The sequence below is a fragment of the Erinaceus europaeus genome, chromosome 8 (genome assembly GCF_950295315.1).
Source record: "Erinaceus europaeus chromosome 8, mEriEur2.1, whole genome shotgun sequence".
Classification (NCBI taxonomy): Eukaryota; Metazoa; Chordata; class Mammalia; order Eulipotyphla; family Erinaceidae; genus Erinaceus; species Erinaceus europaeus.
Genome location: NC_080169.1, coordinates 53,716,570 through 53,777,171, shown reverse-complemented (window position 1 = coordinate 53,777,171; position 60,602 = coordinate 53,716,570). Strand labels below are relative to the sequence as shown.

Below are 60,602 nucleotides of genomic sequence, written 5' to 3'. Positions count from 1 at the left end.
GAGACAGGAAGAGGAGAGACTAGAGCACTGCTCAATTCTGGCATAAGGTTAAAGTCTACTGGGACTTTAACTTGGGACTTGTAGGGCAAAGTCTAGTACATAGTATTGTGATATCTCCATAGTTCTAATATGCAAAGAAGTAATAGCAAGTACTAAGGTCTATTGTGTCTTTTAAAAAAAAAGATGTGTTGTATGTTCAGTCAACTTTTGATTTCCATATTCCACTGCTGACTCACACTGATTTTTATAAACTTATCTGTCAGGTATTTTTTTTGTGATATTTATTATTAGTGATTTACAACATTGCACAACTTCAGGGGTATAACTGCATCCACCATCAAAATTCTGTGCCCTCCCTGACAACCATAGTTGTCACAAAGTCCGAGATAGTTTGGTTACTTTTTTTTTTTTTAAAGTTTGTTAGTTTTAATGATTGATATTCCACATACATGGAAAACCATCTGGCAGTTATCTTTCACTTCTACTTTTTTCAGTTAAGTATAATCAACTCTACTTCCATGCATTTTTTTCCTGAATCATTCATTGTCATCTTTTAAAATATGCAGAGTAGTATTCCACGGACTATATATCCCATTAATTCTTTAACCAGTTATCCATCACAGGAAATTTTATTGCTTCTACTCTTTGTCTATTGTTAGTAATACGGTTATGAACATATGTCCCTTTGAATTAGTGTGACCTTTGGGGTAGCACTGCTGGGTCATAAAGTATTTCCATTTTCATTAGTTTAAGGACTATCCATACTATTTTCCAGAGAGGCTGTACCAGCTTACATTTCCACCAACAGTGTAACAGCGCTTCTTTTTCTCTACATCCTTGCCAACACTTGTCACTACCTCTTTTGTTGGTGTAGGTCATTCTCTTAGGTGTGAGGCAGTAACTCATTGTGGTTTAATGTGCATTTCTCTAATAAGTGATGTGGACATATGACTCTGGTTTTTGCCTGTATGTCTTTTTTTCTTTATTTTATTTTTATTTTTTATTTTATTTATTTTAAATATTTTAAAAATTATTTCTTTTTCCTCCAGGGTTATTGCTGGGCTCGGTGCCTGCACCATGAATCCACCGCTCCTGGAGGCCATTTCTCCCCCCTTTTGTTGCCCTTGTTGTTGTAGCCTTGTTGTGGCTATTATTATTGCCATTGTTGATGTTGTTCGTTGTTGGATAGGACAGAGAGAAATGGAGAGAGGAGGGGAAGACAGAGAGGGGGAGAGAAAGATAGACACCTGCAGACCTGATTCACTGCCTGTGAAGCGACTCCCTTGCAGGTGGGGAGCCAGGGACTCCAACCGGGATCCTTCCTCGGTCCTTGAGCTTTGCGCCACATGCACTTAACCCACTGCGACCCCCATTTTATTTTATTTTTATTTAAGAAAGGGGACATTAACAAAATCATAGGATGGGGGGGTACAACTCCACACAATTCCCACCACCCAATCTCTATATCCTGTCCCCTCCCCACTAGCTTTCCCATTCTCTATCTCTCTGGAAGCATGGACCCAAGTTTGTTGTGAACGGTGCAGAAGGTGGAAGGTCTGGCTTCTGTAATCGCTTCCCTGCTGAACATGGGCATTGACTAGTCGATCCATACTCCCAGTCTGCCTCTCTCTTTCCCTAGTAGGGCGGATCTCTGGGGAAGTGGAGCTCCAGGACGCATTGGTGGGGTCTTCAGTCCAGGGAAGTCTGGCTGTCATCCTGATGGCATCTGGAACCTGGTGGCTGAAAAGAGAGTTAACATACAAAGTCAAACAAATTGTTGAAGAATCATGGACCCAAAGGATGGAATAGTGGAGATAAAGTGTTGGGGGGTACTCACTGCAAACTCTAGTGTACTAATGCTTTCAGGTATATATTTGCCCTGGTTTATGGATACGTGTGGACATATGCTCTGTCTCCTGGAACCTGGTCTATATCTAGGTTTTGGGACTTTGTTAGGAAGTGAACCACCGGGGATGGAGTTAGAGAATACTATGAAAGGAAAGGTCTCACCCTAGTGATGAAACTGAAGGGTTGTCATTCCACACCTGAAGTCTCTGGACACAGTCTGAAGTGAAGCATGCTGGGGTGGCACTCATTGCATTGATTAGGTTGAGTGAGATCAGCAGATGCGATATTATTTGATAAGAATTGGGAGAAGCATACGGGAAAGTGGGCCCTACCCTAGGGTCCCAGGACTGGGGGAAGTTTAGGCTCTATAGTGGAAATATGAGGTTCCTGCTGTCTTAGGGTTCAAGAAGACAATGGATAGTTATTGTTAACATCACATTATTTGGTAATTGGGTTAACTTTGAAAAGTCCCTTTGTTAGACATACAATCAATTTCCCCCCCATATTAATTAAATAGTGATTTATATGACTACAATTTAATAGGTGTGTACATAAACACCATTCTCACCACCAAAAGATTGTGTCCCATCCCACCCCCCCCACACACCTTGCCTGCCCAGGAAGCCACATCTCCATCCTACCCCTCACCACAGGGTATTTACTTTGGTGCCCTACTTTCAATTTAGTCAGATCCTGCTTTTAGTTTCCCTTTCTGATCTTTTTTCTCAACTTCTGTTGATGGGTGGGGTCATCCCATACTCATCTTTATCTTTCTGACTTAACTCACTTATGTATGTCTTTTTTTACAGAACTTTTTCCTCAGATCTCTTTCCCACTTTTTAACGGGTTGTTAGGTTTTTGTTCTTCTTTATGATTCCTTAAAATATTTTCAGTATTAATTTTGTCAAAATTGTGACACAAACACTTCTCCTAATTATAAGGGAAAGCACTGTTCTAAATATTTTATTTTAACTTATTTATTGACAAAATCCTTTGTGATAGAGGCTCTAGTTATCATCTCCCTTTAAAAACTGTCACAGTTATATACAAGATACTGGGTATTATACCCTAACAAAGGGACTTTTAAAAATTAACCCAATTACCAAATAATGTGATGGTAACAATAACTATCCATTGTCTTCTTGAACCCTAAGACAGCAGGAACCTCACATTTCCACTATAGAGCCTATATTTTCCCCAGTCCTGGAACCTTAGGGTGGGGCCCACTTTCCTGCATGCTTCTTCCAATTCTTATCAAGTAATATTGCATCCCCCAATCGCAACCTAATCAACGCAATGAGTGCCACCTCAACATGCTTCAGCTCAGACTGTGTCCAGAGACTTCAGGTTTGAAATAACAACCCTTTAGCTTCATTACTCGGGTGAGACATTTCCTTTCATAGTATTCTCTAACCATCCCAGTTGGTTCACTTCCTAACAAAGTCCCAAAACCTAGATATAGACCATGTTCCGTGAGATAGAGCATATGTTCACACGTATCCATAAACTAGGGCAAAATATATACCTGAAAGCAGAAGTACAATAGAATTTGCACTTCATCTCCACTATTCCAACCTTTGGGTCCATGACTGTTCAACAATTTGTTTGGCTTTGTATATTAACTCTTTTTTCAGCCACCAGGTTCCAGATGATATCAGGATGGTGGCCAGGCTTCCCTGGATTTAAGACCCCACCAATGTGTCCTAGAGCTCCACTTCCCCAGAGACCTGCCCTACTAGGTAAAGAGAGAGGCAAACTGGGAGTATGGACCCACCAGTCAATGCCTATGTTCAGCGGGGAAACAATTACAGAAGCCAGACCTTCTACCTTCTGCAACCCACAATGACCCTAGGTCCATGCTCCCAGAGGGATAGAGAATGGGAAAGCTAACATGGGAGGGGATGGGATATGGAGATTTGGTGGTGGGAATTGTGTGGAGTTGTACCCCTCCTATCCTACGGCTTTGTTAATGTCTTCTTTCTCAAATAAATGAATAAATAAATAAAAAGAAAAAAATGAAGAAATTGAGGCACAGAGAGTTCAATGTGACTCTTTCTCATACAAATAAATGTATGTATGTATGTATGTGTGTGTGAGTGTGTATGTGTACATACATATTTCCTGTTGGTTGATTCTGTTTCTCTGGAAAACCCTGATAATATAACTAAGCTATAGAATTAATTTCTGTTCTCAAAAACAAAAGTCCTGGACCAGATGGCTTCATAAATGAATTCTACAAAACCTTCAGGAAACAGTTAATACCTATACTATTAAAGCTTTTCCACCTAAATGCACCAATCACAGACAAAGAAATAAAAAAAATTATTAAGAATCTTCCCAACAACAAAAATCTTGGACTAGATGACTTCACAAACAAATTCTACAAAACTTTCAGGAAACAGCTAATACCTATAATTCTAAAACTCTTCCACAAGATCAAAGAAACAGGAACACTCCCTTCCTACTATGAAGCCAACATCACCCTGATACCAAAAGTAGATAGGGACACAACAAAAAAGGAAAACTACAGACCAATATCTCTTCTTCTTCTTCTTCTTCTAGCGTTTGCCCTTCTTCCGTAGCCAGTCAACAGGTCAGGTTGAAAGCTGTCAGGAGCTGCTTGTTGCTGGCTTTGAAAGTGACTGGGATCCATGTGGATTCAGTCGGCTAGGAAGGATCGTCAGTTTCCCCAATAAATGGGTACTCAAGGGATGCACCACGAGAAGGTCGATCCAATGCATCCCACCAATATCTCTGATGAACATAGATGCCAAAATATTAAACAAGATCTTGGCCAACTGGATACAGCAGTATATCAAAAAGATTGTTCATCACAACCAAGTGGGATTTATCCTAGGAATGCAATGCTGGCTCAACATACATAAGTCAATCAATGTCATTCAACACATCAATAAAAGCAAAACCAAACACCACATGATTATCTCAATAGATGCAGAGAAAGCCTTTGACAAAATCCAACACACATTCATGCTCAAAACACTACAAAAAATGGGAATAGATGGGAAATTCCTAAAGATACTGGAGTCCATATATAGCAAACCTACAGCCAACATCATACTCAATGGACAGAAGCTGAAAGCATTCCCCCTCAGATCGGGGACTGGACAGGGCTGTCCATTATCACCATTACTCTTCAACATAGTACTGGAAGTTCTTCCCATAGCAACTAGGCAAGAGAAAGAAATCAAAGGAATACAGATTGGAAGGGAAGAAGTCAAGCTCATTTGCAGACGATATGACAGTATACATAGAAAAACTTAAAGAATCCAGCAGAAAACTATTCGAAGTGATTAGGCAATATACCAAGGTGTCAGGCTACAAAATCAATGTACAAAAATCAGTGGCATTGCTTTATGCAAACACTAAAACTGAAGAAGAAGACATCCAGAAATCACTCCCATTCACTGTTGCAGCAAAATCAATAAAATACCTAGGAATAAAGCTGACCAAAGAAGAGAAAGTCTTGTATACTGAAAACTATGAATCACTATTCAAGGAAATAGAAACTGATACCAAGAAATGGAAAGACATCCCATGCTCATAATCGGAATAATTAATATCATCAAAATGAATATTCTCCCCAGAGCCATATAGAAATTTAATGCAATACCCATCAAAGTTCCACCAAGCTTCTTTAAGAGAATAGAACATAAACAACAATCATTTATCTGGAACCAGAAAACACCTAGAATTGCCAATACAATCCTGAGAAAAAGAAACAGAAATCGAGGCATCACACTCCCAGATATCAAACTAAGGCCATCGTCATCAAAACAGCCTGGTACTAGAACAAAAATAGACACACAGACCAGTGGAACAGAATTGAAAGCCCAGAACTACACCCCCACACCTATGGACATCTAATCTTTGATAAGGGGGCCCAAAGATTAAATGGAGGAAGGAGGCTCTCTTCAATAAATGGTGCTGGGAAAACTGAGTTGAAACATGCAGAAGAATGAAACTGAACCACCTTATCTCACCAGAAACAAAAAACAACTCCAAATGGATCAAGGACCTGGATGTTAGACCAGAAACTATCAAATACTTAGAGGAAAACATTGGTGGAACCATTTCCCACCTAAACCTCATGGACATCTTTGATGAAACAAACCCAATTGCAAGGAAGACTAAAGCAGAAACAAACCAATGGGACTACATCAAATTGAAAAGCTTCTGCACAGCCAAAGAAACTATAACACAAACAAAGATATACCAGTCATAGGATGGGAGAAGATTTTGCCATGCCATATATCAGACAAGAGACTAATCAGCAAAATATACAAAGAGCTCAGCAAACCTGGCAACAAAAAAGCAAATGACCCCATCCAAAAATGGTCAGAGGATATGAACAGAACATTCACTACAGAAGAGAAACAAAAGGCTAACAAACATGAAAAATTTCTCCAGGTCGCTGAGTGTCAGAGAAATGCAAATAAAGACAACATTGAGATACCACCTCACCCCTGTGAGAATGGCATACATCAAAAAGGACAGTAGCAACAAATGCTGGAGAGGCTGTGAGGACAGAGGAACCCTTCTGCACTGCTGTTGGGAATGTAAATTGGTCCAATCTCTGTGGACAGCAGTCTGGCAGTCTGGAGAACTCTTACTAGGCTAAGCATGGACCTTCCATATGACCCACTAATTCCTCTCCTAGGGATATACCCGAAGGACTCCATAACACTCAACCAAAAAGAAATGTGTACACCTATGTTCATAGCAGCACAATTAGTAATAGCTAAAACCTGGAAGCAACCCAGGTGCCCAACAACAGATTAGTGGCTATATAAAGTTGTGGTATATATACACAATGGAATACTATACAGCTATTAAGAACAATGAACCCACCTTCTCTGACCCATCTTGGATGGAGCTAGAAGGAATTATATTAAGTGAGCTAAGTCAGAAAGATAAAGATGAGTATGGGATGATCCCACTCATCAACAGAAGTTGAGAAAGAAGATCTGAAAGGAAAACTAAAAGCAGGATTTGACTAAATTTAGAGTAGGGCACCAAAGTAAAAACCCTGGGTTGAGGTTGAGAGTGTATGTTCAGCTTCATGGGGCTGGGGGGTTTGTATAAGAAGGGGGGATCGGATGGGATACAGACTTTTGGTGGTGGTAATGATGTTTATGTACACTCCTATTAATTTATAGTTATATAAATCACTAATTAATATGAGGGGGGAAAATTGATTGAATGTCTCTAACTATTTAAAGCACAGATTGAGTGTAATACATAGGCTGAGTCTTTGATATGTTGGCTCTCTTAAAAGCTTAGACTAGGTAGATTTGAAGCAACTAGTGGCACAGCTATATACAAATAATATCAAAGGACATAAATTATGGTGATGTTGTGTTTGATATAGCAAATCCTAACAAAAGGATACTTCAAAGTTAACCCAATTGCCACATCACCCTCATTACTCAGGTTAAACCTTTATTTTCCTAGTATTCTTTAATTCCATTCCAGGAGGTTCACTTCCTAACAAAGTCCCAACACCTAGATATAGACCAGGTCCCATGAGATAGAGCATATGTTCACATGTATCCATAAATTAGGGCAAAATATATACCTGAAAACAAAAGTACACAATAGTCTACAATGAGTCAGTATAAAGTTTATAATGAAATAGTGTCTGCTTAGACTTAGATATCCTTTTCACCTACTTCCTATTACAGTTCTCTCACTCACTCCAAAGCTAACCTCATCAAAGCACTGACTTCAAAAGCTAAATAAGGGCAAGAGACTGGCATACTTTAACAATGACTCTTTAGTCACTATCAGGCCACCCCATCAGCTGGGGCCCTAATCAAGGAATCCTGAAATTCCCAAACAGACATGATGGGTCTAGACCTCGAATGAATTCCTCTCTCCATTGTTACATGTCATTTCTATGAGGAACAACACAGTATACCCCTTTGTGGGCCCCCATAGGACCTTGCCCCAGCTTGGATCAACAATGGTAGAGAATGTTCCATCCTCTGAAGGGAGGCTGGACAACATACTCTATGCTACACCTGAGGAAGATGGGTCAATATAGGGGCAGCTTGGAATGCTTCTACTTATGACCACAGAATGTGAGCTCAGATCTACAGGGATGCAGAGGTCACATAGACTTCTAAGCTAAATATGGGCCCCAGATCACATCAAATCGATGGGATTTACAGTCAACAATGTTTATTTATTTATTTATTTATTTATTTATTTATATTTCCCATATTAGGGAGCTACTCTTTTTCCTGATCCAGCTTTCTGGTCTTTTTTCCAGCCATGACATCATCTCCCCAGACAATAACTTGATCCACATGCATATCAGATGACAGGCTCAGTGGAAAAAAGAAAAAAAGAACTGGTATAGTCACAGGCCCTTTAGAATATAGCTAAAATAATCCTACTAGCTATCTACAAAATGGAGGACCCCCCAACTCTTCATCTGCACTATTCCAGCCTTTAGGTCCATGATTGGTCAACAATTCTTTTGGCTTTGTATGTTAACTCTCTTTTTAACCACCAGGTTCCAGATGCTAGCATGATGCCGACTAGACTTCCCTGGACAGACAACCCCACCAATGTGTCCTGGAGCTCTGCTTCCCCAGAACCCCGCCACACTAGGGAAAGAGAGAGGCAGGCTGGGAGTATTGATCAATCTGTTAATGCCCATGTTCAGCAGAGAAACAATTACAGAAGCCAGACCTTCAACCTTCTGCATCCCACAATGACCTTGGGTCCATACTCCCAGAGGGTTAAAGAATAAGAAAGCTATCAGGAGAGGGCAGTAATATGGATTTCTGGTGGTGCGAATTGTGTGGAGTTGTACCCCTCTTATCCTATCATTTAGTCAATGTTTCCTTTTTATAAATAAAATATATTTAAAAAAAAAAAGCTACCCCGGGGGCCAGATGGAAGCACAGTGGGTGCTCATAATGCTAAATCCAAGGACCAGCTCAAGGATCCAAGTTGAAGCACCGGCTCCCCACCTGCAGAGGAGTCGCTTTACAAGTGCTGAAAAGCAGATCTGCAGGTTTCTATTTTTCTCTCCCTCTCTCTGTCTTCCTCTTTTCTCTTGATTTCTCTCTGTCCTATCCAACAACAACAACAATAATAACAATGATAAACAACAAGAGCAACTAAAGGGAAAAAAATAGCCTCCAGGGGTAGTGGATACTACTGAGTCCCAGCAGTAACCCTTGAGGCAAAAAAAAAAAAAAAAAGTGACCTTGGAGTGGGAAAGCCACAGTAAAATGAAAATAAAGGAGAAAAGTTCATTAATCCAAAACAGAAGCTACTAGAGACTGATGTTATCCCTTGGTCAACCAATTTGCAGTATGACCATGAGAAGAGTCCATAAAGTGCCTGAGAAACTAAGATGTAGCATTTCAGTGTAGCAAATTTCAATGGAAATTTGCTTTTCCTTTGTTCTCAAGTAATTTAACTGGCAACACATGACTGTAAATTCACCCATTGCAATCACAGGAAGAAATCAATAAATAAATCTACAACTTTGTTATGAAGCAGAAAGACGTAAACACTACTGCCACCTGCAGAGGTCGCTGACTGGTGATATCCCAATTAAGACTGAATTCTGGTCAGCACATTTAACTTTAGTACTTGATCTGAATTAATGAAAAATAAAAGACTCTCTTCCACAGCATTCCATGACTTAGTGAAGGACAAAATGGACAAAATCCAGAATAGATATTTTTTTCTGTTACTTTTTTCTGTTGATTGTTTGAGGAAATAATGACTTACAAGACAGTTGTTACGAGTGCAATGCCTTCTGTCCTATGACAGGTGTCTGTGCACCACTCCCACCACTAACTATAGCCTTCCTCCACCATCCTACACTGGGTCTCCAAATCCCTCCAACTTCTGCCTGAGAGTGTACTGTTGAGCTTCCACATTTTGGGACTATTACTAATCTTTTGTGGATTGGTGAAGCAGTGCTTCAAGTGTCTCACTTTCTCTCTCCCTCTCTACCTTGCCCTTCTCTCTCATTTTCTCTCTATCTTATCAAGTAAATAAAATATATAAGAAGAATTTAAAAGGACAGAAAAAAAAGCAAAGACATATGGATCTTACCATCAATTTACAATTGTTAACATTTTTGGAGTAGACTTTTACGGATAGGATGGACTGCCCATCAAAGGAAGCATGTGCCATTTAATACTTTGTTTTCCTACTTATGAAAATATGCCATTTATTTTCCTACACCTTTAAATAAGACTTTTTAGTATAGTTTTTAAAAATCCTTTTTTTTTTCTTTCTCTGTATCTTTCTCTCTGTATCTTTTTCATTAAAATGTAAATAAATAAAATATTTGAAAAGCCCATTCTTGGGAAGAATTCAGATATAAACAAAATAAAAAGTAATGTAGAACCCACCACCTGGAATGGAGAAACTTTGGTGCTGTGTTGTCTTTCTCTTATTATGTTTTTCTAACTGAAATAAATTGGTCCAGAGTGTGGGGGAGATAGCATAATGGTTATGCAAAGACTCTCACATATGGGGTTCCAAAGTCCCACATTTAATCCCCTGCACCACCATAACCCAGAGCTGAGCAGTGCTTTGCTAAGAAAAAAAAGGACAGGGGCAGTGTGTGTGTGTGTGTGTGTGTGTGGTGGTGGTGGGGGGGAATAGCATAATTGTTATGCAAAGAGACTCTCATGACTGAGGCTCCAAGGTCCCAGGTTCAGTTTCCTGCACCACAGTAAGCCAGAAATGATCAGTGCTCTGGTAAATAAACAAATAAAACTTTTTTAAAAATGCTGGATTGAGAATAAAAAAAATTGGTCCAGAGAGGTACAGCCCTGGTTAAAAAACCAAACAAACAAACAAATGCAAACAAATAAACATAATCATCTCTTTGGTTTAATCACCCAGCTTTAAAGTTATTTATGTTGTTCTATTTGCTATCTCTTTTTTTTTTCTTCTACTACTCTAACTGTGCCTTCCTTAAGGTAAAAATTGGAGCACACTCTAATAATGGAGACTAGCATAATTATAATAGTCAAAATCCTAAATCCAGAATGCACAAGGGTGGATAGCATAGTGGTAATGCAAGGAGACTTTCATACCTGAGGCTACAAAGTCTCAGGTTCAATCCCTTGCACCACCATAAAGCAGAGCTGAATAGTGCTCTGGTAAAAACAAGTAAGGAAAGAGAAAGAAGAAGAAAAAGAAAAAGTCAGAATGCTACCACCACCAAAAGCTAACAATGATGCGGGCAACAGGAGCTCTTTCTTTCGCAGATGTGGAAATGCAAATGGTATAGTCACTTTGCAACATATGGCAGTTTTTACCCTAAGTTCTATCAACCACACTCCTTGGTATTTACATAAAGGAGTTGAAAACTTGTGCCAGCCTCAGCAAAGGAGAAGACTTAGGCCTTTTCCTGGATATGCCTCTTTTCTTCTGTTCCTTATAGTCCTCCTTCAAGGAGTGTAGGCCAAAATTCATTTTGGAGTACAGAGGAGAGTGGGTATGAGTACCATTGCTACTTCCATTACTGAGTATAGACATTTTGACTGGGTCCACATGTCTTTATATGTGTGTATCTTTTCCTAATAAACTTCCCCTTGCTTAGAAAAAAAAAAGAAAAAGAAAACTTATCTATATATGAAACTCTCAGATATTTAGAGTCACTTTTGTTTCTAGTGGGGGGATGAATTAACTGACATACAAGAACAGCAAAAACACTCACTTGGATAGTGTACTGCTTAAGTGTGTGCATGACCCAGGCTTGAGTCTGGTCCCCACTTTTCTGGGAAAATCTTTGGTGCTGTGGTGTTGTTCCTTTTCTCTTCATCTGTCTATCTAACAAGGTTGACCCATGGTAGTAAAGCCCTTGCAATGACAAAATAAATAAACTGATATGCATTCATCCAGCAATACCACTTGTAAGCATTTGTCCAGTGGACACTTAAACACCAATTAGAAGAGATAGACGAGTCCCTATGTTCATAGCTGCATTATTCATAATAGCCAAGGAGTGGAAGGAGCCTAAATATCCATCAACAGATGACTGTTGTACATATGTGGGGCCAGAAGGGAACATGGCAAATGTCTCATCTCTCCTTCATTTTAATTATGACCCTAAAACTGGTCTGAAAAATAAACTCTTAATTAAAAGAAAAACCCTGTGTTTGTCTTCTTCTAATTCTTTATTTCCCATTCTAGTGCAATAGTTACTTTTCTTTTTCTTTTTTTCTCCCCCCCACCCCAGGTCAGAGATATATAGGCCTAGATCTCTAACACATCCTTTTCTTTACTGTCATTGTTCACCCCATCAGAAATGTTATCATAAGCCCTTCCCCTTCTGTGGGCATTTCTAGGACTTTGCCCTCACTATATACTAGCAATAGTAAGGACTGCCCACTCTCTAAGGGAGGCTGGATCATCCTACTATTGCCATTCAAAGAGGACTGGCATTGTAATGTATGCAGCCTAGAAGGTTCCCATCTGTGACCATGGTCTATGAGCTCAGTATGACAGGACAGGGACTTGGAGGTTATACAGGTTCCTGTGCTAAATATGAATATATATGTGCCATATATGTGTGTGTGTATTTTTTTTTCAAATTTTGGAGCTACATTCTGCCCAAATCTAGCTTTCAAGTTCTGTTCTTTTCTGTCTCTCTCTCTCTCTCTCTCTCTCTCTCTCTCTTTCTCTTTGCCTCCAGAGTTATTGCTAAGGCTTGGTGCCTGCACTATAAATGCACTACTCCTGGAGGCCATTTTCCCCCACTTTGTTGCCCTTGTTGTTATTGTTACCATTACTGTTGTTGTTGGATAGGACAGAGAGAAATTGAGAGAGGAGGGGAAGACAGAGAGGGAGAGAGAAAGATAGACACCTGCAGACCTACTTCACCACTCATGAAGTGACCCCACTGAAGGTGAGAAGCTGGGGCCTGGAACCCTGATCCTTACACCATCTTTGCACTTCTCGTCATGTGCGCTTAACCCACTGCGCTACTGCCTGCCCCCCTGTTCACTACTCTGGCATCATCCTAGAAAATATTTCTAGGTCACCTCCATGTTAGCTATCAAGCTCAAGAAAAGATTAATAAATCCCATGGCTCCTAGAAACATACCTAAAATAGAAATACTAGCTTCTTTCCACCTTCAGTTCTCTATTCTCATTTTCTTTATTCCTACTTTTTGGTTCCTGTTTATTAAATAGTCTCTCTGCTTAAGTTATTGCCTTTCAGCCATCAAGTTGAAAATGCTACTATGATTCCAATCTGACTTTCCTGGGCAGAGAGTGTGGCCTGGAGCCTCACTCTCCAGACCCCTATCCTACTTGGGAAAGATAGAAATTGGCTTGGGGTATGGATTGACCTACCAATGTTCATGTCCAGTGGAGAAGTAATTACAGAAGCCAGCATTCCTTCTTTCTGCATCCCTAAAAGAATTTTGGTCCATACTCTCAGAGGGAAGAAATGATAGGGGAAGATGACTAGAGGGCTTAGAACCCCAACTCTACTGGGACCTGAAATGACTGTCATCAGGAATCTTTGTTTTTATACAATTACTGAAAGGAAAAAGAATCCAGAAAACACAGAGGAAGTCAGCCACTGTTTCACTTACCTAAAAAGAGAAGATGAAAAATGAAGAACACTCAGAAGTAGTAATAGGTGTAGGTGTGACTTATAAAGGAAGTTAAGGCAGGACCATAGAAGTGAATAAAAAAGGGAAAAATACATAGAAATAGATATATGATAGGTAGATAGATAGATAGATAGATACAGATATATAATCAACCCATATCTGTAACCTTGGGAGAGCTATTTTTATTATTTATTTATTTTTATTTATAAAAAGGAAACATTGACAAAACCATAGGATAATAGGGGTACAGCTCCACACATTTCCTACCACCAGAACTCTGTATCCCATCCCCTCCCCTGATAGCCTTATTATTCTTTAACCCTCTGGGAGTATGGACCCAAGGTCATTGTGGGATGCAGAAGGTTGAAGGTCTAGCTTCTGTAATTGCTTCCCCATTGAACATGGGCGTTGACAGGTCCATCCATACTCCCAGCCTGCCTCTCTCTTTCCCTAGTAGGTTTGGGGCTCTGGGGTAGCAGAGCTCCAGGACATATTGGTGGGGTTCTGTCCAGGGAAGCCTAGCCGCCATCTTGATGGCATCTGAAACCTGGTGGCTGAAAAGAAAGTTAACATACAAAGCCAAACAAATTGTTGACCAATTATGAACCTAAAGGCTGGAATAATGCAGATGAAGAGTTGGGGGTATCCTCCATTTTAGAGATAGCTAGTAGTCATATTTTAGTTATATTCCAAAGGGCCAGTGACTATATTAGTTTGTTGTTGTTGTTGTTTGTTTGTTTGTTTTTCCCTGAACCTGAAATCTGATATGCAGGTGGGTCCAAGTTATTGTTTGGGGAAATGATGTCATAGCTGGAAAAGGACCAGAAAGCTGGATCAGGGAAGAGAGTATCTCCCTAGTATGGGAAAAGGGTATAAATATTGTTGATTGTAAACCCCATTGATTTGATTTGGTCTGGGGCCCATATTTAGCTTAGGAGCCTATGTGACCTCTGCATCCCTGTAGATCTGAGCTCACATTCTGTGGTCATGAGGAGGAACATTTCAAGCTGCACCATTATCGACCCATCTTCCTCGGGTGTAGCACAGAGTATGTTGTCCATCCTCCCTTTGGAGCATGGAACATGGGAGAGCTATTGAACTTTCCACTGGAGGGGGATAGGAACACAAAACTCTGGTAATGGGAGTGGTGTGGATTATACTACTATTATTTTATAATTTTGTAAATCAGAATTAAGTCACTGGTACAAAAAAAAAAAAAGAAAGAACAGGTAGAGATAAGACTGTGCTGACAGGGAGCAAATATAACCAGAGGAACAGATTCATCTGTAAATGGGAGCAAGAAGATAGAGGGAGTTCAAGCTTGTGATTACTTTTTTAATGTTCTCTTTCTCTCCCAAAGCAATGAGTTGGAAGTAGGGAAATAGGTTTAAAAAAATTAAATGTGTTAATGTATGTAAGTGATAGATGAAAGATGCTGCCAGGGTTTCACACCTGCACAATTCTACTGCTCCTAATGAATTTTTTGTTTCCTCTTTCAATCACAGGGAGTGAGAAAAAAATGGGGAGGGAGAGAGGGACAGAGAGAGAAGGCAAGAAAGCACAGCACCACTCATAAAGCTTCCCTTGCCATCGTGCTCTTATATTGTGACAGAGGCTCTAACCTGGGTCGTCCTGCATGGCAAAGTCTGCACTGTGCAAGGTGAGCTATGTCCTGACCCTATATATACATTTCCATTGAGACCACCAGCATGAGGTAGGCTGTAGTTTGTCGTGGGTATATGGGTTTAAGTTTAATAAACCAAGGAGAGATTTTCTCTTCCATACTTGTTTTTTATTTGCTTATAACTCCAGTTTCATGATGAAGGAATAATCCATAATTCAAAAATTTGTAACAGTGAGACAATTGAAACAGATTTTACTAACTTATAATCAGTTATAAAATGACCAGTATCTACAAATTGAATTGTCCTAATTAAATACATCAATCTGAAAACACATATTTGGAACATTGAATAACTGTGCTGTGTGGTAAGGTTTCTGTTTAGACATGTTTTGTGCCCTTCAAGGATTATATTTCATTTGAAAAAGACTAAAGCAAGAGTCTATCATTCGAATTGTCATCAAAGTGCCATGGAAATAAAGTCACAGAATTAATAAAACACATTTGAGCGCTCGTGTTTTCTTAAATTACTTCTATGTCATATGCAAGAGGACCTTCCATGGAAAATCCTAGGTAAAAAGACACTCTTTGTATGTTCCTACCACTTCGGAGTGGCCCTGAGTAAACAGATATAACTGGTATTTTAATTTTTTCCTCTGTTCCATATTCCATCAATATTAGCTTGCCTTCAGCCCTACCATTTAGACGACGAAGGAGACCTTTCACTTCTTCTTTTTTCCACACGTGTCCACTCTGCCAGAAGGAATTGGTATTTTTTACTTTACTGATGTACTGCTCTATCTCAGCCTTGTGGACAAGACTGTTGAGGCCCTTTCTATTCCCCAGATAGAAGAGAGTACTTGCTTGCTTGGACCTACACATGAGCCTATAATGTCGATTGAAGGATTTCTTTAAGGATGAAACGTACTTCTCCATTAACTTGGAATCTTGATCTAGTTCTTGATTATCCGGCCAGAATAAAAGGCATGCCAAGAAGTAAGGATCTGGATATTGACGATTTATCTCTACAAGTTGCAGCACTTCTCTGAGCTGTTTTTTAAGTGTGTCAAGTGGCTGAATGAATTTAGAGTTGGGTTTTAGACAGCTGAGAATAATGTTGGCCAAAATGAAATTTTGTTTCTCCTTTATCATCCGTTTATTTGGGTTTTGCTGCAATAGGAAGGCATATTCCTCCACTATATTTTCCATGATGTTCCCAGTCTCCTGGTGACTTGGATTTAGATATTCCAGTAATCCAGAAAACCTATCTGCTCGTTTAGCTTCTAGACTTTTTCTGTAATACTCCTCTTGGAGTAACTGACTCCCTTTATTTTGCAATATTCCCACATCTGAATGGCAGAAAAGTTCTATGTACTGTCTGAAATATCGACTGACTTTCTTGCTTAGTATAATTTCTGCTGTTTCTTTTTGGGTATTTCTTGTTTTCAAAAAAACCATATAATCAGCAAAAAAGTCAAAACATCTTTTCAAATCTGATTGTAAATTTCTTAAGTGGGATGTAAACTTGCTGATAGCCAAATAATATTTACCTTTTGAATGTTCAGGAATATTTCCCTTTCCTGATAAAAATTCTACCGTATGTCTTTGTGATAATTTATTTTCTTTGTGGAAACAAGGAGTGAGCTGGAGAATCTGAATTGCGTAAAGACCAACTTCGATTTCACCCAAAAAACCAGCTGTGTTATACATCTCATATCTTTTTAAGGACTTCTGTGTTGACCAAGCCTCTGTTTCAGAATCTTTCTTATCAGTTTGCTCTTGAGATGTTTTGAAAGCTCTTGAGGCTTTTTCAGCAGCATCAAGGCAATGCATTAGATCATCAATGGTAATCTCCTTACAGCTTCTATTTTCATCCAACCACCATTTGACTTCATTTTTGTAGACCTGACCAAGTGTATCTGATATATAAGAGTTTTTAGGGGCTTTTCTTTTGGCCTGATATGCCCAATCCAGAGCAGTATTAAAGTTTCTTTCATGAATGTAGAAGTGTCTTGCTAAGGCTTGACAAATGAATGCATTTTGTGGAAATCGATTACTTCCTGCAATTAAGACCTTTTCAATTTCTTCATTTTGTAAATCTTCAATTAATGGAGAAAACAATGTGTCTGTTTCCCCGCCATACTCCTTGCGTTGTCTTGTCAGCAGAAGAGTTTGCACATCATGTTGAAATTTGTCTTTTCCTATACCAGAATTATAGAATAAGTTCTCACTTAATAACTTCAGTGCAATTCGACTCTTATCCAAGTGGTAGCTTTTTTTCAGTTCTTTTAGACAGAAGATGGCAATTAGTGGGTGAATGATCCGTACACCTGGGAATCCATATTCTGCAATGTCTGCATTTATTAGAAGTGTGGAATAAGTTCCCATCTTGTCTTCTAGGCTTTCTTGTTTCCATGGTGTCTTAATGTATGTGATTCCCAAAAATATTTCACACTGTGGCACTGAAATTGTAGAATCAGTAACATAGGAGTTGAGTAAAGCTAGGAAAGAAATTAGTTGTGTTTCCTTGCTGTCACCATCCTGTCCTTTCAGGATATTCCCAACTACATTTTCAATGTACATTTCATCAAAATTGCTTTTCATGATCATGAAGGAATAAAAGTTTTCAAAGTTCTTGTGCTGTTTTTCAATTTCCTTTAATTTGGTGCTAAAAGCTCTTTTTTCCTTGGGAGAAAGTTGGTATTTTAGTACAATACTATCATCTAATTTTGCACTTTCATCAGGATTCTGGGATCTCATGCAATTTAAGATAATCACCAGTGTTTTTTCATATCTCAAATCTTTCTCTGCTAAAATAGAATGGATGGCATTCTGTAGAACAAAGACATTTTCTTGTTCTTCAAAATCATCCACAAGGAGAAGTACAGGAATGTAGTCTTGATAGCTGCTTGCCTTATAAGCAATCAAATTGGTCACTTGTTCTCCAATTTCTGCAAAGTCAGTGGCTTTGTTTTTTAATACAGCACACCTGAACTTTTTCCTGAAATCCCAAAGAACATTCATAGCCAATGTAGTACCCCCACAACCTGGATGATGATAAAGATTAATAATTTTTGCAAACACAGGTTTAGGAGACTCTGCCCAATCCTCTATCAGACTCCTGAGCTCTTCGTACCTATCCCTTTTGATAAAAGACGAATAGTTTTCAGAGGAAAAATAGAAGTTCCACCAGGACACTTTGCCACCTCGATAAAAGTGTTCTTCTTTTGATTTTCTAAACTCCTCGAATTTGCATTCATCTTTCTCAATGTCTGTGTCTCCACACTCATTTTCACAGAGGATTTCCAGTGCTGTCAAGAAGTCTTCTTCTTTTTTCTCCAGGATAACTGAAGAAGATCCCCGGGAAGGCAAAAACCTTTTTGATGATTGAGTCACTGATTTCAGTTTAAGGATAGTACTGTTTAATAATTCTAAACTTAAAGTGGAAATACTGTGGTTTGTTAATTCATCTGACATTACAAATCTTGTTTGTAGTAGATCTTTCCATCGCTGGTAAATCTGTGGAGTTACACAGATGCACATGATATTTTGCATTCCATTGAGAACCTTAAAGAAAGTGCAGAAGGTTTCAATGAGTGGATCTCCTGGGCTTTCCACTGGAGAAAGTAATAGAAACACTACCAAAAATTTCCCTCTTGTCATTATATTTTCATCTGTGAGAAAATAAATTAGTTTTGTCACCCCTGAAGCTCTTTCTCTCTGCCACTGACGTGGTTCCAAAGGCTTATATGTCTCATCTTTCAAATCTGATCTACCATTGCAGAAGATCCAGCTGGGCTGCTGGTAAAGATTCAGACTAGAAATTTTCTCCCTCATGGTAGTTGTCTTTTCCTCATACTGATTTGGAAAGTGAAGATTTGCTACTCGACTTTCTCTATAAGTTTTGGCTACTCCCTTGCTCTCAGATTCAGGATCAAATTCCAGCACAGCAAACCATTTGATTTCTTTTAGAAAGTCTAATTTCTCTGTTTGACTTGGATTGCACTTGTTTGTTACAAGAATGTACCAATTGTAGTATGAATTATCCAGAGAGTCTTGGTTTCCTATGAGAAGTTTAATCAGCTTTTGTCCTTCACATTCTTTCTTGTTGGCTTTCATTTCATGTTCTTTTTCAGCATCTTTTCTATCTTCTGCCAGTGACTTCAAATTTTGCAGAAATGTTTTAAAGTTTTTATCCCTTTGTTTTCCATTGGCTAGGATATCCACAGAGCTAGCTCCATCTCTCACAAACAGTGAACTCTCTTGATTTTGTTTCCATGTATCATTTTTGTAACTTTGCATATTAGTGTAGAAATACTTTTCTTTACATATGGAGTGTTTTGGAATAACATCTACCTCAATAACAAACCTATCCGATGGTGTATAGTTCTGCAGTAGGACTTCTACAAATCGTGGCTCCCGAATGCATTTCTTGGCTTCTTTGATTTCACTTTCTTCAAAATATTGTTTGATCATTAGATTGAAGTGGTCAATGAAAGCATCTTTACTCCTGACTTTCACACCAACAATTTCACCATGGGGTTTGTCAAGGACTCCAAAATGGATGGTACCATTGGTACGCGAATTCATACAAGCTGATGCAAATCGGAAGACCTCATTACTAAATTTCATTTTTATGTCCTTTTCGGTGGCTGTTTCTGTGTTTGTAAGTGCTTTGAACTCATGTATTGGGTCTATGAGATTTAGTGGCCCTGTTTCAGGTTGTAAAATATAATGTTCTGTGTAATGATGACTGGCATGGAACTGATCAAAAGGATATGGCATGCAAGTTGACTGTACAATTTTTCTTTTCTTTTTTTTTTCTTCAGTAATGCCTACTTCATCTTGCGCATTTTTTCCTGTAGCAGCCAATTCTTGTGCTTTAGCATTTTGGATCTCTCTGACATCATGATCATTATTGGATAATGTGTTTTCTGTTGTTTGTGTTTTCTTTGTGTGTTCCTTTTTGGAGGGTTCTGCATGATCCAATTGTCCAGAATTCTGATTGCTATTTTTAGAGGAGAGATTATTCAAGCTCTTAAACTTGCGTTTTATTAAAAGTGCTGGACCTCTTGGTAATCCCATTTCTATAAGATCCTTCTCTGTTAGTACTTGTAGGACTCGCCCTGTCACTTCTTCACAGAGCAGAATCTGTCCATATTTTTCATCAATCTGAAGGTCGTTAGTGACCCATTGTTTCACATGCTCTTTAGTCCAATCTTGGGTCATTTCAGGTAGATTTACTTGTTCATCCATATTGAGCTGCAGCTTTCTCCTTTGAAAATATAACACAATAAATATTTTAGTGTTATACATTATGCTATTGAAATTTCAGTAAGTTATGTATAGAATCTCATGTTAATACCATATAAAAATACTACTCATGACTGACTCTTAAAGTTGCTTTATACTTATTTTTAAATATACTTGTTTTGTAATCCCAACCAGTGCCCTTAATTCTTTTTTTTTTTTTTTTTTTTCTTGTCTCAGGAGACCTGAGGGTGGGGACCCAGGACTTTTTATTTTTTATTTTTTTTTAAATTTTTTATTTAAGAAAGGATTAGTGAACAAAAGCATAAGGTAGGAGGGGTACAACTCCACACAATTCCCAACACCCAATCCCTATAACCCACCCCCTCCCCTGATAGCTTTCCCATTCTCTATCCCTCTGGGAGCATGGACCCAGGGTCGTTGAGGGATGCAGAAGGTAGAAGGTCTGGCTTCTGTAATTGCTTCCCCGCTGAACATGGACGTTGACTGGTCGGTCCATACCCCCAGTCTGCCTCTCTCTTTCCCTAGTAGGGTGTGACTCTGGGGAAGCTGAGCTCCAGGACACATTGGTGGAGTCTTCAATCCAGGGAAGCCTAGCCAGCATCCTGGTGGCATCTGGAACCCGAGTAATGAAGCTGAAGGGTTGTCATTCCACACGTGAAGTCTCTGGATACATTCTGAGGTGAAGCATGTTGAGGTAGCAATCGTTGCCTTGGTTAGGTTGTGATCGGCAGATGCAATGTTATTTGGTTTGGATTGGGAGATGCATACGGGAAAGTGGGCCCTATCCAAGGGTTCCAGGACTGGGGGAAGTAGGGGCTCTATAGTGAAGATGTGAGGTTCCTGCTGTCTTAGGGTTCAAAAAGACACTCAATAGTTAATATTATCATCACATTATTTGTTAATTGGGTTAACTTTGAAAAGTCCCTTTGTTATGGTTTGCTGGACAGTACCCAGTATCTTGTATATAGCTGTGCTATTGGAAGCTTCTAATCTACTTGGTCTAGGCTTTTGAGAGAGTCCACATATCAAATACATAGCCTATATATTAAAAAGATTCAGTTTGTCTTTTGAGAAACTTTGAGACATACAATTGATTTCCCCCTCTCATTAGGTGATGGTAATTGTGATTGTGAAATAAGGATTAACTGCCATCTAGGGTTGTCCACCTTTTTATGCTTATAATTTTTCTCTTTCATGATGAACATGGTGAATATTGAGCTTCTGAAACTTAAAAGCAGTCTTAAATAACAAGAGATTGGTTTGTATAACCAGATAATAGAAAAAAAAAACTTTGAAGGGGGTGGAGCCAAAATGGCTACATAGAAGCAGCTGCTGGCCTGAGCTCCAACAAGCAGCAGCTTGTGACCTAGGATTCTCCGGATAGGGCAGGGTACTGGGCTGTTAGCAAGAGGGTGAATAAGGGGTATGACGGGTGACACCACTCGGGTTAAAAACAGAGGCCAGGGGGGAAAAGAATGAAAATATTTTGATTATTTCTGAAGTTCACCCCTCCCCCTGACCCCAGAACCAGCCCCCAGGGCTGGACAGCTGCTCCTAGCAGGCTTCCCACTGAGCTATTTTCTTTACCAAGATTCCTGGATCTCGAGGGGTATCATTTCAAACCTTTTTCTTTTTGTTTTTCTTTCTCTCTCTCTTTTTTTAAGTGCCTGGAACTCTATTTGAATGACAAAATACCTGAACAATCAGAGCCTCACCCCTGCCTGGGAAAGAATACCTAGAGGTATTTATTTATTTATTTATTTATTTATTTATTTATTTATTTTGGATACTTCTTACAATTGGTTGTCTTTGCTCAAGCTGCCTGCAGTCAATTCAGAACAGTCCAAGCTGTAGACTGACTGTTACATTTTTTTTTTACTCTATTCTATTTTATTATTACTGATATATGTGTGTCCCTTTTCCCCCCTCCTTCAGGTTGACCAAAATTAACTGTTGTTGTTTTTTTCATTATTAGGTGACTGGGTGTTCTATCCAGTGTGAGAGGACTTGTTTCTCTCTACCTCTTCCCTCCACTCTCCCTTTTCCCTCCTCCTAATTAATTTTAAAAAAACCACCTCTTTCCTTTCACTACTCTTTTTCTATCTTGTTATTGGCTTCTTTTCTTGTTTCTCATTCTTTTGCTTTCTGAATTCACTGATACTCATTTGTAAATTATTTTGGGGAAGAAATCTGAGTCAGAGTGGACTCTCTGTATATGTGTGTCTCTCTTCTCTACTTCCTTTTCTCATCTTGCTATCCATAGAATATTACAGTGGACATTATATTTGAATAATTATCTATTCTTGCTTTCCTTTTATTTCCTTTCTCTTTCTTTTTCTTTGGATTAGGCTGCTATTATTTCTTGGACTGGAGGTGTTGTTTGGCTAACTAGTATTGGTTGAACTGTACCAATCCTTCCTTCATTTACTATTGTTGTAATTTCTGAAGTTGGGTGACTACATTTGTTATAAAGGTATTTAATATAGTGTGGTTTGTACTCAAAAACAAAAAAGTGAAGAATGACAGACAGAAAAATAAAAAAAAACACATCAATTAAAAAATGGTTAAATTGAGAGTTTTAAATAAAACTGCTACCACAACGAATCAAGACAGGAGCCAAGAAGAAACTCCAAACCAGTCAGAAGTAACCATAGATAAGAAAAGTATACAAGCAATAGTAAACCTAATAATCACAGAAATGAAGACAAATATGGAGGAAAGGGCTATCAGAATTAGGGAAACAACAGATGAAATGTTCAAGGAAAACACAAGCTACCTCGAGGGAATTAGAGAACTGAAAGCTGAAATAGCTGAACTAAAAGATCAATTAACAGAAAAAGTTATTACTATAACTGAACTAAAGAAAGAAGCTGAGGGAAGGGAAAGCAGGCAAACAGAATGTGAAAACAGAATTAGCCAGACAGAAGATGAGCTAGGCAAAATAAAGAAAGAGGCAAACGAGCTCAAAATTAGATTGAGAGACACTGAAAACAATAGCAGAGACATATGGGATGATCTCAAAAGAAGTAACATTCGAATAATTGGCCTGCCAGAGGAAGAAAGAGAGGAAGGAATAGTAAACATTCAGAGGAAATTATAGAAGAAAACTTCCCAGACCTAAACAACAGAAAGGACATTAAGATTCAAGAGGCCCAGAATCAACCCAGACCTGATGACACCAAGACACATCATAGTTACAATGAAAAGAAGTAAGGATAAAGAAAGGATCCTAAAGGCTGCAAGAGAAAAACAAAAAGTCACATACATTGGAAAACCCATAAGACTATCAGCAGACTTCTCCACTCAAACTCTAAAAGCCAGAAGGGAGTGGCAAGATATCTATTGATCCCTGAATGAAAAAGGGTTTCAACCAAGGATAATATATCCTGCTAGACTTTCATTCAAACTAGATGGAGGGATCAAAACCTTCTTAGACAAACAACAGTTTAAGGAGGCAACCATTACCAAGCCTTCCCTGAAAGAGGTACTAAAAGACCTCTTATAAAAAAGAACATCACTACAATACTTGCCATTTATCAGAGCAAATAAAGAATTGCTGAATAAAGGCACTACAATATATTAAATTCATAATATCAATAAATGTCAATGGCTTAAATTCAGCCATGAAAAGCCACAGAGTGGGAGGATGGATCAGAAAACACAACCCAACCAAATATTGCTTGCAAGAATCCCACCTGACCCAACAAGACAATCACAGACTTAAAGTGAAAGGATAGAAAACTCTTATACAGGCTAATGGACCACAAAAAGGCAGGAACAGCCATTTTCATCTCTGACACAATAGACTGTAAATTTAATAAAGTAATAATAGATAGGCAAGGCCATTGCATAATGATTACAAGATTAAACAATTATTAACATCTATGCACCCAATGAAGGAACCTAAATGCATCAAACACCTACTGAAATAATTACAAAAATACATCAATAGTAATACAATAATATAGGGAGACTTTAACACTTCACTCTCACACGAAGACAGATCAACAAAGCAGAGAATCAACAAAGAAACAAGAGAATTAAATGAAGAGATGGACAGATTAGAGCTTCTGGATATTTTCAGAGTTCTTCTCCCCAAAACTCTGGAATACACATTTTTTTCAAATCCACACAGCACATACTCAAGGATACACCACATGTTAGGCCACAAAGACAGTATCAACAAATTCAAGAGCATTGAAATCATCCCAAGTATCTTCTCAGACCACAGTGGAGTAAAACTAACATTTAACAACAAACAGAAAATTATTAAAAGACACAGAATTTGGAAACGTAACAACATGCTGCTTAAGAACCGCTGGGTCAGAGAAACTCTCAAGCAAGAAATTCAAATGTTCCTGGAAACAAATGAAAATGAAGACACAAGCTATCAAAATATTTGGGACACAGCTAAAGCAGTAGTGGGAGTGAAACTCATAGCCATATTATCACATATTAGAGAACAAGAAAAAGCTCAAATAAACAACCTAACTGCATGCCTTAAGGACTTAGAGGAAGAGGAACAAAGGAACCCTAAAGCAACCAGAAGGACAGAAATCACTAAAATTAGAGCAGAAATAGACAACATCGAAAATAAGAGAACCATACAAAAGATCAATGAAGCCAAATGTTGGTTCTTTGAAAAAATAAACAAGATTGACAGACCCCTAGCCAGACTCACTAAAAAAAAGGGGGAGAAGACTCAAATAAATAGAATTGTAAACTATAGAGGAGAGATCACAACTGACATGACAGAAATCCAGAAAACCATGCAAAATGTCTATGAAAAACAATATGCTACCAAGCAAGAGAATCTGGAAGAAGGGGAAGAATTTCTAGAAACACATGCCCTTCCAAAACTGAACCAAAAGGAACTACAAAACCTAAATGCACCAATCACAGACAAAGAAATTGAAAAAGTTATTAAGATCTTCCCAATAACAAAAGTCCTGGGCCAGATGGCTTCACAAATGAATTCTACAAACCTTCAGGAAACTGTTAATACCTATACTTCTAAAGCTTTTCCATAAGATCGCAGAAACAGGAACACTCCTTTCCACCTTCTATGAAGCAAACATCACCCTGATACCAAAAGCTGATAGGGACACAACAAAAAATGAAAACTACTGACCAATATCTCTGATGAACATAGATGCCAAAATATTAAACAAGATCCTGGCCAGATTATATGATAGTATACATAGAAAAACCTAAAGAATCCAACAGAAAACTACTGGAAGTTATTAGGCAATATAGCAAGGTATCAGGCTACAAAATCAATGTACAAAAATCAGTGGCATTTCTTTATGCAAACACTAAATCTGAAGAAGAAGACATCCAGAAATCACTCCCATTCACTGTTGCAGCAAAATCAATAAAATACTTAGGAATAAAGCTGACCAAAGAAGTGAAAGTCTTGTATACTGAAAACTATGAGTCACTACTCAAGGAAATAGAAACTGATACCAAGAAATGGAAAGACATCCCATGCTCATGGATTGGAAGAATAAATATCATCAAAATGAATATCCTCCTCAGTGTTATATATAAATTTAACGCAATACCCATGAAAGTTCCACCATACTTCTTTAAGAGAATAGAACAAAAACTACAGTCATTTATCTGGAACCAGAAAACACCTAGAATTACCAAAACAATCCTGAGGAAAAGAAACAGAAATGGAGGCATCACACTCCCAGATATCAAACTAAGGCCATCATCATCAAAACAGCCTGGTACTAGAACAAAAATAGGCACACAGACCAGTGGAACAGAATTTAAAGCCCAGAACTAAACCCCCACACCTATGGACATCTAATCTTTGATAAGGGAGCCCAAAATATTAAATGGAGGAAGGAGGCTCTCTTCAATAAATGGTGCTGGGAAAACTGAGTTGAAACATGCAGAAGAATGAAACTGAACCACCTTATCTTACCAGAAACAAAAATCAACTTAAAATGGATCAAGGTCATGGATATTAGACCAGAAACAATCAAATACTTAGAGGAAAACATTGGTAGAACATTTTCCCACCTAAACCTCAAGGACATCTTTGATGAAACAAACTCAATTGCAAGGAAGACTAAAGCAGTAACAAACCAATGGGACTACATCAAATTGAAAAGCTTCTGCACAGCCAAAGAAACTATCACAAAAACAAAGATATACCAGTCATAGGATGGGAGAAGATCTTGCCATGCCATATATCAGACAAGAGACTAATCACCAAAATATACAAAGAGCTCAGCAAACTTGGCAACAAAAAAGCAAATGACCCCATCCAAAAATGGGCAAAGGATATGAACAGATCATTCACTTCAGAGGAGATCGAAAAGGCTAACAAACAAATGCAAATTTGTTTCAGGTCACTGATTGTCAGAGAAATGCAAATAAAGACAACATTGAGATACCACTTCACTCCTGTGAGAATGGCATGCATCAATACAGCTGCAACAAATGCTGGAGAGGCTGTGAGGACAAAGGAACCCTTCTGCACTACTGCACTACTGGTGGGAATGTAAACTGGTCCAGCCTCTGTGGACAGCAGTCTGGAGAACTCTCACAAGGCTAGACATGGGCCTTCCATGTGACCCAGTAATTCCTCTATACTGGGGATATACCCCCAAAATTCCATAATGCCCAACCAAAAAGATATGTGTATACCTATGCTCATAGCAGCACAATTCATAATAGCAGCCCAGGTACCCAACAACAAATGAGTGGCTGAGATAGTTGTTCTATATATACACAATGGAATACTATGCAGCTATTAAGAACAATGAACCCACCCATCTCGGATGGAGCTAGAAGGAATTATGTTAAGAGAGCTAAGTCAGAAAGATAAAGAGGAGTATGGGATGATCCCACTCATCAACAGAAGTTGAGAAAGAAGAACAGAAAGGGACACTCAAAGCAGGATTTAACTAAATTTGGAGTAGGGTACCAAAGTAAAAACTCTGGGTTGAGGGTGAGGGTGGATGTTCAGCTTCATGGTGGGGTGGGGTGGGGGTTCTGGAGAGGACTGAGGGGCAGGGGGTGAGATGGGACACAGTCTTTTGGTGGTGGGAAACTTGTGTATGTATACTCCTATCAATTTTTAGTAATATGTGACAGGCAGTAACAAGCTGTTACTTTAAAATCCCCTTGCATTCAAGCTAACTTTAAGTTCCCCCCCCTTTCTTCATTTTTGAGTTTAGATGTTAAGTTTTTGAGTGTTTAGTGTTAAGTTCCTTTTTTCCCCTATAAGTTCCCCTTCTTATTCCTGTTTGTGAAAACCCCTTGCCCTTTCCCTGTTGAGAAACAAGACTAATCAGTGAAGGCCATCAGGTGTTTTGCAGAAGTTCTGTGTGAGGGCCAGCCTTATCAGGACCTCTGCACAGCCCCAGCGGTATACTGGTCGCCAGATGGCCTGGTATGATGGTAGGGGGATGTGAGGACCTAATACCTGGTCAAGCCTTATTGGTTGTCTGGTCTTGCAAGGTTTGAAATTAGCCCGCGCTTCGCTTTGTATGGACCCCGCTTTTTGCTTGGTTTAAAATGATTGGATTCCGCATTTTTTGTAATATGTAATTGGATATAGATTGTAAGATGGAGTGGACCCCCTCCTCAAGTGTGTTCTGAATTCCTATAAATTGTGTGGTTTGAGCCCTGTTCGGGGTTGAGCTTGGTAGACTGCGGCCAGTCTCCATCTCGGCCCGGATTGCAATTCGTCAATAAACATCTTTTGTTTCCTTGCAGTGGATGGTGGTTTGATTTATGCTCGCTAACATAATATAAATCACTATTTAATTAATAGGAGAGGGGAAAATTGATTGAATGTCTAGAGCTTTTCAAATCACAGACTAGTCTTTTTAATACATAGGTTGAACCTTTGATATGTTGGCTCTCTTAAAAGCTAAGATCACGGAGAACAGAAGCAACCGGTGGCACTATATACAAATAATGTCAAAGGACATAAATTATGGTGATGTGTATGATACAGCAAATCCTAACAAAGAGATTTTTCAAAGTTAACCCAATTGCCAAATAATGTAATTATAGCAATAACTATCTATTGTCTTCTTAATCCCTAAGACAGCAGGAACCTGCCATTTCTTCTATAGAGTCTATATTTCCCCCAGTTCTGGAAACTCTGGGGTTTGGCTCACTTTCCTGCATGCTTCTCTCAACTCATACCAAATGATATTGCATCCACCAATCCTATAACCAGTGCAACGAGTACCACCTCAGCATGCTGCACTTCAGACTGTGTCCAGAGACATCAGGCATGGAATGTCAACCCTTCACCCTCATTACTCAGGTGAGACCTTTCCTTTCATAGTATTCTCTAATTCCATTCCAGGAGGTCCACTTCCTAACAAAGTTCCAACACTTAGATGTAGACCAGGTCCCATGAGATAGAGCATATGTTCACATGTATCCATAAATTAGGGCAAAATATATACCTGAAAGCAAAAGTACACAATAGTCTACAGTGAGTCACTATAAAGTTCATAATGAAATAGTGTCTACTTGACTTAGATATCCTCCTCACCTAGTTCATATTACAGTTCTCTCACTCACTCCAAAGCTAACCTCATCAAAGCAAGGACTGCAAAAGCTGAATAAGGGCAAGAGACTGGCATACTTTAACGATGACTCTTTAGTCACTATCAGGCCACCCCATCAGCTGGGGCCCTAATCAGGGAGTCCTGAGATTCCCAAACAGACATGATGGGTCTAGACCTTGAACAAATCCCTCTCTCCATTGTTACATGTCATTTCTATGAGGGACAACACAGTATACCCCTTTGTGGGCCCCCATAGGACCTTGCCCCAGCTTGGATCAACAGTGGTAGAGAATGTTCCATCCTCTGAAGGAAGGCTGGACAACATACTCTATACTACACCTGAGGAAGATGGGTCGATATTGCAGCAGCTTGGAATGTTCCTACTCATGACTATAGAATGTGAGCTCAGATCTACAGGGATGCAGAGGTCACATAGGCTCCTAAGCTGAATATGGGCCCCAGATCACATCAAATCGATGGGATTTACAGTCAACAATATTTATTTATTTATTTATTTATTTATTTATTTATTTATTTATATTTCCCATATTAGGGAGCTACTCTCTTTCCTAATCCAGCTTTCTGGTCTTTTTTCCAGCCATGACATCATCTCCCCAGTCAATAACTTGGATCCACATGCATATCAGATGACAGGCTCAGGCAAAACAAAACAAAACAAAAAACTAGTATAGCCATAGGCCCTTTTGAATATAACTAAAATAGTCCTACTAGGTATCTACAAAATGGAGACCCTCCCACCCCTGCCCAACTCTTCATCTGCACTATTCCAGCCTTTAGGTCCATGATTGGTCAACAATTTTTTTTGGCTTTATATGTTAACTCATTTTTCAACCACCAGGTTCCAGATGCTAGTGTAATGCCGACCAGACTTCCGTGGACAGACAACCTCACCAATGTGTCCTGGAGCTCCGCTTCCCCAGAGCCCTGCCACACTACAGAAAGACAGTGACAGGCTGGGAGTATGGATCTACCTGTCAATGCCCATGCTCAATGGGGAAGCAATTATAGAATCCGGACCTTCCATCTTCTGCATCCCACAATGACCCTGGGTCCATACTCCCAGAGAGATAAAGAATAGGAAAGCAATCAGGGAAGGGGATGGGATACAGAGTTCTGGTGGTGGGAATTGTGTGAAGTTGTACCCCTGTTACCCTATGGTTTAGTCAATATTTCCTTTTTATAAATAAAAAATTAAGAAAAAACTTTGAAATATGAAATTGAGTAAGTTTGTAACAGTAAATTCCACTAACTTCTCTGAATGGACTGCCCATATGCTTAAGGAATCACACATCTGTATACTACTTTTCAAATTGTTTTTTTTTATACCCATATAAATTTTAGCAATTCTCAAATGTCTACTGACTTCTTTCCTTGAATAGCGGATCTTCTTCAACATACAAGTATTTATTTATTTTAATGTTAAACAATGTTTTAACTTAAACCCTGCCCAGTATTTCAGCTTTTCTTCCCAATAGCACTATTCATGCTTAGATGGGGAAGATATCATAATAGCTATATAAAAGCCTTTCATGCTTGAGACTCCAAATTCCTATATTCAATCCCTTACACCTCCACAAGCCAGAGCTGTGCAGTGCTCTGGTTAAAACAAGCAAAATAAAAAATCAAACAAAAAACTGTTCATATTTACTGGTTCCTATTTTCTTCTATTCTATTTAAAATGACTTGAGTTGGGTTTTAGCCTCACAACTCCTTTGAAACTATCCCTTGCATACTTAAAAACATTTCTTAACCTCATTTATTTGCTCCTCACAAGAGCACTGCAAGGTTCTGTCTATTGGTGGTGTTGGACATCAGATTAAACCTGGAATTTCTTGCAAGGAAGGTCCATATACACTGCTGCATTATCTGCCGCCCCCCCCCACCCCCCTACTACGCATTTGGAGCAAATGACTTCCTTCCTTTCTTCCATTACCAGAGCACTATTCAGCTCTGGCTCATGGTGGTTTGGGGGATTTTGGAGCCTCAGGCATGAGAATCTCTTTGCATAATGATTATGCTATCTACCCCTGTCCAATTTGCTTTCTTTTTTCTTGGAGCACTTGAAACATTCCTCCCAGGTTTTCGCTACCCTAAACTCTTTTGATTTTTTTTTTCTCTACCTTACTTGACAGAGCCTCTCAGTTATCTTTTTTTTTCTCTATTGGTGGTTAATGTTTTATATTCAGCAGTAAATACAATAGTCTGTACATTCATAACATTTCCCAGTTTTCCACATAACAATACAACCCCCATTAGATTCTCTGCCATCCTGTTCTAGGACCTGAACTCTCACCCCCATCAATTCCTGAGTCTTTTACTTTGGTGCAATACACCAACTCCAGTCCAAGTTCTGCTTAATGTTTTCCCTTCTGATCTTATTTTTCAACATCTGCCTATGAGTGAGATCATTCCATGTTCATCCTTCTGTTTCTGACTTATTTCACTTAACATGATTTTTTCAAGCTCCATTCAAGATGGGCTGAAAACAGTGAAGTCACTATTTTTAATAGCTGAGTAGTATTTCATTTTGTATATATATCACAACTTGCTCAGCCACTAATCTGTTGTTGGACAACTGGGTTGCTTCCAGGTTTTGGCTATGACAAATTGTGATGCTATGAACATAGCTATACACAAATCTTTTTGAATGAGTGTGTTGCATTCCTTAGGATATATCCCCAGGAGAGGAATTGCAGGGTCATAGGGTAGGTTCACTTCTGAGAGTTCTCCAGACTACCCTCCATAGAGGTTGGACCGATTTACATTCCCACCAGCAGTGCAGGAAGGTTCCTTTGTCCCCACAGCCTCTCCAGCATTTGTTGCTGCTATTTTCTGGTGTATGACATTCTCACAGGAGTGAAGTGGTATCTCATTGTTGCTTTTATTTGCATCAGTGACTTGGAGCATTTTTTATGTTTCTCAGCCTTTCAGATCTCTTCTCTGGTGAATATTCTGTTCATGTCCTATTCCCCATTTTTTGGATGGGGTAATTTGTTTTCTTGTTGAGTTTTGCAAGCTCTTTATATATTTTGGTTATTAAACTCTTGTCTGATGTATGGCATGTAAAGATCTTCTCCCATTGTGTGAGGGGGTCTCTTGGTTTGGGCAGTGGTTTCTTTTGCTGTGCAGAAACTTTTTAATTTGAAGTAGTCCCATTTGTTTATTCATGCCTTAGTCTTCTTTGTAATTGTATTCATTTCATTAAAGACGTCTTTAAAATTTATGAAGAAAAGAGTTCTGCCAATATTTTTCCTCTAAGTATCTGATAGTTTTCTGGTCTGACATCCAAGTCCTTGATCCACTTAGAATTTATTTTTGTGTTTGGTGAAATATAGTGGTTCAGTTTCATTCTTCTGCATGTATCAACCCATCAGTTATCCTTTATCTTTTTCTTCCCTTTAACTTTATACATCTCAATATTAGAGTGTTTCCAGACTTAATCTATTTCTTTTTTTTAAATTTCTTTATTGGGGAATTACTGTTTTACATTCGACAGTAAATATAATAGTTTGTACATGCATAACATTTCTCAGTTTTCCATATAACAATACAACCCCCTTTAGGTCCTCTGTCAACTTAATCTACTTCTATTAATTTTTTTTTGCCACCCAGATTATCTTGCCACCCAGATTATCTCTGGGGCTTGATACTGGCACCATGAATCCATTTCCAGCAGCCTTTTATTTCCCCCCTCCTTCCCTCTCCCCTTCCCTTCCTTTCCCTTCTTTTGCCTTCCCTTCTCTTTCTTTTCCTTTCTAACTTCACCTCTCCTAAAGCATCCCCTGCAGATGGGAAGCAGGGTCTTAAACCTGGGTCCTTGCACTTGGTAATATGTGCACTTTACCAAGTATGTCACTGACTGGTCCCTTAGAAATCTTTTTAAAAAACAGTTTTATTTACTTTAATGCAATTCAGAGAGAGAGAGAGAGAGCGATCGCTACCAGAGTTCAGCTCTGGCTTATGGTGATGCTGGAGAGTGGTTATTGAACCTGGAACCTTGGAGCCTCAGGCATGAAAGCCTAATTCTTCAGTGTGGAAATCTTTTTATATCCAGTTTCTCTCTGAATTTTCTCCAGTTTTTATTTCCTTGATTTTGTATTTAACTGCAATCTGCAAGACTATGGAATTAAACTCAGTACTACTTTCTCTTTTGATTTGACATTCATATTTCTAATCCACTTCTCTATGTCTCCACCCTAATGTCTAACAGTCTTTACAATGAATATGGTCAAAATCCAACTCTTGATATGCACATCCACTATTCCAAATACGCTTTATAATATATCAATTAGTGGGACATGGCAATTATTTAAGACAAAAAATTTTGGCATAATCTTTAACTTCTTCATTTTTATACACCACACATTCATTCTACTAGCAGATACTTTTATTTCTACCTTCATTGTATATTCAGAATCCCGCTTTTTTTTTTTTTTTTTTACCTCCAGGGTTATTGCTGGGGCTTGGTGCCTGCACCATGAATCCACTGCTCCTGGAGGCCATTTTCCCCCCATTTTGTTGCCCTTGTTGTGGCCTTGTTGTGGTTATTGTTTTTACTGTTGATGTCATTCATTGTTGGATAGGACAGAGAGAAATGGAGAGAGGAGGGGAAGACAGAGAGGGGGAGAGAAAGACAGACACCTGCAGACTTGCTTCACTGCCTGTGAAGTGACTCCCCTGCAGGTGGGGAGCCAGGGGCTCGAACCAGGATTCTTACACCAGTCCCTGCGCTTTGCGCCACCACTGCGCTACCACCCGACCCCCCAGAACCCCACTATTCTTAATACTTCTACTATCAGCACTTTAGGCTAAGTCATAATCCTTTCCTTAGCTTGTTGACTGGTCTCCCTGACTCTGGCTTTACCTTTATTTCCTACCAATTCACTCTATCTTCAACACAGAAGTCAGTATAATCCTGTTTAATGCAAGTATAATTATGCCACATAGATTAAGGCCTTCTCATCTCACTGGAGCTAAGAGTCAAACTCTTTGTATAAGGTCATATAGGATGCGTTCACTTCACTGTCTCTTTGACTTTATTACTTTGTTGGGGCTCAAGGAAAAATCACTCCAAGATGTACCAATGTAACCTATGTATTATTTTTAATTAAGTCTGCTTAGGAAAGGACAGACAGAGGACTTATACTCCAAATTTTGTTTCTGCTTAACTAGTTTTCCATGCATAGTTGAGTAATTAGGCCAGAACTTGTGCTGTCTTGCATTATCTGTTTTTTCCTGAGGATGGGGCTGAGAATATGTATGTGGTTCTAGGCTTAACTCTCAGCATTGCCTTCCACAAAAATAATAAGTAATTAATTAAAAATCATAAAAACACATTAAAATCCCTATGTCTAACACAGGTAAAAGTGTTACTCTGGTTAGCGTAGGGGGAAAAAAAGACCTCTACTCTCTCTCCTTTACTCTGGGAGAAATTTTGAACTTCATAATTCTCTTTGTACACATTTAGCCTTGTGATCAATGTTTTATTTTCTCTCTTTGGAAATTCAACAGGAAGAATTCAGCCAAAAACTTTAGGGTACTCTAGTCTCTAGGAGGCAAGGCCTCAGAAGCTTTCAGATAAATATCCATGTTTCCCAGGAATCCTGTTCTGGTGATGTGTAGAACTAAAGTCACAACGACCCTGAATCCATACTCCCAGAGAGATAGAGAATGGGAAGGGTATCAGGGGAGGGGGTGGGATGTGAAGATCGGGTTATGGGAATAGTGCGGAATTGTACCCCTCTCATTCTATTGTTTTGTTAATGTCTCCTTTCTTAAATAAATAAATAAAAAGAACTGAAGTCACAAAGCAAGGTAATTTTTTTTTTCCAGAAGTACATGTCAAAATTACGTGTTTTTCCCCATTGTTTCTGTACAAGATGGCTGTCAAGGAAAACCTTAGCTAAATGATGATTAAACTTTGCACAGTTTAATCTTTAACTGGGTATAAACTTTTAATACTACCTTGAGTTATATATGACAGAGTTCTGCATAGCTGTACAGAAAGACAATTTTCTTTTTTTTAAACATTTTAATTTTATTTATTATTGGATAGAGACAGAGAGAAATTAAGAGGAGAGGAGAAGAGAGGAGAGGAGAGGAGAGGAGAGGAGAGGAGAGGAGAGGAGAGGAGAGGAGAGGAGAGACAGAGAGAAACCTGCAGCCCTGCTTGACCACTTGTGAAGCTTCCTCCCTGCAGGTGGGGACCAAGGGCTTGAACCCAGGTCCTTGTGCACTGCAGGGTGTGCACTTGAGAGACAATTAGAAAATTGTCTCTACAGGTCAATATTCTTGAATTCTACAGGTCAATATTCTTGAATTCCTAACTTTCTGGTTTACATTTTACCTAGGTCTTTCATGGTCAGCCCCAAAGACTTCCACTTCCAGAAATACTTTTTCTTTTTTAATTTTCAGATAGAGAAAAAGAGACAGGCAAGCAGAGCAGGGAGAGACCACAGCACTGAAGTTTCATTCAATGTGGTGGGGGCCAGACTCAAACCTGGGTCACTACATGACAAAGCAGCACAGTATCCAAGTGAGCTATTTAACCAGCCCTTTTTGGTTGAAGAACATATATATATATTACATTTTATTGGGGAAAGGAGATTAATGGTTACAGTACAGTTGTTGACCCGCATGCACAAACTCTCATTTTCTCATGATAGGTGTCTGTAAAATATCTTCCCCCTTTTCTGACATCATGCCCTTGGGTTCTAGATCCCTACCATCCCATCCCTGACTGTCCTTCCCCAGAGTCCTTTGCTTTGGTGCAACACACTACACCCAGTCCAAGTTTTCCTTTATGTTTTTCCCTTACTGTTTTGCTACTCAAGTTCTACCTATCAGTGAAATCATGCAATATTAGTCCTACTCTTTCTTGATTATCTAACTCAACAGAGTAACTTTAAGATCCATCCTACATGTGGCAAAGGAGGTGACTTCATCTTTTTAACAGCTGCATTAATATTTCACCACGTGTATATGCCATAACTTTTAAAAAATATTTGTTTATTATTGGATAGAGACAGAAATTAACTGTGAGAGAGATAGCAAGACACATGTAGCCCTGCTTCACCACTTGTGAAGCTTTCCTCCTGCAGGTGGGGACCAAAGACTTGAACCTGGGTCCTTGTGCACTTTAATGGGTGTGCTTAGCCAGGTGTGCTACCACCTGGCCCCCATAACTTTTTTTTTACCCACTCATCTTTTGTGAAGAATTTTTAAGGGTGATATATTACTACTACTACTACTACTACTACTACTACTACTACTAATAATAATAATAATAATAATAATTCTGTAGCATCCCATGAAGTGGCACAATGGATTAATAGTTGGACCCTCAAGTATGACCTTACTGAGTTTGATCCCCAGCATCTCACTTGTCAGATGCTCTGGTTCTTTATTTCTCCTCTCAGTCAACCAATCAATCAATCTTAAAAAAAATTCTGCAGTAAGTGTGGGTCATCACTACATTAAGAATTTGCATTCTTTATGTAATAAAATAAAAAATTAAAATTAAAAAATAAAATAAAATAAATAAATTTTTTTAAAGAAATCACTTAGCTACACTGGCATGTATATTTGCTTTTAAAGTTGACTTGGCTTTTGGAAACCAGTTCTTTAAAGAAACTGATGAAACAAAGATCTTTAATAATTAAAAACTTACCAAGGCTTTTCAGAAAGTTTGTACTTTTTATATCCGCAACTTCAACTAAGTCTTCATGAAGTTCCTCGACCTTGAGCTATTATAATAGTTGTCATTCTTGAAAATTTGCAAGTCATCATGGCAGCATCTATGAGGAAATAGAAGCATAGACAGAACAGATTTGGTCCTTTTCTAGTTTTGCCCGAGGCTATATTTGTAGAATTTATTACATAAAAAGGAAGATGAGATGAGAGAAGTAAAAATTTGAAAGAACTAGTGAAAGAACAAATTTTTTCACTTACATAACATGTCTTCTAATATTTAAATGCATTTAATGAAATATATAATCAGAGTGTGTTAGGAAAATATTCTCTATCATTTTTCAAATGGAAAAAAAAGAGAGAGAGGCATCAAGAGAAGTTTTATACATTTTCCCCATGATTTTACAGTCCCTGACATTTAGTCTCTTAATAAAAAATTGCCTAGTAAATAAAATTTTCATAAAGCAGTTAAATATAAGGATTTTTTTTTAATTGAGCTCAGCCTTTACTAGTTTTGTTATAGAATGATTATTTCACTTGATTTGAGTCTCAGCCAGAAATCTGGAGAAATATCTTTGCTGTGCTACCAGTAGGCCAAAATTAACACTGGCTTCAATCATCTGATTGCAAAGAATTAAAAATAAGTTGCTTATTATTATTATTATTAGATAGGGACAGAAAGAAATTGAGAGGGGAGGGGGAGATAGAAAAGAGGGAAAGAGACAGAGAGACACCTGCAGCCCTGCTTCATGACTTGTGAAGATTTCTCCCTGCAGGTGGGGATCAGGGGCTTGAACCCAGGCACTTACACAGTATGATGTGAGCACTTAACCTGGTGTGCCACTGCCCAGCCCCTAAAAATAAGTTTTACAAAGAAAAATTAAGAAATGCATTTTCTCCTTCAGTCCTCTTGAATAACTCAGCTTCTTAACACCTAGTGTCATTATTCCCACTGTTTTCTGTTGTATCAAACCCAAGCCCCCAAATGAGGGTTTTTTCTCACACTTGTTGATCCATAAAGCAGGACATATTAGCACTCAGAGTCCTCTGCATCAGAGTCCCACCACCTCTGCTGTTTTCACCTGTTGCCTCTTCTCTAGAAAGCTGTTTTAGGGACTTGGGGAGGCATATCTGGTAGGGTGTACATGTTATGTATAAGAACCCAGGTTCAAGCCTCTAGTCCTCACCCACAGGGGAAAAGCTTTAAGAGCAGAGAATTAATACTGCAGCTGTCTCTCTTTCTTGCTCCCTTTCTCTTCCCTTCCCTTTCAACTTGTCTCTGTCTCTATTCAAAATCTGAATAAATAAGAAGAAAAATAAATAAAACAAAAAGGGAAGCTTATCTCCTGGTGAGAGACTCTCTCCTTTTTACTATTATACTCTGAGTAATTCTGATATGATATATTTTCTGGGCCAGTATTCTAATAGGAATTTAGTCATCTTCCCAGATATCCTAAAGACTGAGAAGATGGACATTAGATGTTATCCTTTGTTAGGGTTAGGGTTAGGATTCTAAGAATGAAGCTCCATGTTAAAAATCTCCTGTTGTGGCTCAGGAAATAGACGAAGTGTTGAACTCTCAAACATGAAGCCCTGAGTTTGATCCCTGGTGTTGGATGAACCAGAGTGATGCTCTGGTTCTCTTTCTCTCTTAAACAAATAAATATTGTGGCTTCCAGGAGGCATGGCATGGCCATGTAGTAATAGGTTACAGAACCGATCTCTCCCAAAACAAATATTTACAACTATTGAAGGAATGTTCTTCCACTTCTGTGTGTCCTTCTCTATTTCTTTTAACAGTGGCTTATAGTTTTCATTATAAAGCTCATTCACTTCCTTCGTGAGATTCACCCCAAGGTATTTTATATTTTTGGATTCAATTGTAAATGGTATCAAGTCTTTGATTTCCCTTTCCTCTGACTTTTTGTTTGGATGCAGAAATGCCATGGATTTATGTGTTTTGATTTTAAATCCTGATGCTCTACTGAATTTATTAATTATTTCCAGTTGTTTTTTGGTGGTCTTTGGAGTTCTCTTGCTATAGTATTATGTCATCAACAGAGTGTAATGTCACCTCTCCGGAGTCCTACCCCTCTAGGGAAAGTTAGAAACAGGTTGGGGATGTGGACTGACCTGCCAACACCCACATCTAGTGGAGAAGCAGTTACAGAAGCCAGTACTCCCACTTCCTGCATCCCCAAAAGAAATTTGGTCCATACTCCCAGCAGGGGAGAAATAATAGGGAGAAGATGAATAGAGGGCTCTGAACTCCATCTTCATCAGGACCCAGAGATAGAAGAGAAAAAATAACATTCAGTAATAGTAATAAGCATAGGTGTGACTTGGAGAGAAATAAGATGGAACTATGGAAAAATGGACAAATGTATACATATATAGACAGCTACAGAAATAATAGTTCACTCATTTCTACAACCTTTGGAGAACTGCTGTAGCTTCCAGTGGAAGGAATGGAGATACAGAACTCCTGGTGGGAATCGTTTAGAATTATACTCCTGTCACCTTATAATTTTGGAAATCAACATTAAGTCACTAATAATTTTTTTAAATTTTTTATTTAAGAAAGGATTAATGAACAAAACCATAAGGTAGGAGGGGTACAACTCCACACAATTCCCACCACCCAATCTCCATAACCCACCCCCTCCCATGATAGCTTTCCCATTCTCTAGCCCTCTGGGAGCATGGACCCAGGGTCATTGAGGGTTGCAGAAGGTAGAAGGTCTGGCTTCTGTAATTGCTTCCCTGCTGAACATGGACGTTGACTGGTCGGTCCATACTCCCAGTCTGCCTCTCTCTTTCCCTAGTAAGGTGTGTCTCTGGGGAAGCTGAGCTCCAGGACACATTGGTGGGGTCTTCAATCCAGGGAAGCCTAGCCAGCATCCTGGTGGCATCTGGAACCTGGTGATTGAAAAGAGAGTTAACATACGAAGCCAAACAATTTGTTGAGCAATCATGGATCCCAAGCTTGGAATAGTGGAGAGGAAGTGTTAGGGAGGTACTCACTGCAAACTCTAGTGTACTTCTGCTTTCAGGTATATATTTTGCAGTAGTTTATGGATACGTGTGAACATAAGCTCTCTCTCACAGAAACTGGTGTATATCTAGGTTATGGGACTTTGTTAGAAAGTGAACCACCTGAGATGAAATTAGAGTGTAATATAAAAGGAAAGGTCTCACCCGAGTAATGAAGCTGAAGGGTTGTCATTCCACACGTGAAGTCTCTGGACACAGTCTGAGGTGAAGCATGTTGAGGTGTCAATCGTTGCATTGGTTAGGTTGTGATTGGTGGATGCAGTATTATTTGGTATGGATTGGGAGACGCATACAGGAAAGTGGGCCCTATCCAAGGGTTCCAGGACTGGGGGAAGTAGGGGCTCTATAGTGGAGATGTGAGGTTCCTGCTGTCTTAGGGTTCCAAAAGACAATCGATAGTTAATGTTATCATCACATTATTTGGTAATTGGGTTAACTTTGAAAAGTCCTTTTGTTAGGAGGATAAAGATGAGTATGGGATGATCCCACTCATCAACAGAAGTTGAGTAAGAAGATCTGAAAGGGAAACTAAAAGCAGGACCTGATCAAATTGTAAGTAGGGCACCAAAGTAAAAACCCTGTGGTGAGGGGTAGACATGCAGCTTCCTGGGCCAGTGGGGGGTGGGAGTGGGTGGGAGGGATGGGTCACAGTCTTTTGGTGGTGGGAATGGTGCTTATGTACACTCCTAGCAAAATGTAGACATATAAATCAGTAGTTAATTAATATGAGAGGGGGAAAATCAGTTGTATGTCTCAAAGTTTCTCAAAACACAAACTGAATCTTTTTAATATATAGGCTGTGTTTTTGATATGCGGACTCTCTCAAAAGCCTAAACCAAGTAGATTAGAAGCATCCAATAGCACAGCTATATACAAGATACTGGATACTGTACAGCAAACCCTAACTAATAAAATTTTTAAAAAGAGTAAGAGAAACCAAACAGAACCCAGGAAATTTGTACCAAAAAAAAAAAAAAAAAAACATCAAGCGGTCTGCTGGTGACACACCTTGTTGAATGCACATGTTACAGTTTGAAATGACTTCGGTTCAGGTCCTTAACTCCCACCAAAGGGGGGAAGCTTTGCAAGTAGTGAAGCAATGCGGTAGGTGTCTCTCTGTCTCTCCTTCTATCTCCCTTTTTCTCTAGATTTATGGCTTTCTTATTCAATAAATATACTTTTAAAATAAGTTAGAAAATAACTTACCGACAAAAATTATAGTTCAGGGTTGCCAAAGTGGCTAAACTTTATAACATAGAGCATAGTAAAGGCAAAAGTTAAATGGAAGCAGACTTTGATGAATCCAAAACTCATTAAGTCCTTTGCTATAATTCTATAAAATAAAATTTTGAGTTATTTTTAAAAAAAAAATGCTGTGGGAAGGGGAAGAATCAAGCTCAAAAACGTTTTTAGACCTCACATGGGATCAGAATTTTTACCAGCTGGAGTGGAAAGATTCCAGGAAGCACATGGATCTTTTCATAAAGACTTCAGAAAGAGGAAGTCTTAATAGTGCTGTTAGATCAACTCTAGATTAAATTCTATTCTAGATGTACTACTACTATTCTAGATGTACTACAAACATGTGCAAAGGAATCAAACTTTATATAAATAACCCAGCTGTTCATATCAAAGGTAAAAAATAGGTGTCACAAACTTTACTTTTCAATAATACAAATGTAATAATTTATCTAATCAAATTCTTATACGTGAGACAAGCAGGAAAATATTATCTATTACCAAGAGAAAAAGTAGTCAATAGAAAATCAACTCTGAAAAATTACAGAGATAATGTGATTAATAAAAAATTGAAATTGTATTGGTTTTTATGATTAAGTGCTATTATAGTTTTAGCACTTTGTGCTCTAAAAAGATACCTGAAATAATTTCAGTCTTCCTACATTTATTGAGACTTGTTTTATGTCTCAATATGTGGTCTATCCTTCAGAATATTGTTCATAAGCTCCAGAAAAGAATGTATATTTCTGTACTTTTCTATAGGTGACATCAGGCTATTGACATTTATTGATATTATTGGCTTAAGGTATTTCTTTTTTAAATTCTTTTATTATCTTTATTTATTTACTGGCTAGAGGCAGCCATAAATCAAGAGGGAAGGGGAGATAAGAAGGAGAGAGACACAGAGACACCTGCAACACTGCTTCACCACTTGCAAAGCTTTCCCCCTGCAGGTGGGGGCTGGGAGCTCGAACCTAGGTCCGTGCTCATTGTAGCATATGCACTCAACCAGGCGTGCCACCATCTGGCCTCTTTATTTAAGGTATTTCAATGCCATTATTCTAAACTTTTCTGGAGGCTGGGTCAACCTACTATGCCACTTGAAGACTGGTCCTGAAATGAGTGCAGCCTAGAATGTTAGTACCTGTGACTATGGACTGTGAGCTCAGACTGACAGGGACTCAGAGGTCACACAGGCTCCTGTGCTAAATAGGAATATATATGGGCCCTCAGTCAGATCAAAGGGGTAAGTAATACAATTTATATACTTTTCTCATATTGGGGAGCTACTCTTTGCTCTAATACAGCTTTCTATCCCTATTTTCCACTCTGACACCATCTTTCCAGACACAATTTTTAGTCCACCTGCATTTTAGCTATTAGGCTCAGGCAAAAATTAACAAAATCATAGGCCTCTTGTATATAAGTTCCTAGCTTCTTTCCACCTGAAGATTTCTAATATCATCTGTATTCCTACCTTTGGGTTCCTGTTTATTAAATAATTTGTCTTGCTTTATATCTTACCACCTTTCAGCCACTGAGTTGCAGCTGCTACCTCCTGATCACCTCTGGGCAGGTGATCTCACCAATGTATTTTGGAATCTCACCTCTCCAGAGCCCTATCCCAGTAGAAAAAGGGAGAAACAGGCTGGGGGTATAGATCAACCTGCCAGTATCCATGCCCAGTGAATAAGCAGTTAAAGAAGCCAGATTGTCTACCTTCTACAGCCCATGAAGAATTATGGTTCATGGGGGGTTCCCGGAAGATGGCGAACTGAGAAGCTTCTAGTGGCGTGAGCTCTGATCACATCTTCTAGAAACAGTAGGATTTTCTGCCTTTAGCAGGCCAGTCAATAAGGGGTCCTAGCGGTGACACCAAGGTGGTGACTATAACTTAATTTGGGTTAAGAATTAGAGTAAAGGTGGCACGGACTAGCGGGCAGCTGCTCCAGACTTCCCAGGCAGCGGCAGGCAAGGCGGGTGCTCTGGGCACTGTCCTCCGCCCAGGAAGGCGGCTCCTCCGCCGGTTGCAGAGCGCTGCTGGGTGGCCGGCAGAGGACCGGGAGGGAGCACTGTAGCTTGGGGGCTTTCTCTTGGAAGTCTCCGGGGACCACTGCGACCCTGAGGGCGGATCCAAAGACTTCTTGAGTATAGCTCTCATTGGATCAAAGGACTTGGAGCTAGTTTTCATAATCGAGAAATCCTTTAAAAAAGTCTGGATGGGGGGGTTTCCCGGAAGATGGCGGACTGAGAAGCTGCTAGCCGCAGAGCTCCGAACACATCTCCTGGAAACAGTAGGATTTTCTGCCTTTAGCAGGCCAGCCAATAAGGGGTCCTAGCGGTGACACCAAGGAGGTGACTACAACTTAATTTGGGTTAAGAATTAGAGTAGGGAAAAAAGGGGGAAAAAATTTTTTTTCTTCCTTTTAATTTTCAAGCATACCTCCGTCCCGCCCCTCCACCCCATAAGCAGTCCCTGGGGACCAGCTCCTAGCAGGATCCCCCACACCATCAAACAGGGTGCTTTTTTGAATTCACTGATACACATTTGGGAATTTCCTTTCACTGCTCTTTAATTACAACTCTTTTTCTTATCTTCTCCCTTTTCTCTCTCTTGTCTCTCTCTCTTTTTTTTAATCTTGTCATACACTTCTTCCTTCTTCTTTGCCTTTCTGAATTTGTGAATTATTTTGGGGAAGAAATCTGACGCAGAGTGGACTCTCTATGTGTGTATCTCTGCTCTAGTTTCCTTTCCCCTCTTGTTACTCCTAGAATATACAGTGGATAGTAGATTTGCATAACTGTCTATTCTTGCTATCCTTTCTATCTTTTCTATTTCTTCACTGGGATTTGGTTACTATTTTTTCACGGACTGGAGAAATTGTTTGGCTAACTGGTAACGATTAAACTACTTCAATACTTACTTCAGTTGCTACTGTAATTCCTGAGATTGGTGAGTGCAATTGTCATAAAGGTATTTAGTACAGTGTTACTTGTACTCAAGACACAACAACTGAAGAACAAAAAAAAAGAAACACATAAATAAAAAAAATGGGTAGATCAAAAACAAATAAAACTACTACTCCAATGAATGAAGACAAGAGCCCAGGAGAAACTACAAATCAGCCAGAAGTAACCATAGATAAGAAAAGTATGCAAGCAATAATAAACTTATTAATCACAGAAATGAAAACAACATTGGAGGAAAGGAATGGCAGTATTAGGGAAAAAACAGTTGAGACCCCCTAGGAAAATACTGATTATGTTGATGCAATTAGAGAACTGAAAGCTGAAATAGCTGTAATGAAGAAAGAAGCTGAGGCAAGGGAAAGCAGACTAACAGAAGCAGAAAACAGAAATAGTCAGACAGAGGATGAGTTAGAGAAAACAAAGAAAGAGGTGAAAGAATTTAAAAAGAGACTGAGAGACACTGCAAACAACAACAGAGACATATGGGATGATCTCAAAAGAAGTAACATTCGTATAATTGGCCTTCCAGAGGAAGAAAGAGAGGAAGAGGAAGCAAACATTCTAGAGGAAATAATAGAAGAAAACTTCCCAGACCTGAATAACAGAAAGGATATCAAGATTCAAGAGGCCCAGAGAATACCAAACAGAATCAACCCAGACCTGAAGACACCAAGACACATCATAGTTACAATGAGAAGGAGTAAGGATAAAGAAAGGATCCTAAAGGCTGCAAGAGAGAAACAAAAAGTCACATATAAGGGAAAACCCATAAGATTATCTGCAGACTTCTCCACTCAAACTCTAAAAGCCAGAAGGGAGTGGCAAGATATCTATCGAGCCCTGAATGAAAAAGGGTTTCAAAAAAGGATAATATATCATGCTAGACTTTCATTCAAACTAGATGGAGGGATCAAAACCTTCTTAGATAAACAACAGTTAAAGGAGGCAACCATTACCAAGCCGGCCCTGGAAGAGGTACTAAAAGACCTCTTATAAACAAGAACATCACTATAATACTTGCAATATATCAGAGCAAACAATTTTTTTACAACAATGGCACTACAATACATTAAATCCATAATATCAATAAATGTCAATGGCTTAAACTCACCCATCAAAAGGCACAGGGTGGGGAGATGGATCAGAAAACATAACCCAACCATATGCTGCTTGCAAGAATCCCATCTGTCACAACAAGATAAACACAGACTTAAAGTGAAAGGATGGAAAACTATCATACAGGCTAACGGACCACAAAAAGGGCAGGAACAGCCATTCTCATCTCAGACACGATAGATTTTAAATTAAATAAAGTAATAAAAGATAGGCAAGGACATTACATAATGATTAGAGGATCAATCAGCCAAGAAGACTTAACAATTATTAACATCTATGCACCCAATGAGGGACCATCTAAATACATTAAGCACCTACTAAAAGAATTTCAAAAATACATCAATAGTAATACAATAATAGTGGGAGACTTCAATACCCCATTCTCACACTTAGACAGATCAACAAAGCAGAGAACCAATAAAGATACAAGAGAATTGAATGAAGAGATCGACAGACTAGACCTCTGGGACATTTTCAGACTCCTCCACCCCAAAAAACTGGAATACACCTTCTTTTCAAATCCACATAACACATACTCAAGGATAGACCACATGTTAGGACACAAAGACAGCATCAATAAATTCAAGAGCATTGAAATCATCCCAAGTATCTTCTCAGACGACAGTGGAGTAAAACCAACATTTAACAACAAACAGAAAATTATTAAAAGACACAGAATTTGGAAACTAAACAACATGCTCCTTAAGAACCACTGGATCAGAGACTCACTCAAGCAGGAAATTCAAATGTTCCTGGAAACTAATGAAAATAAAGACGCAACCTATCAAAATATTTGGGACACAGATAAAGCAGTACTGAGAGGGAAACTCATAGCCATACAATCACATATTAAAGAACAAGAAAAAGTTAAAATAAAAGGCATTACTGCATACCTTAAGGACTTAGAGAAGAGGAACAAAGGAACCCTAAAGCAACCAGAAGGACAGAAATCACTAAAGTTAGAGCAGAAATAAACAACATCGAAAATAAAAGAACCATACAAAGGTTCAATGAAGCCAAATGTTGGTTCTTTGAAAGATTAAACAAAATTGACAACCCCCTAGCCAGACTCACCAAACAAAAAAGAGAGAAGACTCAAATTAATAGAATTGTAAACGATGGAGGAGATATCACAACTGACACCACAGAAATCCAGAGAATCCTGAGAAACTTCTATAAAGAACTATATGCCACCAAGCTAGAGAATCTGGAAGAAATGGAACAATTCCTAGAAACATATGCCCTTCCAAAACTGAACCAAGAAGAACTACAAAATCTAAATGCACCAATCACAGACAAAGAAATTAAAACCGTTATTAAGAATCTCCCCAACAACAAAAGTTCTGGACAAGATGGCTACACAAATGAATTCTACAAAACTTTCAGGAAACAGTTAATACCCATACTTCTTAAGCTATTCCATAAGATTGAAGAAACAGGAATACTCCCTTCCACCTTCTATGAAGCCAACATCACCCTGATACCAAAAGCTGATAGGGACAGAACAAAAAAGGAAAACTACAGACCAATATCTCTGATGAACATTGATGCCAAAATATTAAACAAGATCTTGGCCAACCGGATACAGCAACATATCAAAAAGATTGTTCATCACGACCAAGTGGGATTCATCCCAGGAAGGTTCAACATCCGTAAGTCAATCAATGTCATTCACCACAGCAATAAAAGCAAAGCCAAAAACCACATGATTATCTCAATAGATGCAGAGAAAGCCTTTGGCAAAATCCAACACCCATTCATGCTCAAAACTCTACAAAAAATGGAAATAGATGGGAAATTCCTCAAGATAATGGAGTCTATATATAGCAAACCTACAGCCAACATCATACTCAATGGACAGAAGCTGAAAACATTCCCCCTCAGATTGGGGACTAGACAGGGCTGTCCACTGTCACCGTTACTCTTCAACATAGTATTGGAAGTTCTTGCCATAGCAATCAGGCAAGAGAAAGAAATCACAGGGATACAGATTGGAAGGGAAGAAGTCAAGCTCTCACTATTTGCAGATGATGTGATTGTATACATAGAAAGACCTAAAGAATCCAGCAGAAAATTACTGGAAGTTATTAGGCAATATAGCAAGGTATCAGGCTACAAAATCAATGTACAAAAATCAGTGGCATTTCTTTATGCAAACACTAAATCTGAAGAAGAAGACATCCAGAAATCACTCTCATTTACTGTTTCAGCAAAATTAATCAAATACCTAGGAATAAAGTTGACCAAAGAAGTGAAAGACTTGTATGCTGAAAACTATGAGTCGCTACTCAAGGAAATAGAAACTGATACCAAGAAATGGAAAGATATCCCATGCTCATGGATTAGAAGAAAAAATATCATCAAAATGAATATTCTCCCCAGAGCCATATACAAATTTAATGCAATACCCATCAAAGTTACACCAAGCTTCTTTAAGAGAATAGAACAAACACTACAATCATTTATCTGGAACCTGAAAACACCTAGAATTGCCAAAACCATCTTGAGGAAAAGAAACAGAAATGGAGGCATCACACTCCCAGACCTTATACTATATTATAAAGCCATCATCATCAAAACAGCATGGTACTGGAACAAAAATAGGCACACAGACCAGTGGAACAGAATTGAAAGCCCAGAAGTAAATCCCAACACCTATGGGCATCTAATCTTTGATAAGGGGGCCCAAAGGATTAAATGGAAGAAGGAGGCTCTCTTCAATAAATGGTGCTGGGAAAACTGGGTTGAAACATGCAGAAGAATGAAATTGAACCACTTTATCTCACCAGAAACAAAAATCAACTCCAAATGGATCAAAGACCTAGATGTCAGACCAGAAACAATCAAATACTTAGAGGAAAACATTGGTAAAACACTTTCCCACATACACCTCAAGGACATCTTTGATGAATCAAACCCAATTGCAAGGAAGACTAAAGCAGAAACAAACCAATGGGACTACATCAAATTGAAAAGCTTCTGCACATCCAAAGAAACTATTAAACAAACAGAGAGACCCCTCACAGAATGGGAGAAGATCTTCACATGCCAGACATCAGACAAGAAACTAATCACCAAAATATATAAAGAGCTCAGCAAACTTAGCACCAAAAAAGCAAATGACCCCATCCAAAAATGGGCAGAGGATATGAACAAAACATTCACTACAGAGGAGATCCAAAAGGCTAATAAACATATGAAAAACTGCTCTAGGTCACTGATTGTCAGAGAAATGCAAATTAAGACAACACTAAGATACCACCTCACTCCTGTAAGAATGGCATACATCAAAAAGGACGGCAGCAACAAATGCTGGTGAGGCTGTGGGGACAGAGGAACCCTTTTACATTGCTGATGGGAATGTAAATTGGTACAGCCTCTGTGGAGAGCAGTCTGGAAAACTCTCACAAGGCTAGACATGGACCTTCCATATGATCCAGTAATTCCTCTCCTGAGGTTATACCCCAAGGACTCCATAACACCCAACCAAAAAGAGGTATGTACTCCTATGTTGTTAGCAGCACAATTCATAATAGCTAATACCTGGAAGCAACCCAGGTGCCCAACAACAGATGAGTGGCTGAGAACGCTGTGGTATATATACACAATGGAATACTATGCAGATATAAAGAACAATGAACCCACCTTCTCTGACCCATCTTGGACAGAGCTAGAAGGAATTATGTTAAGTGAGCTAAGTCAGAAAGATAAAGGTGAGTATGGGATGATCCCATTCATCAACAGAAGTTGAGTAAGAAGATCTGAAAGGGAAACTAAAAGCAGGACCTGATCAAATTGTAAGTAGGGCACCAAAGTAAAAACCCTGTGGTGAGGGGTAGACATGCAGCTTCCTGGGCCAGTGGGGGGTGGGAGTGGGTGGGAGGGATGGGTCACAGTCCTTTGGTGGTGGGAATGGTGTTTATGTACACTCCTAGCAAAATGTAGACATATAAATCAGTAGTTAATTAATATGAGAGGGGGAAAATCAGTTGTATGTCTCAAAGTTTCTCAAAACACAAACTGAATCTTTTTAATATATACGCTGTGTATTTGATATGCGGACTCTCTCAAAAGCCTAGACCAAGTAGATTAGAAGCATCCAATAGCACAGCTATATACAAGATACTGGATACAGTACAGCAAACCATAATAAAAGGACTTTTCAAAGTTAACCCAATTACCAAATAATGTGATGATAACATTAACTATCGATTGTCTTTTGGAACCCTAAGACAGCAGGAACCTCACATCTCCACTATAGAGCCGCTACTTCCCCCAGTCCTGGAACCCTTGGATAGGGCCCACTTTCCCGTATGCGTCTCCCAATCCATACCAAATAATACTGCATCCGCCAATCACAACCTAACCAACGCAACGATTGACACCTCAACATGCTTCACCTCAGACTGTGTCCAGAGACTTCACGTGTGGAATGACAACCCTTCAGCTTCACTACTCGGGTGAGACCTTTCCTTTTATATTACACTCTAATTTCATCTCAGGTGGTTCACTTTCTAACAAAGTCCCATAACCTAGATATACACCAGTTTCTGTGAGAGAGAGCTTATGTTCACACATATCCATAAACTACTGCAAAATATATACCTGAAAGCAGAAGTACACTAGAGTTTGCAGTGAGTACCTCCCTAACACTTCCTCTCCACTATTCCAAGCTTGGGATCCATGATTGCTCAACAAATTGTTTGGCTTCATATGTTAACTCTCTTTTCAATCGCCAGGTTCCAAATGCCACCAGGATGCTGGCCAGGCTTCCCTGGATTGAAGACCCCACCAATGTGTCCTGGAGCTCAGCTTCCCCAGAGACACACCTTACTAGGGAAAGAGAGAGGCAGACTGGGAGTATGGACCGACCAGTCAACGTCCATGTTCAGCAGGGAAGCAATTACAGAAGCCAGACCTTCTACCTTCTGCAACCCTCAATGACCCTGGGTCCATGCTCCCAGAGGGCTAGAGAATGGGAAAGCTATCATGGGAGGGGGTGCGTTATGGAGATTGGGTGGTGGGAATTGTGTGGAGTTGTACCCCTCCTACCTTATGGTTTTTCTCATTAATCCTTTCTTAAATAAAAAATTTAAAAAAAAAGAATTTTGGTTCATACTCCCAGAGGGACAGTGGAGGGGATGGTACAAGCAACTCTGATGGTAGGAACTGAAATGAATTATACCCCTGTTATCTTGTTAATCATTATTAAATCACTAATGAAAAATTTAAAAGATAAAATCATATTGTCAAAAGAATTTTTAAAATCTACTCATGTGGTACACCCGTTTGTTATGCAATTTAACTTGTTTTTTTTAAAATTTTATCTTTATTTATTTTTTTTATAGAAAACGAGAAGGGGAAATAGAGAGGGAGAGAGACAGAGAGACACCCACAGCCCTTCTTCACCACTCTTGATGTATTCTCTCTGCAGGTGGGGATCAGGGGCTCGAACCTGGGTTCTTGAGCACTGTAATATGTGCTCTCAACCAGTTGTGCCACCACCTGGCCCAGCAATTTTACTTCTGTATGTCCACTGATTTACTGTGTGCTGTGTTTAGTGTGACTGCTACAAGGTGAATTTTTTACTACCACACAGGGGACAGTTTTCTTACTTCCTTTTGTTCATACTCTGCCTACAAATATGAGGAATATATAAATATGCTTCTCAAGTAAGGTCACTTACATGTATTCAACAAACCTATAGTCTTCTGTTAATAGGAAACATTGACAATGTCTTGGACCATATAATACACTAATCTTCAATAATGTCCTTGGAGATTTTATAAAGTCAGAAGTTTCTCAACATCATTTACCCCACAAGAGCAGCTGTGACAATATAGTGTAATGAATCTTTTATATTTGGTTTATATTTGCTTTTGAAAATTTGTGCTTTACCAGGGACAGGGAGATAGTGAAGTCCTAAGTGCAGTAGCACCAAGGCTCAAAGGTCCCAGGTCCATTTCCAATCCCTCAAATCACAATAAAATAGAACTGGGTAGTTCTCTGGTTCTTTCTCTCTCTCTCTCTCTCTCTCTCTCTCTCTCTCTCTCTCTCTCTCTGTCTTCCCTAAATAAATATCTTAAAATTGTACTTTACCAATTTCAGAATACCTGCATAAGTAAGGACCAAAATTGTGACTGGGTGGAGAAAATTTGAAAATGCTTTGTCATAACTCTTGGCTTCCTAAGGACCTTGAGCTTCCTGTTTTGAAACAATTGTGAATATAAATGTTACTACTTGTGATAACAACACTAATAATTGGTAAAGGTGCTACTGGATGCTATTCTCAAATGACTAGTCTAGTATTTTCACTTTTTTAGTTATTGAACACAAAATACTAAATCAGGAGAGTTCTTAGAAACAAGTAACTTCTTCTTCATACCCACTATCATCTCAAGGAGGTCTCTAGTAGTACAACAAATATTCATATTCTGAGGAGTTGCTTTGCTCTGTAAGACTCTTAGACTAATAGTATCTCTCTCCCTCTCCCTCTCCCTTACCTTCTCCTTCTCTCTATCTCCTGCAATGATATGGCTGACAGAAATTATAAACAAAGAAGTTAAGTTTCATTTTCCTGAAGTTTCTATTTCAGTTCTTAGTCATATTGCTGCACTAGATAACTGTAAAGGAAATATACTATAGGTAGCTTCTTTCTCAAGGGTGTTATCTTCAGTTAAATGTAAAGCTTCTAACAACATCTTAAGTATGGAAGATAGAATTTTGATAATTGCACAACTATCAGTTTCCATGAAATCCTTTGTGCTTAGATTTTTTTTTGCTTAGAATCCTTTGCAGTTTGTCTTTCTTACCACCCTATGCTACCAGAGCCACTCTCACTTGAAAAAAATATACTTGACAATGTTTCTTTTTAAATAGCACATAATAATAAAAGTTGATTTGCTTAAATATATTGATATACATTCAATCCACTGATATTTCTAATTACTTCCAATATTTTAAATGATTAATGATTTATACAGAGATATGTCTTTACAAAAATGTTATAACTAGAATCTATAAAGATGCATTGGGAATGGTGAGGACAGTGGTGCACCTGGTTGAGCGCATCTGTCACAATGTGCAAGGGCCCCTAGTCCCTAGTTTGAGCTCCTAGTCCCCACCTGCAGGGGGAAAGCTTTGCAAGTGGTGAAGCAGTGCTGCAGGTGCCTCTCTTTCTTTCTCTATCTTCCCTACCCTCTTGATTTCTGGTTGTCTCTATCCAATAAATAATAATAATAATAAATTTAAAAGTAAGGCATATGTTGCCCCAAAGCATTAAAAAGTAAAGTGTAGGGAGTCGGGCTGTAGCGCAGCGGGTTAAGCGCAGGTGGCGCAAAGCACAAAGACCGGTATAAGGATCCCGGTTCGAACCCCGGCTCCCCACCTGCAGGGGAGTTGCTTCACAGGTGGTGAAGCAGGTCTGCAGGTGTCTATCTTTCTCTCCTCCTCTCTGTCTTCCCCTCCTCTCTCCATTTCTCTCTGTCCTATCCAACAACGACAACAACAATAATAACTACAACAATAAAACAACAAGGGCAACAAAAGGGAATAAATAAATAAAATAAATATTTAAAAAAAATTTTAAAAATTATTAAAAAAAAAAGTAAAGTGTATAAGTTGAGAAGCAATTACAGAAGCCAGACCTTTCATCTTCTGAACCCCATCAAGAATTTTGGTCTATATTCCCAGAGGGATAAAGAATAAGGAATTTTCCAATGGAGGGGATGAAATATGAAACTCTGGTGGTGGGAATTGTATGGAATTCTACCCCTATTATCTTACAGTCTTGTTAATTATTATTACTAATAAAAATAAAATAAAATAAAATGTAATAAATGACTCAGAAACTTACCAGGATTTTCCTGAAATTTTTCTCTTTTGTATCATGAATTTGAAATAGTTGATTTTAACCTTTGCTTCCTTAATTCGTCTTCTGATGGTGAGGAGATAGATGACTGTCAAGATCTCTTTTAAAAACTAGGATTCTAGGCTGTGGGACTCTTGATGCTTCTGCTCTGACTCTTCCAGGGGTTGTGTAAGAACTGCATAGCAGAAGTAGAATGAGGAAGTCCCTGGTAAACTCTTAAGCAGAGAGTTTCAGTTTCACTTGAGAAAATATTCGTAAGGCTGCTAAATATGAAAAAAAACTTGCATCATACAAAAATTATCAATACATTTGATCTTTAATTAGAAACTATTCACCAGGCAGAATTTTATGCTGTAAAAATTAATGAACTCAGAAGGGAAGAAAATATCAACAGGAAAAAAAAGTGGAAATACTTGGAGGACATTAAAACCTCAGTGTGATTTATGTGCCTGCCACAGGTTGAATTGTGCTTGCCCCAAATTGTATTTTGAAGTCCAATATGTGACTGTCTTTGGAGATCAGGCTGTCCAAGATTTGCCAACATAGAAATAAGGCTGATTATTTCCAATTACAGAAACAATGAGTAAGTGAATGGTGCTTGTAACATCCTTCTGTCCTAAAAGCAGGATTTTTTTCTGCTCCTCTTTTTTGTTTTATTGAAAGCAGAAAGTAAGTCTCTATGTGGTGAACTTTAAAAAAGAAATATATATATTTGTAGTCAATGTATGACCTTGGAAAACCTATGGTGGTTTTTGTTGGAGATAAGTGGCACAGAATGTTGATGGGAGTGGTGTGGAATTATACTCCCTTGATATTATAATATTATAAATAACTACTTAATCTCAAATGAAATATATATAAATAAAAATAAAGGACTTTTATTATAAAGTAAATAAAAAATAAATATCTATGTGAAAGATACCTTATTTGAACAGAGATAAAAAGATAAGATTCTCAGATGCAGAGATGAGAAGCTTTGTAAAACTCTTGGGTTGATTCTGAAGGGTTCATGTAAATTGAGATAAAATGTAAGGTTAAGGATTAATCTTGGATGATTTCACTTGGAGATGAAACTTATGAAACAAGGAAAGAATGGGAAAATACAAAGTGAAACTTGGACTGGATGTGGTGTATTGTACCAAAGCAAAGAACTCTAGGAAAGGAGAGCAAGAGAGAAGGTGGAGAGGGCATTGGGATCTTGGTGTATGGTAGAAAAGAAAGGAACTTGAGATTGAGAAAAAGTGTTTTGAAGATACCTATTGCAGGGAGATGAGAAAATTCTAGGAATGTATCAATAACTGTACTGTCAACCATTATTACCGCAATAAAACAATCAAGAAGAAGAAGAATTAGAAGGAGAAGAAGCGGAAGCGGAAGAAGAAGAAGTAGAAAAAGAAGAAGAAGAAGAAGAAGAACAACAACAACAACAACAACAGCAACAACAACAAGAATGCTGCTCTGCTTAGGTCCCTAAATTAGTTATCTAAGTCAAAACTTTCAAGAATTTCTCTCCCCCCCTTTTGTTGCCCTGGTTGTTTTATTGTTGTTGTGGTTATTATTATTATGTATGTCATTGTTGTTGGATAGGACAAAGAGAAATGGAGAGAGGAGGAGAAGACAGGGGAGAGATAGACATCTGCAGACCTTCTTTGCAGCTTGTGAAGTGACCCCTTGTAGGTGGGGAGCCTGGGGCTCAAACTGGGATCCTTAGACACGTCCTTGTTTTGCACCACCTGTGCTTAGCCCTCTGTGCTACCACCCAACTCCTGTATTAGTTCTTCTTTGAAGGTGTTGTAGAATTCATTTGTAAAACCATCTGGTCCAGGACTTTTATTCTTAGGAAGATTTTTGATAACTGTTTCAATTTCATTAGCTGTGATGGGCCTGTTCATGTTATCTAGTTCCTCTTTACTTAATTTTGGAAGTTCATAGGTATCTAGGAAATCATCCATTTCTTCCAGGTTCTCTAGCTTGGTGTCATACAGTTGTTCATAGATGTCTCCCATGATATACTAAATTTCTGCAGTGTCTGTTGTGATATCTCCTCTCTCATTTATGATCCAATTTATTTAGGTCTTCTCCTTTTTTGTTTTGTGTGTCTGGCTAAAGGTTTGTTGATTTTGTTCACTCTTTTGAAGAATCAACATGTAATTTTGTTAATCTTTTGTATGGTTTTCTTATTTTCAATGTTATTTATTTCTGCCCTAACTTTAGTGATTTGTGTCCTTCTGGTTGCTTTAGGGTTCCTTTGTTTTTATTCTATGTCTTTAAGGTGTGCAATCAGGTTGTTTATTTGTGCTTTTTCTTGTTTCCTAATGTGTGCTTGTATGGCTATGAACTTCCTTCTCAGTACTGCCTTAGCTGTGTCCCAAATATTTTGATAGCTTGTGTATTCATTTTCATTGAACTCTTGAAACATTTTGATTTCTTCCTTTATTTCCGCTTTCACCCAGTAGTTGTTAGTAGGGTACTGTTGAGCTTCCACATTTTGGGACTATTACTAATCTTTTGTTGATTGTTCAGTGTTAGTTTAATTCCACTGTAGTCTGAGAAGATGCTTGAGATGATTTCAATGCTCTTGAATTTGCCGATGATGTCTGTGTGGCCTAACGTATGGTCATCCTTGAGAATGACCCTTGTGGATTAGAGTAAAATATGTATTCCAGTTTCTTGGGGTGAATGACTCTGAAAATGTCCAATAGTTCTAGTTTATCTATCTCCTCATTTAGCTCCCTCATGTCTTTATTGATTTTCTGCCTGGAAGATATGTCAAGTTGGGAGAGTGGGATGTTGAAGTCTCCTACTCTGACTGTGTTTCTGTTAATATATTGCTGTAGCTTTCAGCAGATGTTTGATGTATTTAAATGGATTCTCATTGGGTGCATAGATGTTAATAATTGTTAAGTCCTCTTGATCGACTGATCCTCTGAGCATTAAGTAATGTCCATTCCTATCTTTTAAATTTTTATTGATTTTAAAGTCTATCATGTCAGAAATGAGAATAGCTGTTCCTGCTCTTTTTGTGGGCCATTGGCGTATATGATGGTTTTCAATGCTTTCACTTTGAGTCTGTGTTTGTCTTGTTGAGTTTTATTGGTTTCCTGTTGGGTTGGTTTTCTGATCCATATTCCTACTCTGTGCCTTTAAATAGGTAAATTCAGGCCATTGAAATTTATTGATGCCAAAGTTTGAAGATATTTTAACACCATTCTTGTAGATTTTTAGAGTGTTATGATACATGGCCTATTTATGATGATCTGACTTTTTAGAAGAACTTTCAGAACTTCTTTCAGGGCAAGCTTGGTGATAGTTCAGTCTTTCAACTCTTACTTGTCTGAGAAGGTTTTTATGCCTCCATCTAGTCTGAATGACAGTCTAGCAGGATACAGTAGTCTTGGTTGAAAACCTTTCTCATTCAGCACTCAATAGATATCTTGCCATTCTCTTCTGGCCTGTAGTATTTGTATGGAGAAGTCTGCTGCTAACCTTATGGGTTTTCCTCTATAGGTGACGCTTTGTTTTTCTCTTGCAGCCTTCAGGATCCTTTCTTTATCCTTATTACTTTCCATTCTAAATATGATGTGTCTTGGTGTCTTTAAGTCTGGGTTAATTCTGTTTGGGACCCCCTGGGCTTTTTGAACATTTATGTCTTTTATGTTGTCTAGATTAGAGAAGTTCTCAGCTTTTATGTCCTGAAGAATGCTTTCTTCCACTCCCTCTCTTTCTTCCTCTGGTAAGACAATAATGTGTATATTATTTCTTCTGCAGTCATTCCATAGGTCTCTGTTGTTGTTTTCAGTATCTCTTAATCTCTTTTTGAGATCTCTTACTTCTTATTAATTCATCCTCAATCTTGCTGATTCTGTCTTCAGCCTCATTGATTCTATTCTTGCTTCCCTCTACTGTTTTCTGGATTTCATCTATATTATTGTCCTGTTCTAATGCTGTTTTAGCTTGTTCAGCTAGTTGTGTTCTTAGCTCAGCTATTTCAGCTTTCAGCTCTTTAATAACCTTGAGATAATTAGTGTTTTCTTTTAGAGTCTCATTTGTTGTTTCTGCAATTCTGATGACAATTCTTTCAAACTCTTTACTCACTCCTGTTATCATATCCTTAACTAGTGTTTGGGTGTTGACCTCATTATTTTGTGGTTCAACCTTTGGGGGACTTTTAGCTGGACTCTTGTCCTGGTTCATTTCTCCAATATTTCTTCTTGTTGGTTTAACCATTTTATATAGTATGTTACGAGGTCCTTCTCTCAGTTCTTTTCAAATTACTGATCACTCATGCCTGGATTGACTTGTGTCTAAGTAAGGTACTTAAAGGGTTCACAGTTGTGGAAATTGACAGTTGATTCAATAGTATTTTAATCCCTATGTTGGAGCTTAAAAAGGCTTAAAAACCTCTTTTGTTCTTTTTCTTCCTTGTAGGCTATGAGAGCCTGAGGGCTGTTAAACTATAAGTAGACTTCTTAGCTTAATCACTGACTTCTGACCAAGAGATAAAGCAAGGTGTGTCAAAGAAAATCCAGTGGTTATGCAAAGAGACTCTCACAGCCCCACCACTAGGCCACCGAGGTTTAGACCTTCTCCTGAGTTTCCTGGTTAGTACTCTGTCCCCTGGTGTCAGCACAGGGCTTCTCCCCCCTCCCCTCACCCCACCCCCTGCTGCTTCAGATTCTGAGGGTAATAGCAATGGAGATACACAGTTGTATTTGGTGAGTCTTAGCAGAGTTCTCTCCTCCCTTCAGCCATCTTTTTGTTGGTGAAACAGACTGGAAGTAGTGTTGCAAATGGTAAACCGCCAAATTGTTACCAGCCACTTAATCTCTCCCTAGGCTCTTCTCTATACACGAGCCACATGTGTTTGCACTCACTGGTGATTTGGTAGGTTCCTGAAGTTGTTCTAGTCCTGTCTTGTTGCAGTCCCAGGTGGTCTCCTTTGGTTAGAATATTTTAAGAGTTAATATATCTTAACTCTTTTTTAGCCACCAGGCTCCAGATGCTACCATGATAACAACTGGACTTCCTCAGTGAAGACGACCCCACCAATATGTCCTGGAGCCCCACCTCCCTAGATCCCGCCCTACTAGGGAAAGATTCAGGCTGGGAGTATGGATCAACCTGTCAATGCCCATTTTCAGTGGGGAAGCAATTTCAGAAGCCAGACCGCCCACCTCCTGCACCCCATAATGATCCTGGGTCCATATTATTTTATTTTGGATAGAGACAGAAATTGAGAGGGTAGGGAGTGGGTAAAGAATGGTAAAGAGACATCTGTAGCACTACTTCACTATTTGTGAAGCTTTCTCCTTGCAGGTGGGGGCTGGGGACTTGCACCTGGGTTATTATGCACTGTGATGTGTGTGCTCAACCAGGTGTGCTACCACCCAGCCCATTTTTCATCTTTTTATTTATTTTGTGAAGTGTAATGACCTCCAGTTCCATCCATTGGAACACAATGACATTTTTATTGCATAGTAGTATTCCATAGTATATATATTCCAGAACTTCTTTAGCCAGTCATCTGTTGATGGTAATTTAGGCAGCTTCCACTCTTTGACTATTGGGAATAATACAGTTATAAACATAGGGATGTATAGTTCCCTTCGAATTAGTGTTTGTGTGTCCTTCGGATAAATGCCTAAGAGTGGTGTTGCTAGATCAAAAGATAATTTCATTTTTATTTGTTTAAGGATTTTCCATACAGTCTTCCAAAGGAGCTGCATGAACCAATATTTATCATGATAAATATGTACATTTTTTCATTAAGGTATTAGAAAATATCAATTACACATTATAACCAAGTGGGATTTAGTCCAGTTATAAAAATATGAAAGTTTGTCCCAGTGTTTAAAAATTGATTAACCTTGGGGGCTGGTGGTAGCGCAGTGGGTTAAGCACACATAGTACAAAGTGCAAGGACCACTTAAGGATCCCAGTTCAAGCCACCGGCTCCCCAACTGCAGGGAATCACTTCGCAAGCGGTGAAGCAGATCTGTAGGTGTCTATCTTTCTCTCCCCCCTCTGTCCTATCTAACAATAACAACAGCTATGAAATCAATAATGATAACAACTACAACATGTGCAACAAAAGGAAAAAAATGTCCTCCAAGAGCAGTGGATTCGTAGTGCAGGCAATGACCCCCAGAGATAACTCTGGAGGCAAAAAAAAAAAAAAAAGAGTAACTTACTCCATTAAATCAACAGACGAGGGGAAAAAAACAATGTTGTATAAATTGATGCAATAAAGGCATTTACAAAATCCAGCACCCACTATCAAGAAACTGGGAGAAGTTTCTTTGCTCAATAAGAAAGATTCAATGGTCCAGGAGGTGGCACAGTGGATAAGGCTTTGGACTCTCAAGCATGAGGTCCCAAGTTCAGTTTCCCGGCAGCACATGTACCAAAGTGATGTCTGGTTCTTTCTCTCTCTTATCATTTCTCATGAATAAATAAAATATTTTTAAAAAATTAAAAAGTGGAGTCTGGCGGTAGCACAGCGGGATAAACACAGGTGGCACAAAGCAAAGGACTGGCCTAAAGATCCTGGTTCAAGCCGCCGGCTCCCCACCTGCAGGGGAGTCGCTTCACAAGCAGTGAAGCTAGTCTGCAGATGTCTGTCTTTCTCTCCCCCTCTTTGTCTTCCCCTTCCCTCTCCATTTCTCTCTGTCCTATCCAACAATGACTACAACAATAAAACAACAAGGGCAACAAAAGGGAATAAATAAATAAATATTTGAAAAGAAAAAGAAAGAAAGATTCACAGAAGTCATGAATAACTCCATGTTCAGTGAGTGGTGAGAAACTAATTGTAATACAGATATTAGGTCTCTATGATAATTAGAGAAATGCAGATAATTAGAGAAATACAGATGTACAAGGGGGTATGACATTATATTTTCTAACAAGTTACCATATGATGATTTCTGTTTTCCCTCTAGTTAGGGACTTTATCCCATTAGTCTTAACTGGTGTATATGCAAATCTCTTCCAGAATATTTACAAATAACTGCTAGGCACAAAGCTGTCTAGCTTTGTGTTTATGGGTTATGTTAGGTGTCTTTTGCATATAGCAGCATTATATGTCTGTATAAGTTTTTGAGTTTATAAAGACCTAACATCTTCAATATGGAGAAAAAATACAACAATTGAAAATAATAATGATATTTTTTACATACTTTTAAAATACATTATATTACATGCTATATATGCATTATAATCTAGTGAACATTAGGTTCATTAAATATTACTGTAATAATTCTTATGTGTCTTTATCTTCAATTTTATACATAGAATCACTGTGTTAGTCTAATTTACTATATCATAATAAAAACTTTCAAATTACCCTTCAGAAATAGATTCAATTTATTTAGTAAAACCCTAAAAGCAAAATTTAGCACAGGTATAAAAAGGCTAATTTTAAGCTAGGATACTGTTCACAGTATACCTGGTATAAACTACACTTTCTCATTTGAAACCACAGGTGGCACTAAAGGATCAAGGAGTGGACTGTTCTAGTATCCTCTGATGGAAGGGATTTTGAACTGATAGTTCTGCCACTTTTATAGCATGGATGTTATAAACAATTATATATTTCTCTTAATACTATTTATAAATAAGTTGGTCCACACATTTGAATTTTTTATTCTTAAAAAAAATTATTAAGAGAGAGAGAGATAAAGAGACAAATGACTGAGAAAGTACCATTCTGGTACCTGCAT

The 60,602-nt window shown here is 38.6% G+C and overlaps 1 protein-coding gene across 1 annotated transcript; it reads right to left on the bottom strand.

Moving 5' to 3' along the window:
• Positions 1 to 15,229: 15,229 nt before the first annotated feature.
• Positions 15,230 to 53,032, bottom strand: SAMD9L (sterile alpha motif domain containing 9 like). Its single transcript, XM_007522493.3, has 3 exons — positions 52,867 to 53,032; positions 36,613 to 36,739; positions 15,230 to 20,374 (listed from the first exon to the last, which is right to left on the bottom strand). The coding sequence occupies exon 3, from the start codon at positions 20,353 to 20,355 to the stop codon at positions 15,622 to 15,624; it is 4,734 nt and encodes a 1,577-aa protein (XP_007522555.1). The 5' UTR covers positions 20,356 to 20,374; positions 36,613 to 36,739; positions 52,867 to 53,032; the 3' UTR covers positions 15,230 to 15,621.
• Positions 53,033 to 60,602: the final 7,570 nt, after the last annotated feature.

What these genes read in the sequence shown, in the direction of transcription:
- SAMD9L (XM_007522493.3), bottom strand. Translation starts at nt 20,355, where the DNA reads ATGGATGAACAAGTAAATCTACCTGAAATGACCCAAGATTGGACTAAA.